Consider the following 71,015-nt stretch of genomic DNA (forward strand, 5'->3'; position numbering starts at 1 on the left):
ATCCTTTTTTGTGTGAAATTGTAAAAGATGTTCTAGTTGTTTCTATCAGTACTGTTGGTTTTGCATCTGGATTTAATTAGTATCGGTGGTAGATATGTAGGTCCAAATCAAAAGATGTTCTAGTTGTTTCATCCTCATTTGTTTAACGATAGTTAACGATATGCAATTTCCTAATATTTCACTTACAACATCAACTTTAAGAAATTGATATAATTTCTTTCACATGTAACACATTAATTAGTTTATTGGCATGAAAAACTTGCCTACAAAAAATTCAAAATTAACATTGAATTTACGAAAACTAATGGAACATGTTTTCCAATAAAAAATCTAAATTTCGGTAAATTAAAAATACAAAAGTACAAATTAAAAGAAAAGTAATAAACCTTTTTTTTTGTCAATCCTTCCCACTTATTTCCTCTCCAAGTTGAACTATATTTTGTAATGTATTAAATTTACAGATCAAATTGAACTACAAATTAAAGACAAATAAAAAAATAAATAATACAATTTCTTTGGAAATTGGATTTACAATACAAATTTCAAAAACATATTTTACCCCAAGCAAAAAAAAAAAAAAAACTACTATACAAATGAAGAAAAAAAAACAACAAAAAAAAATTAATACAAAATCAACCACCACAAACAAAAAAAATTAATACAAATTTTTGGTGTATGGAGATTACCTTAACTAAAAAAATGAATTTGAATACCACTTTTTGTTGTAAAGGCTTTATGGTATGAACAACAGATAAATTTACATAAATACAAAAAATATTAGCACATTTTTTATTTTGTATTGAGTTCATAAAAACAAAAATTTTTTATACCTATGAAACAAAAATTAGCTTTTTTTCGTACAATTTTTTATCATAATCCTTCCCCAAACAAATATTATAAACAATCTCCATAATTTTCTCACTTATTTCTTTTCTCAAACAAGAATTATAAATAATATCTCGTAATCCTCTCCTTTAATACTTCTCCAAATAAGATAATAAATAGTCTTTTCCTTTTCATAATCCTCGTTTCCTTATTTCTTTCCTCCCATTTTCTTCCTTCTCCAAACACCTCCTTACAGTTGATTTTGGTTTAAATTATTTTCTTTTAATTAAAAATTTTCTCTTTCCAATTTATAATACATTGTCTGTAATTTTATACCAAAAATAGAGTAGGAGAATTTAAACCAAGAGCATCAATTACAGCAATATTATGCTCACTTCTGTCATCTTTATAACTATATTACTTATTATGAATCTCTAAAAATGTACAAGCAATGATTCGTTTTGAAATTATTTTATTGAGTAGCAATTCACAATCTCATACTTGCATAATAACATCATGATTTTGGAAACATGGCATTAATTTTTCTTTTAAAAATGTGCGCTCCCATTTGGACGTTTTTATGTAATTTTCTTTTCATTATGTATATCACTCATGTACTCTACTGATAGTATGTCATTAAATGATATCTATCCTATCATGTCTATAAATAATAATAAGAATCGACCGACCTTCTTGCATTTATTAGTAATATATGTCTATTTGTGATGAGTTAATAGATGTGAATCAATGATAAGACATAAGAATTTCTAAACAATGAGAAAATAATTACAGTAAGAAAATTAAATATAACTCTCAAACCACTGTATCAATGATAGGCTTAAAAGCAAAAGGATCACGTTAACAATTATTGATAGGAAATAAAGCCACTGACTTATCTAATTTTTCATCATATTGAAATTATAATATAAAAAAAGGTCATAATAACAACGAGTATTCAAAAAAATCACAAATGCAATTTAAAGAAACGCTTTTTCTTTCTTTCATTGTTTGGACAATTTCTAATATTTAAATCAAAAATATAATATCATAACAAATGAAGTTATAATCAAGTTGATCATATCAATAAATCAAAGACACAAGTGTATCCAATAAATCAAATGATACTCTTTTTTTATTATTATTATTTAAACATATTAGGATGAGATTTAAACTTCTATATTTTAATCGAGTACATAATATCTTAACCAATTGAATTGAAGTTAATCATAACAATAACTTTAACAGCTACACATTTGACTAGATAAACGTCTATCACAGGTATGTCAAATATTTACTCCCTCCCCCTCTTCCTAATTTATCAAACAATGTCAAGGTTAAACAAATTTCGGAAAGAAACATTAGAAATATCAACATAAGTTTCGTTTCATTGAAATTACTTTCCGTTTTCAAATTGAAATGAACAGAGGCAAGAAAGTAAAACTCAAACGAGTAATTAATATGCAAAAACAAGAGATGTAACAAACAATTTTAAAGTAAGGGGTTGTTGAGTACCTGATTTAAGAGATCAGAGTCAGATCTCAAAACAGTTGATGAAGACCCAGAAAAGCATCTCACTACTGGCACATTTAACGGTATTATGAATGGCAGCCTAATAATTTTGTCTGAAGGCAGAGGATGAAAACAACATCAAAGAACCCCATTCCCATTTTCCCCACCGATTAACCACTCTCCTTGGCCTCTTCCTATTTGCTCTTTGCCATTGACTAATGAAAACAGTGTTTCAACTGGTTAAAATATTGCTGGATCTTCCGACAATTGGCCGAGGGTGGGCGGCAGCTACGGTGGCAGTTCGTTTCCTCTCCAATTCTAGAAAGTGAGCCAGCGAGTGAGTTCTAGTGGCGATCACGGCATCGGTGCTCAGTTTGCAGCACAGGGAAAACAGCCATGGCTTGGACTTCAACTTGAAGTAGTTATTGATCTTTCTGTCAACTCCTAGGCTGGCTTCTGTGCTACCTTCTCTTGACGGTCTTCTTGTGAGTTCCATGATGTTAGAAGTAGAACCACCGATTAGGCTACCCAGAGTGATGCTTTTAGAATGGAAGAATGACCCGCTTGACTGTAATCCAATCAGAAACAAAGGGGAATTGAAGCACAGAATTTGAAGGGAAAAAGCAAAAGATAATTGACACCACTTTGCTCCCTCGTGGTTGAAGGTCCGATCCTATCCCCAGATGTACTAAAAAAAGAATTGAGGCAAAAAAAAAAAAGTGAAACATTACCTCAGAGTCAAGAACCGAAGAGTCAGTGAAGGAGATGGGAGATCCAGTAGGTAAAGTGTTGAAGGAAATTGATCCAGGAAAGTCCCGATTTTCCAGCAATCCAACTCTAGCATTTAGCATTCTTAATCCCAAAGGCCATCCATCGTCCTGTTGAGCCATCACTGGCTGAGACTGTGGTGGTTGATTTGATATACTAAGAAACGTCAGGTCAAAGGAGGTGGCTGCAGAAGAGGAGGTTCATGAATGAAAAACATTGAATTCAAATCATTAGAGAACAGACAGGTATATGCACAACAATCTATAAGCATTTAGAGGGAAAGAGGACTTGCCATTTCTTGTGACCATTTTCTGATTGGCAAGGCAAAAGAGATGATAGAAAAGGCCTTGATGAGACTAATTTCGTACTGCAGTGACACCACAGACCCACAGACTAGGCAGGAGGCCCAGGGAAACGTCTATTCCCTGTCAATTAATTAAGCTACAGCACAGTGAGATATCCAATTACCCAAATCCAAATTAGAATGAGAAAACCAATTAAAAGTGTAAATTAGTGTCAACTTTGATATAAAGATCAACTGGAAAGAACAAAAAGAAATATAAAATAATATTGCTTTCAAAATTGCAATGAAGAGGATAATCTTTGGAATAAAAGTCAAATTTTAATTCAGATTCGATACAGAGAGAAAAGAAGCAGAAAGAAAAGAACAGAGCAATTTAAGAAATGAAGTCAATGAAATCCACAAAATTAATGGAACTGAAATGACAGTTTTATCCTTAAAGCTAATCCATCTTAACACCCACAAATCATAACCTTTTCTTTCTTTTTTTTATAAAAATAATAAACAATGAAAATGGAGGTGTGCTTTTTCTTTTTGGAAGTCTACTGCATGCTCCATGTCAATGTAAATGCAACTCAAAGTGCAGACAAAAAAGAGGAAGTTATACAGTACTCTCCCAGAGTATTAAGGAAGATGGAAAACCAAATGCAAATCTCGTATCCCGATGATTCTTCATCAGGAATTGGCAGGCATCAATCCTCGTCCGTGGTGGTGGCCAAGTTCAAAGATTTGTAACATCCGTTTGTGGGGTGGCACTCTGCAAGCTGCAAGCAACAGAGATGGGCAGAAGTTCAGGGAATCAAAGGAATAGTAAACATCAGACATTATCACATAACCTATGATAAGGACCTCAAATTAAAACATCATACACTACCAGCGGTCGCGGCATTATCAGAGATTGAGCAAATCAAGAGAATAATTCTTTTACTTTTTCTTTTCCCTGTTTTTTTTTTAAAAAATGCTTATTAACCTTTATCTTTCACTTTTTTTGTCAGTTTAAGCCCTGCAGTGTAGAAAACTAGTATATAAAAATCAATAGTGCATATATCATCTTATTCCAAAGATCTGCTTCACAACTTGTTTTATTTTGCCTCTGGTTTCTTAAGTTGTGTTTTTTGGTTTTCAATATTACATGTTTAGGCAACTTACCAAGATTCAATCTGCAGAACATTTTTGGAAAAAACAAACCCAATTTTCTCGTCTTTTACTTCAAACCCATGATTTTAGAAAATATATTTTCCCAACCGACAAAGAAGAAAGAATTCAGATAAGAACTCCACAGAATGTGTCCATAAAATTGAAATAGATGAGAAATGCATAACAAGTTAATCTGCCCTCGAGGTGTAAGCTTCAAAATCCTATTGAAACAATGATTAGAAAATCAACTCCAATCCTGCCATGTGGTTTTTTACAAGTAGAAATAACTTTATAGAAAGATTCCACCAGACAATGATACATATACAAACTTCACATCTGACTTAACTACTGCATTTAAAAAAAAAAACAAGAAGAAGGAACTCACCAAATACACCACAAAGCAAACTAACCACCTCCTGAAGGCCTTTTCATCAAGCAAATAGATAAAATCACATGTTATAGTTTGTTACACACTATGCTAGCCAGTTCACCATCATCAGTTCTATCACATTCACATCGAAGACTTTATTCATTAAAAAAGGCCTATGGTCAATAAGTGGAGCCTTTTCATCTAACTTAATTCCTAGTTTGTCATGTTGCGTTTACAAATCGAAATGCAGCTAATACTTAAGTTTCATCAAATAATTTGAATTAACTTCAAATATGGCTCTGAAGAATGATCTTATATATCTATGGCTCCCAAGTCAGTCAGGATTCTCCATAAGTCCAACAGGCTAAAAAATATCATAACCATCAGATAGCTCCTAATCTTACTAACCTATTTATCATGCCAATCTTTACTCACTACCCATACGGACGTTGTTGCCTTCATGAAAAGCTTAAATTTTTAAGATAAATGCATTGAGGTCTCATACCTGGCATCTCCTTTTTCATTTTAACAATTCGAAAACACAGCTTATAATTCAGTCAGTGACCAAAGATGATAGAACTTATATACACTTATGAAAACTCTTGGAATCGCTGGGAGAAATTTAAAGACAAGATCAATTGTGGAAATTCCATTAGGGTTTCTCAAACTATTACAACAAGATGAAAACATTAATACTACACTAAAGAGGCCCATGGAGCTTTTTATCTGATAGAAATAAACCTAACGAAATAACATATAACGTAAAACTATCGCATCTTAATATTAAATACTCTTAACAACTGGCAACAAAACATAATTACAACTAATTAAATCATACATCATAACCACCTCAGTTTACCTAACTCAAACAGTGCTTTGGACATTAACTCAATTAACTAAAAAGTTCAAATAAATCACGCATGAATGTTAATGTCAACTGGAAAAGGGAGGAAACTTTTCCGCTCTAAAGATTTCATTTGAACAAGAACGATCCCTCAAAATATTCGTCAAAGTTTAAATGACTTTTGGACTGCTCATATTACTTCCCAAAATGGTTATCTAAGAAGCACGGACACGAATACAACACGACACAGACACAATGACACACCATATTTTAAAAATCTGGGACACGACACGACAATGACACATTTATTAAAATATTCATTTTAAAAATATATATATATATCATTCTTATAGTAACAGAAAATTTATAGTAAATGAATCGATGCATTTATATGCTTAAAAGACTTTGCATGATGTATTCCATGCTCAAAAGTTATTATTGTTGTCATGCATGTGTCTTTTTAGTCTACTCAATAAGTGTTCTATGCATATCTAATACATATGTTGGACTAGCAAGCATCCAATAGATGTCCACCAAGTGGCAAAGTGTCCAAGTGTCCAACACGTGTCAGACACAGACACACTATCCAAACTGAAGTGTCCGTGCTTCTTAGATGGTTATAGAATGGATAAGGCACCATTCATTTGACCTAATATTTAAGCATAAATGGCATGCTGGTGTCCTCTTAACACAGTCAAATTTCTTGATTGCAACAAAGTGTGCCTGATTTTCTTGATGAATCATACTCACGGTAAAATGCTGTCAGTTCATCAAAATAGCATGCAAAATAACAATGACGATGGTTGTTCTTCTCTGTGTATGACATCAATTACCATGAAAAAAAAAACACAATCCAAAAGCATAAAAAACCGAACAAAAATTTAGCAAACAGGGAAAAGGAAGGTACCAAGTGAATTGCGCCTTTAATACCTTCAAAGGGTGTGGTCACAGGAAAGCCTCAGAGAACCGTGCTGTCATAGACTCATTAGGGACAACCGATACCTACATATTTTCACAATGACATGGGTATTTTCTAAAATTTATTTTTAGTTTCACCAAAAAACCTCATATGAACAAAGATGAAAGACATAGTCCCTCGATTATACCTACCATCTTCCCCTGTTATAGTTAATGTGGGATTTAGGACACATTCCCAACAGAAGCTATCTTTCAACCTATGGCATCGCACCTGATTTACTTACTGCCAAGATGACTCCCAAATCTAATGCACCACCAAGCTATCTTCCAAAGTCCTCTCAGTCAATCATAATTGAGCATGTATTTGGTGCTTTGAGAGAAGTACTGAATAGCTGCGTTTCCAGAGTTTGAACAGAAAAGTATGTGAAATAAATGGACCGGGAATTTGAAGATTGGGATGGAGACTTCAGCTCAGAAGCGGTACAGGTATGACTACAAGATGCAAATGAACAGACAGAAGCCTATGATGTTTTTATTTCTATTCAACTTTTTATATAGTTCGTACATTTGTTAGTCAATATTTCAATTTCAATTCATAATTCGAACAGTACCAATGCATTCTGCTCAAACTTTTGAAACGGAGTAGAAAACTTAACATCTCCGTCAACATCGTTTTCAATGAGATTATCAGAGTCGTTACCAAGATTAACAGCATCAATTTTCTCCTTTCCAACTGCCGTATCCTCCGTCCACATCCTCAATTCATCGACATCCCACTCGAAATCCCTAACCTTTCTCTTCACTGTTATCTTCGGAATCTTTTCCAAGCGACTGATCTTCGAAGAAATTGCAGAGAGAAGAACCGGATCCAAGTAATCTTCGAGCTTCCTCTCCTTGCTTGATGTTTCTCCCTTTTTTGCTTCTCGACTCCAGGACAGCCTCATGTAATTCGCCTCGAATTGCGAGGAATTTCGGTCTTGAGCATTTTTACCGAGAGAAAACCTGGAATCAATCAAGAGAAATTATAGAAGTTCAGATCCTGAGGAGATTGAAAACATTACCGAGTGAAATTATCGAAAGAAGTAGAATAACGGCGTCGGCGGAGGAGAGTGAAGTGACGATGACGGTCGAAGCAGCCGTCTCCGGATATCTTCTACGGTGGCGCGTGCACTAAAACCTCCATTTCCGCCTCCTGGGGCCTCCATTTCTCATTCCCGCCAAAATTCTCTCACTGTTTCTTCTATTTTTCAAAGCACAATACTAATTGCTTGCGCTGCACGCCATCAAATGAAATGCAAAGCAACTCGGCCGTATTATTTATTTAGTTACGTATGTATTTACTTATGTATGTATTTACTTGTGTATGTATTTACTTATTTAAATTATTAAAATATAATTAATTATATTGATATTTGCTATTGTGTTCGCAACTTAATGTATATATCATTCAATAGATGTATGTATGTGTATATATGTTACTGTTTATTTCATACTAAATATATCATTTAAATAATTGATTTTCACAAATTATTTATTTGTCCATTTAAAAAAATTATAATAATAATAATTATTATTTTCATTTTTTGTACTCCCGGAGGGATTTGGCCAACGGCCAACCGATTTGGGCGGCAGATGAAGGTGACTTAACATTTTCGCAGTTCCCCTTTTGCAAACCAAGTGGTCCGTCCGCCAATTTTCTATTTCTCCACAGAGCTTCGAACTTCACGCCATTAATGGAATCTCTCACACCTTCATTTCCCTCTCTTTTTTATACTCTTAAATCCCTAGCTGCTGCTGCAGCAACAACAATCAGTACTGCTGTTTACTCTCCGTCTACACTTTGTTCAAGCTATGAAGGTCTGAGAGTATTCATCATCAGTGGCCTTCGAATCAATGATTCGGTGAGTAGCTTCTTGTTTAATCTCGTTTTCGTTTGGTTCTACTTTAATCGCAGAGTTTAGGTAAGCTGCAGTGTAGTTGAAAACTTGAAAGGTACTTTTGTGCGATGGAGAGTTGAAAATTGTAATCTCACTGTTCTCTAGATTTTCTATACCGATGTTCTTATGCATTGCGTTATGTAGGCTACGGTGAGCGACCTGCATGGGGCTATTCTTAGTGACGTTGTCTTTGTTTCTGGATGATTAAGCTGTAGGTTTAGTGTTTTCTACTAGGATCATGCTTGCTCTGTTCTTAATGCTTAATGAAAAAACCATGATATCTCAGTTGGAGTGATTACAAAAAATTTAGAGTGCACCAAGGTCTTAATGATAAGTATTTAAAATCCCCACATATCTCTATAATGGTAAAATATTGTTCACCTTGGGCATAAGCCCTTGGTTTTGCTTATGAAACCACCTCAACAAATCTCATACCGATGGAGATAATGGTTGTGGGACTTTGTTTGCAGTCCTAATAATCCTCCCCTGGAACAAAGTACCATTATGAACCTTCCCACATTCGTCTACCCCTGATCACCTATGAGAGTTTGCTCTTATCTACCTAGTTTCAAAGCCAAGTACAGTACAACCATGAATCATTTATGTGAAACACAATTTGTATCGACCACATAGTCACACCCTCAATCTCCTCATATAGAACAAATATCAACTCCTCTAATAGAGTTATTACTTGCTTGTTGCCCAAATTTGATCAAATCTAGGGATTTGTCCACAAGACTCACTATTACCCACACAACTATGTTTAAACATGGCTCTGATAGCAATTGATAAGGACAATGGAACCTCCACATATCTAAAAGGCTTCATAGCAATGGAGATAATTGTTGTCACTTGTATACTTACAATCACTTCCTGGATTTTGTTTATGCACCCAAAAGTTAATATATACAGTTACGCCTTTGATGAGATAATAAAGGAGTTCAGATATAACTTCTGTGCATGTATTTTGCACTAGATTTGGCTTTCTATTGTCTTTCTGGATAACTAAAGCATGAATTGATACTATACTTGCTGGCAATTCCTTGTGAATTTTGCTATAGTTTTCATTAGTTTTTTCCTTTTGCACCATGGATAAAGATTATGTCTCTCAAAACTCAAAATCACCGATTATCTTCTCTAATATTCTCCTATCCAACAGGAAGAAAATACTATCCTTCTAGACAGCGTCTTACCTTACCTGCAAAACCAGGGTCAAAAGAGAGGCATGTTGTTCTTATCTCAAGCAAGAAACTCCAAGATTACTGCAATGGAAACTTGGAGTACCTGACCATCACATTTAAGGACCTTGGTCCCCAGGTTTCTTTTAGAACACTTTTCTTGTTGGAGTATTTGGGGCCACTCCTTATCTATCCCATGTTTTACCACTTTCCAGTCTATAAGTTCTTCGGCTATAAAGATGAGCGTCATATCTTCCCTGTCCAGACTTATGCCATGTACTATTGGTCCCTTTATTACTCTAAGTGGATCATGGAGACCTTATTTGTTCATAGGTTTAGCCATGAAACTTCATGCTTGTCTACTGTCTTCCGTTGCTGCTAATACTACTGGAGCTTTGGAGCTCTGATGAGCTACTATGTAAACCACCCACTTTACATCCCCGTGACTGACATCCAAATGAAAATTGGTTTTGGATTTGAATTGCTATGTCAATTATATATCCAACCAATATTGTCATCTCATATTGAAGAATCTTAGAGATCCTAGTGGAAAGGGAGGCTACAAAATTCCCCGTGGATTCCTTTTCAATATTGTAACTTGTGCTAACTACACAACTGAAATTTATCAATGGCTTGGATTCAATATTTCAACACAAACTCTTGCTGGTTATATTTTTGTAATGGCGGCTACCTACATTATGACTAAATGGGCAATTGCGAAACACCGCCACTTGGAAAATATGATTACTATTTGCTTCCTCGTTCATGTAAAATGCACTCCCCTCGTTGATATATTGGAAGGCTTTTACTGTACATTTCTTGCTTTTCATAAGTTTTATGCTTAATTTAGTACCCTTGGTTTTCAATTGATGAAGTCTAGATCAAGTTTATAGGGTGATATGTGCTGTCTAATTCCTCATAACTAACAAACTATTCCATCATGATCAAATTGCTCTTTTTCTTATCATGATCTGAGCTTTTTAATCAATTTAGTATGCTTTTCGTAATTCAAATGTCTAAAATAAATTTTGTCTAGGAAAAGGGTTACTGCTTCATCTACAGTTTTTTGTTCTTCCTATATATTCTAATGTTGACTTGGTGTCTTTTGCAGCTTCTTGATGGGAAGGAAGGGAGGCCAAAATATCCAAGAAGATGGGTGATTCTACCTCCATTTTTCTGAAAACAATAAAAGCCTTCCAGACAACTATGGCTATTGTGCTACTTTAATTAGTATGTTTTTTCCCCATTATAAAACTTGATATAAGTTTTTATAAGGCTTGACCATGAACTCTCATTTCAAAGAGACCTTTTGAGGAGTCTCTAGAGTCTACGCTTTACCTGTTCATTTGAAAGCAATAATTAGATGCAAGAAATTAAATCATTTGACCACTTGAGTAGGCACTGTTAGTCCAATACAACAAAGTTGATTGTTTTGCTCATTCTACCATTTGCACTCAGTCAAATTGTATCGATCTACAATTTGAGCAATGTTTGAAGGAGAATTTGGGAATAATATCAATGAGATAATTTCAGGAGACAACGATATTATTTTATTTCCTTCGAATTCCCTGATTGTATTAAAAAAAAACAGAACACCAGATGGCTTAATGACCGACTCTGGTTAAAACTTGTTATCCTGCCTAGGATATTTCAAGTATTGCTTGAATTCTTCAATAGTTACCAGCATTCTAGTATATATACAAAAAAAATAAGGTAATAAGGTTGAATATTAAAATCTGTTGGCAAGTATATGGTACTTTTACTTTACTTTCTGAAATTCATCTTTGATGTATGTAATAATCTACAAAAGCAGCAGCTTTAGCCTTTGAAACAAACCTCCTGGAAGCTTGCATTTTAGCCCTGTATGTGTTGAGAACTCTATCCTTGCACTGAGTTTCACTAGAAGAGTTCTATGATATGGCAAAACTATAAGCAAATTCCCAATCCTAAGGAGAACACCGTGGAAATTTGTTTGGTCACCAGTCATTATACATACTATGTAGTTGGCCAGAAATTAGTCTGTCGTCCAATCCTACGTGGCAGTCCAAAATTTTGATAGGCCCTTATTTCACCTCCTAGCCCAGCAGTCACAATGACCAATCCCCATGCCGTAGCTGGGATGGCATGGTGGCCATGGCTGTTTCCGACATCAAACCAGGACCAAGAGGAAGACCAGGAGGAAGATGTTGGGTTGTTGCTGATGGCAGCAGAAGAAGACAAAGAAGGTGAATCACCATGCCTGATAGAAGCTGAAGGTGATGAACTGGGTGATTCACCAGTTCTGGATTCTGAGCGAGTAACTTGAGCTTGCTGCTGCTGTTCTTCATCCGGAGGAGTTGTGGAGGTACTACCACCATTATTATTGTTATTATTGTTATTATTCTCCACAGCATTGTTATTTTTCTTTGGTAGAGGTGGCAACTGCTTCTTATTGTTTGCTATTGAGTTGTTTTCGTCTCGAGTTGGTGAGCTTCCGGCTGAAGCTGGCTGCGTCAAGCCACGTTTTGAATGTCGTTTCGAGTTCATTTGCACCAATGGCGGTTCGCCGCTTATCATTCCAGGCCAGGGGATTGCTACAGAAACATCTTTACATGGGAAGTGTTCGTAACCTCTGATTGCCATCAAACCTTTCTTTGCAGAATTTGGATTTCGTGGCTCCTCTCTCTTCCATACAAAAACTTGAGAATCTTCACTTGCACATATCACATATTTCCCATCTTGACTGAACGAAGCTGTAATTTGGCTGCTTGTGTTTCGGAAACCTGATAATCCAACAATAATATCAGTTCTATTTTATCAACCAATCATAAATTTTGAAAAGTGTTTTGAAGTGGGAAATAAAAAGTTTCTAAGCTTTTAGAACAATGAACAATATTGGAATTTGAATTGTTGTTCTTCCTTTCTAACTTTACGGCTCCTTCCAGCAGGGTGACATGATTTCAGATAAGAGTCTTCTTCTTACCTCTGAATCTATGAGTAACGTCGGTGCCTTCCAAGATTCGAATTCGAGAGTCAGCAGAAGTAACCAGCACTTCAGTAGGGCTCCCAGGAACAAACTGTTCGGATACAAGGTAATTTTGAGGTTAAATTATAAGTTCGGTTCTAGTTTTTCCTAGCACATTTAAAATTTAGTTTGTATAGTTCAATAAAATCTCAAAATAATAATAGTAGTAGATAGTTTATCAAACCCCGAAGACTAAATTATAGTTTTAGTCAACTAAATTCTAACTTTAGGTAAATTAAGTAAGAGCAGAAAGAGGGTTAATTACTTGGAAACCAGTGATCTTTTTTCCATGATTCTTCTTTTTGCTCTGCACATCAACCTGGTGCTTCTGTTCTAACTTGGAATCTATACTCCAAATAATATTGGTAAGTTAAAGTAAAACAACATTAATTAACTATAATAATTATGATTATTACTGTTAATTGATTAGAATTTAATAGGGAGAGATGTGAATGTATCTAATACCCTCTATGCTGTACATTCGGCAAGTTCCTTTATGACAACCTATTACGGCACCCTGCACATACATATAAGGATCCATTGATTTTTTTTTTTTACTTTTTTGAATAATATTTTTCATAATAAAGACAGCTGAAAACGAACCTGGCCATCAGGTGTATAGGAAGCGGCAGTGACCATTTCATGAAGGTCAGTCCAATCAACCACATATCTATCTGGAATGTTCCATATCCTCACCTTTGCATCTAATGCTCCACTTATGAAATAATCATCATCCATTGGGTTGAACTGTACGCATGTCACTGTATAATAAAATCATAATACATATATATTTGTTATTAACAACAATTTTATTATATTTCTTTATTGAAAAGAGTCTTAATTAATTACCATAATCGTTGTGAGCAAACATCTTTAAACAGCTTTTGGTTTCCATGTCCCATAGCCTTACAGTTTTGTCCGTTGAAGATGAAAGCAGCAGCTAAAATTCCAAACACAACGCTGAACTTTTTTTTCTTCTCAAATATTTGCAATTTTAAAAATTAATGGAAATTTGTTTTAAATCACAAAAATAAAGAAAATATAAATATACCCAAATTTCATAGTCTATTGGTAACAATTATAACAAAAATTTAAAATTTAAAATCTATCAATAATACATAGAACTATCCACTGTTGATAGGTATAGTTTTTGAAATATTTGTAAATATTTTATTTTATTTTACTATATTTTAAAATAACCTACAGTTTTAGAGTAATTGGGTAATCATTTCAATTTTTTAGGTTTAATTCTGCTTTTAATTTTTTGTTTATTAAAAACAAAAATAATATATGTGTTGTTAATTGATGTTGTCTTCTATGTTTTAAAACCTAAATGTACTTTTCTAAAAAGCTTTTACTTTTTCATTTTAATTTCTCCTTTCGTAAATATAAAAATAAGTTTCTTATTTTTAAGAAATGAATTAATTATCAACCTATCTGTTTTTTAAAAATTAATTTTTTTCTTTTTTTTTTTATGAATTTTTTTTGTACATATTGGTGGATTTTGATGACATGGTATACAGTGAGTTCACGTTTTTTTTTTTCTCTTTTCAAGTCACACGTGTATTTGGATTTTGTCATTATTATTATTATTTAATTATTTTTGACATAATTTAACTTTGAAGAGGTAAATTTAATAATTTATTTAACATCGAAATAAAAGCTTAGGAGGTCACCAAGCTAATATTAAAACATATATGAAAAGAAAAAATGGAAAGCATAAAGGTTAGTATGGATAGAGTAATGAGTCTGACCTGAGAATCAGAAGACCAAGAGAGATCAAGAACATCATCAAGATGTCCATTCAAAGTGTAGATTGGTTTTTCAGAAAGTGAGAACACAGATTCCGGAACATGAACATAATCTGGAATCACATTTCCTTTCCTACTTCCAGAAATCCCTTTCCCTTTCTTCCTCTTTTCCGATGACAAAGCTGATGCATCTCCAATGGCGGGTCTGTCGGGTGAAGGACAAATGGAAGGATGAAGCGGCGTCATACTTCCTTCTTCATTTGGTTTCATTGACATTACTTCACATTCTTGCACTTCCCATATATGTATTACTCGATCCTCACCTGCACTTGCTAATAATCTAGCATCACAACTGAATTTCATTGTCCAAATTGATCCCTCATGCGCCTGGATTTCCTGACAGAAATGTAGCGCCGACAGTTCTTTGTATGATTTTCCGCTCTGTCTCACTTTTACCCACTCTGACGACGTCGGCGCCGCTGTTGTTGATGTTGATGGATGCGGCGGAGAAGGACAGGATGAGGATGCGTTCTTGCTAAGTTTTGTTTCTAGGGCTTGATGAATTTCCCTGTCCTTTTCCCCGATTAAACCTGTCATCGAGCCTTTGATGTTCTTCAACAGAGCTGCTCCTCTTCTTTTACTCATTCGCAAACTCTTCGATAGATATGAATTCACGTTGAGTTTCCTATCGCCGAAGAACCCGTTAATTCTTGACACGTTCTCTCTTCGCATTAATTCCGTCACAACCGGTGAATATCCAACGCATTTCTCGAATTCCTCCATTGTAAGTTGTTTCCCTGTTTGAATATCGCTAAGTCGATTCCACATTCCGTCTTGATCGTATCCATTCACGATGAATTCCTTTCCTGTGTCCAGATTCTTTATCAGAAAAAATGCCCCTAACCTGTTGTTCGAGAACACCGTCGACAATGTCGAACCGTTCCCAATCTGTTGGCTACAATCGTTAGGCGAAACTCTAATCGATTCAGGATAATTACACATCCGAGCACTGGACGCCATTATCATCGAGTAAGTTCTTGTAAGACGCTGTTTCGAAACGTTTCCGAGTAGATCATCTTTCCGTGTCCTGGAAATGGAGAACGTATCAATATCTCCATCAGATCGTGAACGAACGAGCATAATCGGCAATGGCGTTTGCGCTGGTGCATCTTGTTTCTGATCTACAACTTCTGGAGATCCAACGGTTTCTGGTTGAGAAATTTGAGTATTATTGACTAATTTCCTCGAAACCCCCCGCTGAAATTCCCTGCTCTGAAGCCTCTGAAATTGTTTGCCGCTATTGAGGCCCATTCCTTGGAGCAATCGCTTGCGCCGTTCCTTAATGGATCCTGGTGCGGCCATCCAAATGTCGTACTCCGGCGTCATCGGCGAAGTCATCGCGAAGGTTCTGAACTCGTCGTGTTTGGCGGAGGAGACGACGGAGGCAAAGGACATACGACTGTCTTCGAAATCTTCGTCGTCGGAAGAGGAAGCCAAATCCTCCGGCATGGCGCATGACATTCTCTCAATGGACTCGAAAAATCGATCATCGTCGTCGTCATCTCGAAGTCCATCCCAATTCATCGTCTTCTTGCGCTCCATTTTTGGTGGCTGTTGAAAGGGGAAACTCAAAGAAGAAGAAGAAGAAGAAGAATGAACAAGGAATTAAGAAGGAAATTGTGGAGCTTCTATTTGACTTTTATTTTACTTATTGATTTTCATAATTTATTGATTTTTCCGTTTTCAATAATTTATTTAACTTTAAGAAAAACAAAATATAAATTAATTTTCTTTGAAGAGAGAAAGGCGAAGAAAAGTGGAAGAGAGGAAATCGGTTTACCGTTAAAAAAAGTTTTATTTGGAGGAAAATGAAATGGTCAACGGTCAACGGTTTCTTATTACATCCTTGCACGTCGCTTCCTTAGTGCCCTCCCATTTTCTCCTCTCTCCTCTCTTTTCTCTTTCCATTCTTTTTCTATTTTATTTTATTGGTATCTAAATTGTATTAACACCACATCAATTTGTAATTACATTTAAATTTTCAAAATTAAAATTCATTTTGTTTAAAGACTCTCATTTTCATTTTTTTTAAATTGTGTAGTCTAATTTTAACACTTTTAAAAGTTTAAGAATTCAATTATTTTTATTGTCAGCACCAGAATAATAAATCGTGGTTAAAATTATTGATAATTTGATTAGGATAAAATTGACATACATGTTGTATGTATGTAGTAAGTTGTATTTTATCATAGTAGACAATTCTTATAATTATAAATACACTCAATATAGTTGTTCATACAACCAAAATTGTAATCATTTGGTCTTTTGCATTTATTTTTTGAAATTAAATATATTTCCTTCTCGTGTCTCTATGATTGTTTTATCTTTTTTAAATATCATGGTTGAATTCTTTTCATCCTATTTCAGAAACGAAAACGATTTTTTGAAAACTATTTTCTTAATTTTCAAATTTTGACTCAATTTTTTAAAACTATTAGTAGAACGTTGATAACCAAAAAGTAAAGTTGGAAATTAAAGTAGTCCTTGTAGATTACGTTTTTGTTTGGACTATATTGTAATTATTGGATTTTTTATTTTATGTTTTTTTTTTTAATTATAGTTTAGGTTTTTTAAGAGTTAATTTTCATATTTAGGTAACTATGTTACGAAGTTGTTTATTTGTTTTCTTATTGAAAAATTTTGGACTTCTAGTTTTTAAAAACCAATTATGAAAATATCGGTTAGAAATTTGAATCAAATAGAAAAAATGGATAGATTTTAGTATTAAACTTTTCAAAGTCTCTGTTTAAATTGTTCATCCCTTTCCCCAGTTTACCGTTCAATGGATTGTGGGCTGCAGACAACAAGTCTTTGAAGAGGCCTTCGGATGGGCCTCAATAGGTTAGCCCTTGGCCCATCTTGCATTTGTTATTAGGGAAGTTATACTTTTTAGTTTTTCTTCTTCCTTTCTACACCTAATAACTCAAATAAATACATAAAAGTTTTTCCAAAAGTAGAAAAATGGAAAACTATTTGCACTCCATACTACTATTTAGTTAAAATTCATTATAATTAATTTTTGTACGGAGTGTAAATATATTTTGGTTGAATGTTATGTTTTTTACCATCTATCTTAAATGTTTTAGTGTAATTATTTAAATTTTCTATTTTATACATCAACTTACGTGAACTATTGTTTTACACAAAAATCCGACTCGGTCAATTCTTTAAACTTTTTTTTATCATTTAGGTTATTTTCAATTCAAGAAAAGTTTATTGTGATTACGAACCATGTTACTCTCAAGAGTCAAAACTCACATGAAAACAAGTAAAACATGAAATTTATAAATTAGAACAATAAAGGAGCAGCATGATACGTAGAAATCAACCCATTAGTTTAAGTGAATTATGGAAAATCAAAAAACAACTTATAAAATATAGATATAAGGTCATAGTCATTGAAATACTATGTTTCTTTCAGCCTCCTATTCTCTATCTAATAGTGAAGGTTTACTAGTTTTGCTACATATGAGTTGCATATTTTGAGAAAAATCATAAGCCTCATCTATTAAGATCTAGCTAGCTAGGTTCAAAATAATTCAAACACGTTATGGATTTTAGTTTTTCATCCATATTTAGATTGTCCTATACTTTAATCATTTTGTATAGTTTATTTGAGAATAATCATAAACCAAAGTATTTAAGAAATTTTACAACCTACTTTTCTATTCATCCATTTTAAACCTAAATAGACAATCCCTTTCTAATAAATCAATCATATGTTTTATGATATTCATTCTAATTCAAACGTCAAACATATTGTTATATATATACAGTAAAGAATATAAAATGTCACCCTAATGAGAGAATATCTCATCGATTCACTAAGAAGACGTTTACCGACATATAATCGAGGTGAGTGGGTAAAAAAAAGTCCACCGACTGTTTGGATACACCAACATATTGTTTATATTACCTTGCTAATTGTGTTATCTCAAATTTACATCTTGCTATTTGTATTAACGTATATCTTTCATCTCGTTATCCACGACAACTCTCCTAATCACCGGCAGATTTATGTAGAGACCAACGAGACACGTGCACCTTTCAGTACATTATCGATTTTTTTTGTATTTTAATATTAATTTTAAAGTGATATACGCTAAATAATACTTTATTTTTTTTAAAAAAAAATAGGATTGTAGACTTGCAGTACAGTGACACTCTTACAATATTATAAAAAATTTGGATCCGTTACTACTCCTAACTACTCTCTCGTATAATAATTACCAACCCAAAATAACGATAACAAAACATTCTATCCATTATCATATACAATAAAGTTTTTTTCCTTTCTTTTTTTTGGTAATGTGATTAAATGATTAAAGGGACAAAACATGCATAAAGGGGCAAATTCCCTCTTCATTACTAAAATTAATCTTACACAATCTTGTACTAAAATATATTATTGTTTGGCACAAAAATCTGTGTCATTAAAATCCAAACCAACATATATGCTTTAACTTTACCAATATGTTTTTAATTAGCTCAATGATATCAACCTACATTATGCACATTTCACCTTTTTCCTTTAACCCTATGCTATTATCTATCACCTTTAATTATTCTGTTATTTTTTTCAATTATTCTCCATAAATAATCACCACTAAATTACTTTTTTTGTTATTATTATTTCGTAACAGACTTCTCAAAATACATTCCATTAGGAGCATTTTTTTTAATATAATAAAGTAAATTGAGCTAATTTATATTCACGACTTGAGTAATTTATATTCGATTTTAAAATTTATTTTGCATTCTCGTGTATATCAAAATAAAATAAAATGATTCAAAGCAAGTGTTATATGCATTGTAACTTAGGTTTTTCGTTTGGAAAAATGTCTTTTTGTTTAGGTTTTGAATATAGTTTCTATTAAATTTTAAAATGAGTTTTGAGTTTGATTTTTATTTTATATTTTCTTTAAATTTTATTTAAGTGTTACAAGTTTAGCTCTAAATTTTGAGTTTTGTTTTAATTTGATATGTAGATTTCAACTTTTACACTTTTTAACCTTTTTTATATTAAATACTCTATTTAATATAATGTCTATAATAAATTTAGAAGGACGGAAAAAAGAGAATTTTTATGGATAGCAACAAAAAAAAAATACTTAAATGGAGTTATAGAATTTTGGGTTAATAAGTTAAATATCTTTCTATTTTAAAAAATGCTCCAAAAAAAATAGAATTGATTCAAGTTTGACCATTTTTCATATATTAGAATTGCAAATACAATATTTACTTGGGATTAATTTAAAATAGTTGATAGATACATAACATTCTATAAACTCAAAAACTTAAAAATAAAATAAAAAAATAAAAACCCAGAAGCTCACACAACAAAGTTTCCCCCATGTTCATGCAATTAAGGTATACCCTTAAAGTTAAACCAGCTTCAAAAGAGGTACCCTCAGGAAGGTGCACGAGTCGAAAATGTGACAAAGGCATATTAGCTAGGCTTTCGAATGAATGAATGAATAAATTATAATATAAAGTTTTTTTTAACTCAATACGCATAGTATTTCGTCGAATGTAAATTATATTATAAAGGTTATAGGCTTTCAAATGAATAAATTATATTTTTATAATATGGATCACATAATTATCCAAATTCAGCTTCCTTTTGAGGAGCAAAAAGGGGTCGTTGTAAACTAGTTATATTAAGCAAATACCCAAAAGAGAAGGTGGAAAAAGTGGAATTAACTTCACATTTACGATTTAGGATTTCGTTTCGGATCTTCAAGTCATGAGATCGAAAAAGAAAAAGATAAAAAAAAAGAAGAAGAAGATAGTTAAATTTCATTCACCGCCATTATCGTCGTCTTTGCGAGCTTTCTTCTTACTCTTCTGATGCAGCAAATCATCGGAAAAGATGGAATCAACGATCTGGTCGGAGATATACACTAGAAAACCTCTACGAACGCCGGAGGCTCGCGGGGACAAGGTTCTGGACAAGGAGATGGGTTTGGGTCTTGAAGGAGCCGGGGGACAGTGTGGAATGACAGGAATCTTATGATGTGAAGAGATGGGGGTTGTGAAACCGTCGTTATGTTCATCATCATCATCAACGGCGGAGATGGAAACAGGTGGTTGATCTTGTACGGAACGGGAAGGGGAGGGGAGAGAATTAGGTGGAGTACTGATGGAGGAGAAGGAATCGAAAAGGAAGTCGATGTGGTCGAGGCGGATCAAGGAAATCTGATGATCAGGCAAAGGGAGGGGCCCGGGGGAGATTTCTTGGAATTCTGAGGCCATAATGAGATAGGGATCGAATGGGCGGTGGAAGGAGATTTGAAGAAGTAAGGAGGAGGGAGATGAAGTGGAGAAGGGAAGAGAGAATAAATAATAATGGAGGTTGTGAGTGAGTGATATAATTGTCAGAGAGAAAGAGAGAGAAAGCGATGGAAAACGGTTTCAACTGAAGAAGGTGAGGAAACGCTAAAGAGTTATAAAATTAATCAGTGCATTGGATCCTTCGCCCTTTCCCCCTTTCCCCTTCTCACCTTCTTATCTAACGTTTTCTATCTTCCCTCCCACGTGCCAATATTGCATGCCAACTCTGGATGCTTGTTCCGGTAATTATTTATTTATTTTTAATAACGTTGCAATATATATGCTAATTCTTTTAATTTAATTCATTGCTATATTTACCTTTATTTCCTTTCTTTTTTATAGACTTTTTCGTAATTAGATGCAAAATGTTGTAACTATAGGACCATTGTGTGATCATATAAGGCTTATTAACACCCAATAATATAATATTTATATTTATATAAACATAACGCATACTTAACTTTAACTACAAATGTTAAATTAAACTTGAAAACTTAAAATCGGATAGATAAAAGAAAATTTAATATTATATTTTTAATATTTTTCCTTACCATTTGAAAACTTGAAATATGGAGAGAAAATAAGAATGTATCCGACTAATATCAGGAACAAAAAAACAAAATTAGAATTAAGAGCTCGTTAGGGAAATCGTCGTAACCCTAAAATATATAAAATAAGTTGTTGTTCTTTTTTTACTTTTATCTTTTCTTGAAGGAAACCCATAGACAGATTTGATTGTACGCATATAATTTAACCTTAATATATTAAATAATTACTGTTGTTGTTGACATAATTATTATTACTTGATCGTGAAGTGTCTGAATTAATTTAGTATTGTGTGTTTGCCTATAAAAACTCAAGTTACCTTTTTCTTTATTATTAATTTTTACACATTGAATTGTTGATTTTTTTTGTTTGGAATGAAGTTCGAATTTATTGAAATTCGAGTATGATATTGAATATATAATAAATTCTTTTTGTTAAATTGTTTCATGATATATATGATTAATTATATAGTTTAATTAGTTATAATACATGTAAAATAAAACTTAAAATCTAATGAACATACAAATATTACTAGATAGAATTGAATCTGTGTTAAGAATGGTTACAAGAACACATGATTTATTTTATTTAAATATTTCTCTCATCTTTTAAAACTTTCCAAAATTGCAAATAAGAGGGTTTTTCTTTTGTAATAAGCTATTGTTTTTAATACAAAATCATCTTAAACAAATACATGGTTATAAATTTAGTGCATTGTTACTATTATTATTTTAACTAAAATGAAGTAATAGATTATTTTTGCTTAGTTGTTTCTTTAATAGCCTCTTTAAAAGATTCTGATATTTGAATTAATACTTGAAGATATATCCTTTAAATAAATATATATATCTAAGCATTTAAAGATTAACACATAATCAAGTTAATTATCTTTTAGGGATTTTACTAAATTTGGAAATACCCTTTTGGATTACTATATTTGATATTAATTAATTATATTATTTGTATATGTGAGATCAGGCTGCCATTTTTGAAATCCTTAGCTAAACCTTACAAATTAAGAGATTGATTAAGAAGTAAGTAAACTTATTTATTGTAATTCACATGCATTTCCATAAAATGAACTCGGAGGTTATATCTCTTATCATGTTATTAGTTATTGCACTAAAGAAAAAAAATATTTTTAGTGAGTCATTTTTAGCTCATATAATTAAGTTTAAACATCGTTGCTTCAATCTTACCTGTATAATTACAATTATGCAAAAAATTCTCCTTTTTTTCCCTTTGATTACTTTACAAAAGATAGAAATATAAACAATAACTCATATAAAAGGGAAGAGAAAATATTATATATATAGTATTTTTCAAAAGCTTGGTATAGGTAGCTATTATAATAATATCAGATATGTGTCAAAATAAGTATGACATAAAACTTGTATATTAACTTTGAGAATTAGAAATAATTTGATTATTTCAGCTATATGTAAATAATAACAACAACAATAAATTCCATCACTGGAAATACATGAGAGGGTCTATGAAGACAAGGGTAGGTGAAGAACAATTATTTATAAATATATATTATGAAACATAAAAGTGTAATGGGACATACTCTACAACTCTATATTATATAGGCTGATATCCCTAAGCCCTCATTTTACATCTTATCTTATTTTTATTTTCCATATCCCTAAGAGTTGTGTTATTTGCTTTGACAGTTGAGACACCATATCCCTTACCATAACTGATACCCATATCATAACTCTTATTTATCATTCTTTCTAATTTTTTAAAACATCTTTATAATCTCTGCTTTATCTAATCAAAATACATTTATTTATATATTTGAAAGGGCTAGCTAACACCTACTCGACTTAAGAATGAGTTAAAACCAAGTCCTTCCCATCACTTGATCAGCTTGGGATATATATATATGTGGCTCGAACCTATTTGAGTTTCTAGTAAGAGATGTTAATTTTGATTCAAAGTTCAAACTAATTAACCTCATTAGTCTCAATTTCAACCCAAGATCATGAATATGAGAATGAGGCCGCTAAGTTCAAGCTTCTCTTTTTCGTACATTTTGACCTAATTGATTTGAAAACTAAACCCTAATATGACTTGAAAACCTTGGTATATTATATGAGTTTTAGTTGATAAAAATTTTACTATAAATATTAATGACTTTAAAAGAAAGTTAGTTAATTCTAATATTTAAAACTCTTTATACAACATAACCCAATGCCTCTTATTCGTATGGATCAAGTACTACGTCCGTATATTCAAAGTATTATTTATTTTATTTATATCGTTGGTTACATTCTTTTTGAATTAGAAATACACTATTGTTATTACGTACAAATAAAGATGTATTTCTCTACTCTCTAAAGTTTGTTTGACGTTGAAAACGGATTAAAATTAAAAACATGAAGAAAGATGTAAAAAATTTCAGCATATATATTAAAGGACCTAAATGTGTGGCAGTTAATAATTGTGTTTCTCTCATTTATTGGACTTGGAATCCTATGAAATTGTGGAGATTTGAATTATTGTTCAACAAGTATTAGTACTTGAATAGACCCATAAATTTGAGAGAATTAATTATTGGAATCTTATAAATTAATTGGAAATTGAATGTGGCCTGAATTAAATCCAAGAAATGTAATTCAAAGTCAAAATATAGTATCCTATCTTTTAGCTCTGATTCAAAAGAGGGTTCAAGACTGATTTTTCTCAACAAAAAAAAAAAAAAGTACCAACACACCCGAATGAGATAGGAAGTGATTTTAGATTTGCTAGGAGCAAAGAGTGATTTTGCTTTTGTCGTATTGAAAGTCACTACAAAACTCATTTTTATTCTCTCAAATTTGAATTTGGTATTTGCTTTTATATTATGATTCGTTTTTTTTTCTTTCAAAACCAATATAAACTATACAGTTAATTAAGTCACACGACTAAGAACGTTAGAACAATCAAAATTAATTAAATAACTTCAACTTTATTATTCACAAAAATTGAATCATAATTAATGTCATCCCTCCAAACCCCACACAACAACATGCCCTAAATCACTTTCATCTTGAATTACTTAAGATAATAAAGTTTTATACAGAGAGAATTAAAAAGAAAAACAAACAAACAAATATACCCCAAGTATAATAGCATTTATATACCTATAAAAAAGTTTAGCATTTATATATGAAATGATGTCTATTAAAATTGGTTATTTAATTTTAGCAATTAAAAATCACCCTCTACTTCAATTTTTTTTAAAAAAATAGTATATGTGTTTGATGCATGAATTTAAAAATATATATATAAAAAACCCTTCTAGCTAGTTTCCATGTTGTTAAAGAATAAAATTTGGTCTTCAAATTTCTAAAATATATCTTTTGTAGTCTACGAATTTCTAAAATTAAGTTTACAAGATCTTTCAATTAACTTCATACTTTCATCTTCCATAATTATATGACATTTTAATCTAAAGAAACAATCTCTAGAAACCGTTTCATCTCTTAAAATATTTTTCTAATTTTTAAAAAATCAAACAAAAAAAATATTCATAGACTCTTAATTTAAACATATTTTTAAAATTTTGAAAAACTAACAAATTACATCTTGAGGGAATGAGTTCTATTATTATAAATGAAGAGACTAAATTTGTGTATTTTTAAAATTAAGAAACTAAATCCACATATAATGAAGTAAAAAGATATGTTTATGTTTAATTGAATATTGATGTCAGGAGGAATGTACGGAAATTAGAAAGCAAAAGGAGAAATAAGAAAAAGAATAGAGAAAAAGTGTTAAGATGTTGATTCAAATGATTTTGATGATGGTGCCACCCCATTACCAACCATCATATTCCACGTGTTGCAATTATCATCCCCACCTGTCGCCATATCACCCTCCCCTATTTATTTATGTATATTCCTAACTTTTCAAATATATAATATATATATTATTAAGTTAAAATTTATTAAAAAAAACACAATTTCTTTTTAACATTACATTTTTTTTTCTTTTTTGGAATTGGACTAAGAATTTAAGACATAAAAAATTAAAAAACATGCTTAAATTATTAAAAAAAAAAGGTGGAAAATGGGATATGTAACAATTTAGTTTTTTATATTTTAATTTTATAATAAATGTAGTGTTTTTAGGTAATAATTTATCCTCCTACTTTTAAATTATAAACAAGAAATTTAACTTTTTCCGGGAACAAATTGTTACAAATTTAAATTGAAAGGATTGAATTAGTAAAATTTTGGAACTAAGAACGTTTTCAACCTAATAAAAAGAAGAAAAAAGTGATACTATGAATTATAGATTGGTTCCAAATTATATGCTTTTTTTCTGCCTATGTGAACAAAAATAAACACGTACATAGAAAGGAAGAAAAAAAAAGGACGTGATGCATTTGTGAATCCTACAAATTATGATCTGTCTCTCTTTTAAAGTACATTTAAACGTAACTAAAATCAAAATTTTAAAAATTGGAAGGCAGAATTAAAACCAACCTCACAATTGAAAAAGCACTTTTTCTTTTGCAAACAAAAATGGTCATGTGGAAAAAGTTATCCCTCATCAATTTTTTTTTATTTCTTCCCTTTGAAAAAAGAAATGGTGGCCATATCCTCAATAATAATGTCAACGGACGAGAGAATTAAGATTCCACATCTCAGTTGGATTTTTGGGACCAAAAAAATTAAAAAAAAGGTGAAAGCTATGTGAAGATATTATGAATAAATTAAAATGTTGCTTTTATTAAGGCAGGAAAAATAACTGTTTGGTTATACATTTATTGGTGTATTATTGTAATCATGAAAGAGGGTTGAAAATAATAAAACGATGTTGAAATATTATTTATAAAATAATATTTTAGATTTTATGAATGATATCTATTAGTGTGAGACTTAAAATATTTATTGAAATATTCATAAAAGAAATATGAATTTTTTGGAGTACAAGATGACTATGTTCATTCTCATGCATATGCATTTACTTTTGTTTCTCTTGTTTGAAAGCATGAAATTTCAATATTTCTTGTTTGGGTTGATTTGGTCGTCATTCTCACCATTCAAAGCTATGAATAATATCCTATATGTCTTTTTCCACTCATTTAAGATACTTTTGAATCAAATATTATAGTTTTACATCATATATTCATCTTGAGATGTTTATTATGCGTATATAATTTTAGTTTACGACTAAAAAAATATTATAGTGAAGTTTTTATTTCAATACGATAAATTATAGATTGTTAAAGAGTATAGATTAGATATGCGTGTATATATATTATTATTATTTTACTTTTAAGGTTTTGGTCTAGTGAAAAGTTTTGTTATTTGAAGTTTTTTCAATTTCGAGAATTGTGCATTTTGTATGACTTTGTACAAACCTATTTCAAATTAATCTTATTTTCTAATTCTTAAATTTTATTTCAAGGAGGTGAATTTAACTAAGCTATCTATTTATTTCGTGCCCAATGAATATGACATATAAAAATATGTATAGTCTAATACCCGACAATTAACTAATTTATATTGTTATTTGACGTATGATTGTATTAGTATATATAAACTAAACTAATCAAAGTAGTGTTTTTCTTGAGAAGTGTCTCTATTCGACGTAAGGGGAAAATATTAGATTTACGTCTCTGGATATGGGCTCTAATAATATTTGAGTCGAATATAGTTAATTTCTTGATATTTGTGCAACTTCCATAATGGAAGAATTTTTAAATAAAATTCATGCACATTTGTTGAAGAATATGTCCATTAAATGGTGTTTTTTTGTAATGGGGTGACTCATTAGTTAGCTAGATACGCCACCGTGGGTATTAGTAGAAATCAATGGATTTTTCATCATCGCCTGTGGTTGAGATTCTATGTTAAAATTTATTGCAATTCTTTGATTTATTGAAGGTGTTTTTTTTTTTCTTTCTAAAAAAAGTTTCAAAAAATTAATAAAAGAACAGCCAAAATGGGTAATGACTACATTTTGTCATTAACACTTTTAGAAACTGGTCGTAAGAGAAAATGAGATATTCTTGCCATGTGTCCAAACAAACTTAAAATTATTGTTAGGGGAATGTTAAACAATAAACTAGGGAGTATCTAAAAAACAAAAACAACAAATTGATCACAACTTTAAATATCCTATGGAGGGATGACATTAATATAAACAAAATGAATTACTAGCATAAAATTACAATTAATGAAATTCCGATTAACGGTTTGGAAGTTACAAGTCTATTATATCAAACTAATGAGTCTAAAAATAAATTAGAAAATTAAAAAACAATTAATTTTTTTTATCAATTTGAAAATAAAAAGAACTCATATTTTATAACAGTGTTATCAAGTTAATTAAACTCTAAACCCTAACCATAATATATTTACAAATTTAAATTTGCATATAATAAATATACTAGGTTATCCATTTGAAAAGGTTCCTATTCAAGACTTTTTACCCCGTCCCTAGAAAGTATAACAAACAAAAAAGAGTTTCAACAAATTTCTCAGTCATGGAATCCTAACTTTAAAGGAAAGCCATATTCAAAACTTAGAAAACCATATAGTGGCTTTTAATAATAACAACAACCACAACAATAATAATAAAATTAGGTATTATCTAAAAAAAATATCACTAATGTTCTCAATTATTGTAATTAAGAAAATAAAGAACATACATATTGAAGAAATCAAAATAGTTTTTTTTTTTCTTAAAGGAAAAAGAAACAAAAATTACTCAAGGAGAATTATATAAAATAACTAACTAAATTAATTATCCAATTCCCACTTTCATTTAAATACAAAAGAGGGAGGATGACAGCTGGATTCACCTGCGGCCCAGATCAAATGAGGCATCATGTGGACCGTAGATCAAGTGGATTGTGGACCAAGGATAGGTCAGAATGAGACCGAATTTGGAGTGCATTTCACTCGCATTTCATTTCGGACGAAAATTTCATTTCCCATTTTCATTTTTATTGTTATTGTTATTATTAATAATATTAATATTAATATTATTTTAATTTTCTTTTGACTTCGTATTTTTGCATCTTCCGTTGTCCGTTTTTTTTGTTGTTTTGAAATAAACCGGGAGGTCCACCCCTGGTGAGGCGGGTAGTTGCTGCCTAAGAAATCAACTTCCAGCTTTTGATTTCTAAGGGTTTAGAAAAACCAAATAAAAAAAAGGTACTGCAAAATTTTCATCTCTAATTTCTTCCACGAATGCTTTGTTTCTCTCCATTCTTCTCATCGTAATGTACTGATTTTCATTCTCGAATTTCTTTCCAAACGATCGGCGTTCCTGGATTGTTTCGAGTTGAAACAATATATTGCGGTAACTTTTTGGATGTTCTAACTCTCCATTTGACTGTTTTATTGCTTGGATCTTTTTTTTCCTTCTTATTGAGTTATTTCTTTGTTTATAATTTGATTTTTTTTTTTTATGAATATTGAAAGATTCTTTCGAGTAATGCTTCAGTTGCTTAACGACTGGTTCCATTGGGCATATTGTTTTCCTGGATGTTCTTAAATCAGAGTATGAGTTCTTGAAAAGATTCTGGGTCACTGATCGGCCCGTGATTTGCCTTCCTCTGGACGAATGTTATCGATTTTACTTGTGACTAAGTTGTTTTCTGAAATATCAGAAAGAATCATTTGATTTCCTTTTGTAATTGTAATAGTGTACGCTTCCTCCAAAATGCTGCTTTCATATGTTATAGGTCAAGGATCTTAGCTGCATTGTAGAATTCTGGAGAACAAGATTGATGAATTTGAAGACTGATTGTTTTCCTCATATATTAGATTCAGGAGCTTAGCATATTATTTTCTGCTTCCTAGCTCTGAAAGAACCGTTCCAGATTTCCTTGCATCTTTTCTTCGGATCGCTTAATTTATTTTTCTTTTATATAAGTTTGATGCAATCTAAAATTCTGTTGCAGACACTATAAAAGATGGCTGATAACGAGGATATCCAGCCTCTCGTCTGTGATAATGGAACAGGAATGGTTAAGGTAATTGAATTCTACCTTCACTTGAGAATTAAATTTTCTGAATTTTTAGTATAATGCTTATGAGTCTATTGGTTAAAATTGTGTTATGAATGATTTTCACCCTTGAAATATTCAAAATTACTCTTAAACACATTTTTAGATTTGGTGTTTAATTTTACACTTTTAAGTACAATTTTCATATCATCAAAATTGATTTTGAATGATTTAGAGTATGTTCTATTGCGATTTTGAAAATGAAAAAATTGATTTTTCTAAATCGCTTACAAACTTTTTGAAAGCCGTAAATTGTAATTTTCTTTCTGTTTATCAGGCTGGGTTTGCTGGGGATGATGCTCCAAGGGCTGTCTTCCCTAGCATTGTTGGTCGCCCCCGTCATACAGGTGTTATGGTCGGAATGGGGCAGAAAGACGCTTATGTTGGGGATGAAGCTCAGTCCAAGCGTGGTATTTTGACTCTCAAATACCCTATTGAGCATGGAATTGTCAGCAACTGGGATGACATGGAGAAGATTTGGCATCACACCTTCTACAATGAACTTCGTGTCGCTCCAGAAGAACATCCAGTTCTTCTCACTGAGGCACCACTCAATCCCAAAGCTAACCGTGAGAAAATGACCCAGATTATGTTTGAGACCTTCAATGCACCAGCTATGTATGTAGCCATTCAAGCTGTCCTTTCCCTTTATGCCAGTGGCCGTACAACTGGTAAGCTTTTTCGTTGGTGCTTAAAATAAGAACATATGCCTTTATCTTTTGAAAAGTTGCTTATGTGATTTTTGCTTTTGAAAAGCTGGTGAATTGAGAGATTATATGTTTATTGAGCGTGCCTCAAGAAGTTATGGTAGATGATTCAAGAAGGTATTATGCTTTGATGTAGGTATTGTGCTTGATTCTGGAGATGGTGTCAGTCACACAGTTCCCATCTACGAGGGATATGCACTTCCACATGCTATCCTACGTCTTGATCTTGCTGGCCGTGACCTCACCGACGCCCTCATGAAAATTTTGACTGAGCGTGGTTATTCCTTCACCACCACAGCCGAGCGTGAAATTGTAAGAGATATGAAGGAAAAGTTGGCCTACATTGCCCTTGACTATGAGCAAGAATTAGAAACCTCCAAGACTAGCTCTTCTGTTGAGAAGAGTTATGAGTTGCCTGATGGTCAGGTGATTACCATTGGCGCTGAGCGCTTCCGATGCCCAGAAGTCCTCTTCCAACCATCCATGATTGGTATGGAAGCTGCCGGTATTCACGAAACCACATACAATTCCATCATGAAATGCGATGTTGACATCAGGAAAGATTTGTATGGAAACATTGTGCTCAGTGGTGGTTCAACCATGTTCCCTGGCATTGCTGATAGAATGAGCAAGGAGATCACAGCGTTGGCCCCAAGCAGCATGAAAATTAAGGTGGTTGCGCCACCCGAAAGGAAATACAGTGTGTGGATTGGAGGTTCCATCTTGGCATCCTTAAGCACTTTCCAGCAGGTGAAGTTAATTTTCAAAGCGTCTTCCTTCTTAACACAGTGTAGAGTAAAATCTCTAACTTTAAATTTGATAAATTGGCTTACTTGTTTGTTGTATACAGATGTGGATTGCCAAGGCAGAGTATGATGAATCTGGCCCTTCAATTGTTCACAGGAAATGCTTCTAATCACGAGCAAACACATATCGTGTTCGGTATTACTGTTTTACCTAAGAAAGAAAATTGCTGCTTGAATTTCCTTTTGTTCAACTCCATTTTTCCATTTTTTCCCTCTTCTTTTTGTACCTTCTCTCTTATCATAATGTATTTTGTCAACCTTTAATTAGACTTTTTGTCGATCATTCAGTTATCCCTTGTGAGCCTTTGGAGCCAAGTCAGTTATGTTTATTTTTAATTCCTTTCTTCTCAATACTATGATCAGTGAGGAAATTTTGAATAATTATCCTTTCCTAACTACTTGCTTTTATGTTTTAAACTAAGTTATGTATTAGAAATATTAAGAAGATTGGATGATCTGTACACAAATTTATAATTTTGACCTTAGTCTTATTGTTTTAGCAATATCTCTAGCTAGTAATCCTGTTTTTTTTTTTTTATTCTGAATATCAACTTGCATAATATGCTTACGAAGCTATTGTCCTCTCAAACCTTCTTACATCTTCGGAGCAAGCTTTTGAGATTTCAAAGAATATTCCAACATCATTCTCAATTACTATATTTTCCCCATGATCATCTCCTTGATGTCCTTAGATTATGCCTTAGTTGTAAAATTGATTTTACTATATTTGTGCCATATATGTTCTCTTGCAATGTATATAAATATCAAAATTGTATGAAGAAATTAATCAAACAATACATTCTTCAAATACTTTATTGTTAGTTGTACATCCTTCATGTACAAATTCCTAAGCTTGGTGATAAGTGGACACTTGATGCTTATTCTTACGTAAATGCCACAAATACTATAGATACGATACAAGTTGCATTTATTTCATTTGCCAAACAAAATAAAATTTTGAAGTCAGTTAGTTGAGTAGAAATAGTTAGAATTATTTGTATATATATTAATTACAAAAGAGTATGAAGTTTTGAAATTCAAACTTCTAACAGGAATGGTTATGAGTAAAAAAAAACTAAAAATACTTATAAAATATAGTAAGTAAATAAATAAATAAAGAGAATTTGTTGATTTAAATAGTTTTAATATTTTGTTATTTTTTAAAACCATAGATTTTAATACTATTTTAGTTTGTATATTTTTAGTTTTATTTACTTTTTAATGTTCATATTGTCTATGTATATTTAAAGGTTGATTTTGCATTTATTTTTTTCACTTTTAATTTTAATTCACTTGAGTAATTGAATATTCCTAAATTGACCTTTAAAAATGAAGTAAAAATGCAAATACAGGACATAAATGATCATATTTTCAAAATAGAAAGATCAAATAAAATTTTCATATTAGGATGGTAGATGTGAGTAAGATAGATAGAAAAATCTAGCTGATCGATCAAAATTGACTAGTTTGGTTGGTCAGAGTTGAAGAGGGATTCAACCCGTGTTAGTCGGAAAAAAATTAAAACTAACAACATTTAAAAAAAAATCAAAGACTTAAACTGACTTAAACCATTGATTGATCGGACAATGGTGATTTGTACTCCATAGGTAGGATCTGTTCAAACATTTGGTCAAGAAATCTACTCTACCGAACCAATCCTCATGCTAATGATTGTGTTCGAATCACACTATTCCAAAATTAGTTGTCTTGTTTTTTTTTTTAATTATAATAGGTAAAAATAATAGTTAAGTATAGATTTAATATTTAAATTTTTTTACAAAAATAATAAAAAGTTTCTATTTCCAACAGAGTCTCACGATCCTCCAGCTTTTTTGTCAACCAATATAAAATACTATCGTTCATAAAATTAGATAGATTTTGTCGTATTTATGGTTTGTTTAATGGTTATATTACGTGCTAACAATCTATCTAAATGAATATTTACAACTATTTTTTCTCAGTGCATTTTCTTTCCCTCGAATTTAGAGGGAGTGGTGGGTTTAGCCGTTTAAGTTTAGGGCATTGTTTCCCGCATCGCCCCTTAGCTGCCAAATGCTTCCCGCGAAAATGAAATGCCAATTATCTGTAATCCAATTGCGTGTTGATTCTTGATTCGACTATGAATGTGAACCCTAGCTTAGCAATCACATAAAATTCATATTCTTAATAGTATCCATTTTGTTGCCTTGATTCAGGAAGACAGTTTGTTCAACTCGCTCATAATCTGAAAACAGGACTGAGAAATAATGGGTAGAATTGCCGTAGCCGCCATCGTCACTCTGTGGGTGGTTCCGATCTCCATCCTCGTCAACCGCATTCTTCCCGATTCTTATATGGTAAGTATTTTCGTCAATTTCATTTCGAATTTTTACAATTTGGACTTTGTCCGTTCTTGCAATTTCGTACTAAAATCAATTGAAGAACTTACAATATTGATCCCGATTGATGCTTAAGGACGAGATATTTCATGTGCCTCAAGCTCAGAAATACTGCAATGGGAACTTCAGAAGTTGGGATCCCATGATTACTACCCCTCCTGGATTGTACGTTCATAATTCTATTATTTGATTCCTTGAACTAAAAGTTTTGGCTCTGATTCTGGATTACCAGGCTACCGGTCTATTTATTTATTTGTCAGAAAAGATGCCGTAGCTGCCCCCAATATCCTGGAACATTGAAATATTTGACTGTTGTTTTCTTAATTTTGAATAACTCAATTGTTCTTGCGAGAAACTAACAAATAACAAATAAGAAATATTGATCTACTATCAAGGTAGCATCACTTGGGTCTTTTGACAGAACTTTGTGGTAATGATAGTATGAGTTTTCACAAGATTGTTAATACAAGGTATCTCAAAATTTCTGCAGGTACTATCTTTCACTCGCACATGTTGCTTCTTTGTTCCCCGGCACTGTTTTTACTCGAGTAGCACCATCGTTTTCTGCTGCCTGTTCCATTCAGATTCTTCGTTCTATAAATGGGATTTTGGCAGTTTTGTGCAGTGTACTTGTATATGAGATAATCTCCCATTTAAGGCCAAATCTGGACGAAAAAAGGGCAACGATTTATGCTGTGATTTTGGCACTTTATCCACTCCATTGGTTCTTCACTTTTCTGTATTACACTGATGTTGCATCACTTACAGCTGTCCTTGCTATGTACTTGGCATGCTTGAAGAAGAATTACTGGTTGAGTGCATTGGTAAGGAGCTTTCTAATACTTTTCCATTATGAGTTCTTAAGTTTGTTGCACATTCATTATTCATTATCTTGCGGTATGAAATTGATTCAATGCATTCAAAGTCAGAGGAAACAAATGTTATATGGATGTATGTACATATGTATCATGTATATATGGTTGGATGAAATAATTCCTCTCATTCATTTATAAGTCCTTAGACGGTTTCTAGAATCATGGTGATGTGAGTTTCTTGTATTGATGAGGACCCTTGTTTTGCAGTAGACAGTAGTCAAGAGAGCACCTGTAGTAGTAGGAGTTGAGAGTTGTTTATTGTGATTTGTTGTAACCCATTAAATGGAACTTTCCTATTTTTATGTTGGAATTTCTCCGTTCGATTCTGCAGTCTTTTACTCTTCTGATAACTTAGTTTCATACAGTTTGGTATCTTTGCAGTTGTCATTCGACAAACAAATGTTATATGGATGCTTTTTGTAGCATGCTCTGGGGTTATTGATACTACTATGACTTTCCATGATGATAATATACAAATGCATGAGAATGATGTAGTGGAGGAAAGTAGTTCACTGATCGCTAAAGGCAGTTTAAATTCTAAAGCAAACTTGCGAAAGAGAAAGTTTAGTCGTACAAAGGATGTGGGTAAACAAGTTCCACAGAGCACAAGATTCTCATCAATTAACCAGAAACTAGGTATTATTTCACAGTTTTTAATCTGTTTCCATTAAAATTTTGAGTTTAAGACTGTTTTATGTATGGTTCGTTTGCAGAAACGGTTGTCTGAAGTTTTGTTGCCACAAACATATATTTTAAGCCGGAACTCACCCCTTTTCTTCTGTTCCTTTGCCTCTCCAAGTTTTTGTATTTTTCTTGATCATTCCTGTGCTTCTGTTGCCAATTCTGTTACAGGTTTAATGGATGAGATTAGGGCCATGATTTTGACCATGTGGCTTATGAAATTTCAGCTCTTGGTTTCATTTTTTCCCTTTGTGGTTGTGCTTATGGCCTTTGTCGCTTTTGTTCGTTGGAATGGAAGTATAGTTCTTGGTAATTATCATCTGACACCCTCAATTTTGTTTGCATCAAGTGGCCTTTATCATTTATTATTTTAAATAGTTTATTTATTGATATTTTACTATAATTTCTATCAGAGGAAAAAAACTTATTGTTATTACTAACGCAAATTGCAGGTGCGAAGGAAGCACATACAGTCTCTCTGCATTTTGCACAGATTATGTATTTTGGTCTTTTTTCTGCTCTACTTATGGCTCCAATGCATTGTAATCCAAGTCAAGTCATAGATTTATTTCACTCATTCTGGAAGGGCAGACCTCTTAGCTTTTTTCAAGTTTTCATTGCTCTTCTTGCCGGCTTCATCTCTGTTCAATATTTCAGGTCAGTTCGGGTTCAGAAAAACATAGTATTGGAGGGATTATATTTTTCTCATACTGCATGATACAATCTCTGAGATCATTCAGCTAAAGAATATCAATAATTAAATAAAAGAAATACTGGTTTTGAAGGGGCGGCTTTGTTGGCTAAGCCCTGTGTTCTCCAAGTAAAACATACCCAGTGGTACCGTGTTTAGAGCTTTGGATAAGCTTAATAGGGAAACTGTCTGTTGTTTCCAAAGCCTGGAGCCTTGAGGCAGCGTGGACTTCATAAAAAGTGAAAAGGAGTACTGCTTTTTGTTTTTGTTAAAGGATTGACTAACGATAAGTTATCACTTGTCAGGCTTATAATGTCTTGATTGTTCTTCAAGATTCCATTTAAATTTTTTCAGTGTTTTTTGTTTCCTTGAAAATAAACGCCCAGATCTTGTTACTAGAGTTGGTGGTGAAATTTTTCTAAACAAATTGCCAATTGCATGCTTCATGGTGAAATTTTTCTAAACAAATTGCCAATTGCATGCTTCATTTTCCTTTTCATTCATCACATATTATTTGGTCTGTTGCAGCATAGCTCACCCCTATCTTCTTGCTGACAATCGGCATTACCCCTTCTACCTCTGGCGTAAAGTTGTCAACGCACATTGGTCATCAAAGTACCTTCTCGTTCCAGCATATATTTGTTCGTGGTTTTCCATCATCAAGATACTAGGTGAGTGGCTTATCTAGTCTTCTACTAAATGCCATGAATCAGAGGTTTATGGATAGGATCTTATCTACTGTTTTTGTATGGTGTAAATTTCAGCACATTTTTATTCATTATAGCCCCAGTTTATATAAATCTCCACTTGGAGAGTTCTTTTGTAATGCAGCAATAGGTGTTGGAGTTCACTCTCCTTTATTTCATGTATCATTGAGATTGTTTCTTATTTAAAAAAAGCCACTGATGCCTAGAAGATATTGTAAACTTCACTCATATACAAAGAAAGATCCGAAACCGAATAACACAACCGTATTGTATTTGCTCTATTGTACCAGCTTCTTTCTGCTGACTATTTATTTTGCTCTGGTAGGGGAATCCCAGAGAAAAATCTGGGTAGTGGCTTATTTCTTAGCCACAGCTGCGGTTCTTGTTCCTGCTCCTTTGATCGAGTTTAGATACTTCACAACTCCATTTTACTTCTTGATGCTTCATTCTCAAATGAATGGTAGACTAAATTGGTCGTTGGTTGCACTTCTTTACATAGCTTTGAATGCCTTCACAATGTTCATGTTCTTGTTTCGTCCATTTTACTGGGAAAATGAAACTGGAAAGCAGAGGTTCATATGGTAGATTAAATCACTCAAAATCCCGAAGGTGAGTACTGACTTGTAGTGTTACCATTTCATAAAAAAACTGAGTTTAAACGATAGACATAATCAAGGCCTTTGTCCCTTTTGTTCCTTGGTTGAGCACTGGGGGGATTACTATTGTTCTCCTCCCTCTTTTTCTAAATTGATTGTAGATTTATTTTACTGGATTCTGTCGTGGAAGTATAGCCTTAACATGTTTACTAGTAGAAATCAGTTGGTTCAGAGTCAGAGTACTCATCTTCCTTTTGAATTTTTTCTTTTCTTTTCGTTTTTTTTTTAAAAATTATTAAAATATCATTTTTGGTACAAGAAAGCTGTGTTTCATTTGTCTCTAGATTTGTAAGTGTCAAAATTTGAACCACATATTTTCAATAAGTCTTAATTCTAATATCTACTACACTTAGTTTATTGTTGATTTTTTTTTTCTTTTCGAAAAAGGAAATCAATGTATAAAATTGTGTTTATAAAATTTTGAAATATGTTCACTTTCTCTGGTATGAAAATTGTTATTATTATTATTTTGCCAATTTCTATAAAATTAACTTTGATAGTATAAATTTAAGATTACAAATATTAAACTAAGACTGAAAAAGTATTAAGTACTAAATTTGAACAATCGATAATTTAGGAACTAAAATTAAAGGATCAAAATGATATCTCAACTTTTTTAAATTTTAGTTTTTTTTTTATTTCACTTAGGGTGACATCCATTTAATAATACAGTAAGTGGTATTGTAATTAAAGCATAAGTTAGGGATCAAACTTCTTAACTCGAGTAAACCATATTAAAATTCGGAAGAATAATGCATAGTTATGAAAAAATTTCTCGTACTAGAGTATTTTATAGCGCACCAAATTATAATTTAAAAATGAAGTAGAGTCATTATAAATATATAATATGGGTGAAATTGTTTTAATGCAACAACTATGTGATTGGACAATTAAATGGGTCACCTTAAAGAAAATGCATCCACCCACCCTATGTATATATAATTTTGAAATATAATAATTGTTACTACAAAATGAATTTTGTATTGGACTCAATTTCTGAACTAACGATGAAAAAGAAAATTAGTTACAAGTGAACCATTTTCAGCCACTGTCTTCGTCGATACTCGCCGTTGTACAAACATTGCGCGCCTTATTTCGCCGGAGAAAGAAAAAATAAAAAATAAAATACAACCTGCGCGCGTTTGTTCATACTCGTAAGTATCAACCGTGTCGATACTCAAAATACCCGATTCTTTGTGTTTATGATCATCAAATTCGTTGCCACTGCCCCAGTTGGTTAATCATACACTCTAATTGTATCCTATTTGCTTCTCCGATTCTAATTTATCGAGCTTTTTCGACCTTCAATGCCGATCTCTGGGTTTCGATCTCTTCTATGGTGGAGTAAATGGTCCAAGAAAGACTGGGCCATTGCAGTAATCTGTTTCGCTTTCATCTTTTTCGTTTTCTCCTTCTTCTCCGATTCTTGGCATGCTGAAGACAGTGGCATCAACCACACTTTCGATCTCAATCCCGCCAACGACCCCGATTTGGTTGACCTCACTTTGCTGCAAAATGCCAAAGCAAAAGGCGCTCGTAAGCTGTCCTGTTTCTCTTATATTTCTTTTTTGCATTCATATTCATGCTTAGTTTCAGGTTTCGATCTTTGCAGTATGTCTTGATGGGAGTTTGCCTGGTTACCATTTTCAGAAAGGCTTCGGGTCTGGTTCTAGCAACTGGGTTCTTCACATTGAGGTTATTGTTTAATTACTTGATTTGGAGGCTGATTTTCCCTGTTTTCTTTCAAGTGTTAACTTTGAGTTTACATTTTTTGGGAGTATTAGGGTGGAGGATGGTGTGATACAGTCTCGTCCTGTTCTTTGCGTAAAATGACCCCGTTAGGTTCATCAGATTACATGGAGCGTCGTGTTCTTTTCTCTGGAATTTTAAGTAGTGATGCATCACAAAATCCTGGTACATTTTGTTTATTACTATTGCTGTGTCTGTTGGCTACAGTACTCTCCATTTATCAGTTTATCTGGTCTTGTTTGATTCCATTTACATTAACATTGTTTCTGACAGTACTTCGTTGAAACATATTGGTGCAAAGATTTCTTATACGTGTATAGTATTGTCATACCCTTAAAAATTGATTATGTTAAAACCATAACTTTTTTCCCTTAATTTTTTATAATAGACCATGATTTTTACTAGTAGCAGTTCTACTCAGATATAGTAGGCAGTGGGATCTAAGTAACAAAGAGGAGCTGTTTCTTTTAGTATGTCATTTCATCTTTTTCCAGTCTTCCTTCTGTTATTTGTTATTTAATATTTATTGGGGGAGATTCTTATAATGGAAATCAGTTGTGAGTCCTTAATTTGCTTTAGAAAAAAAGAAGTTGCAAGTCCTTAATATCTGTCTCAACTCAACAGTATGAGTGGGTGCTCTTATTAATGCATTTGATGTAAATACCAGATTTCTTTTATTTACGCTCCAGATAGAGTAACTCACAAGAATTACGTTGTTTATAAGCTTGCATTTCATTTCAGGGACAAAGGTTTGAATTTGATTCAGTTCCTGTTTTTGGTCATTGTTTGAAATACCTGCATGGTTGCATTTTTTTTTTTTATCTTCCTTCTCTAAGATGGACTTGAATTTTATCGAGAGCTCTTATTTTTGTTTGTTTAGTGAGAAACATGGTCATAACTTTTAACTTTCATTTGAAGAGGTTCAAACTAGGCTGAAACAGCCTAGGGGACAAATGGTCAAGTTGTCACTTTTCCCAAAAAGAGCTTGTTTTGAGCATGCCAGTTAGTGGCTCTAAACTGTAGACGTTCACAAAATAATCTAAAAAGTTAACATATCTGAAAGTATTATAGCATTTCTTCTCTCCAAAAAAGCCACACACATCCAAACACACAAGCACACGCAGAGCCTGAAGACTTTTTTATTTTTATTTTGAGATTATGTTGCTTCTAAGATGATGAAAATGGTATGCATTGTATGTGTAACAATCTCTGGTTAGCACTTGGTCTTTGATTACATAATCCTAATTTTTAGTTTGGTTCAAGCATTCTTCAGATTTCTATAATTGGAACAAGATCAAGATACGTTACTGTGATGGAGCTTCGTTTGCAGGCCATCCTGTGGGTGAAACAAAGGTACAACAGATTCAAGTACGGTACCTGGTCATTTCTTTTCTTAAGCTTACAAAATTTTCAATGGTCTAAAGTTGCCTTAATATATCTTTGATTCATTTCAAGTAGTTTCTTTGATTCATTAAAAATATATCTAAATAGCAAGTGAGGAGCCAAAATTTGTTTATTTCTAAATACTACAACCAGTTTTCTATAGTTCTCCTGTGTTTCTCTCAATCACATGGCCTCTTATCTTTTTGAAACTTCAACCTGGTAATTTTATTGAGTGATTCAATAACTATATTTATGTTTGTCCTTGCAATAGAATGGAAATATACTTCATTTCAGAGGCCAGCTCATCTGGGAAGCGCTTATGGATGAACTCTTATCTGTTGGCTTGTCCAAGGCAAGACAGGTGGGCATGTGGTAACAATGTTTATAAATCTTCTTCTGAGATCTACATCCACAATCATTTAGTTAATAAGATATTTTCTCCACATCTTAAATTGTGCCATTTGGTTTCTCCAACTTCTATCTGCTCCAGGCTCTTCTTTCAGGGTGCTCTGCTGGGGGCTTGGCTACCCTTATTCATTGTGATGACTTCAGAGAGCTTTTACCGAAGGATGCAACTGTCAAGTGTCTAGCCGATGCTGGATTTTTCCTTGACGAGTATGATTTCCATTTGCTGAACTTACTATTCTTCACATAAATAATTTTGTATTCTTCTAACATATTCAGCAGTAGTCTTTAGGAACATATTTTCCAGTCTGATACAAACTATTTTTAGGATCATATGAGCATCTTCTCTTTAATGTGCTATGTTGTGAGAAGCACACATTTTTGGAATGTCTGGGAGTATTTCTTGATATTTAATTGTGATAGGACAAAACCCGAGATGATTCTTCTGTGATGCTTCGGGACTAGCTCAATAATGAAACTACTATTTCTTTCTGTCATTGCTTTTATTGAAAAAGGTTGTCCTAATTGGGATCTATTTTCTCTCCTCCATTTCAGGAAAGATGTTTCGGGAAATCATACAATGAGATCTTTCTATCACCATGTTTTCAACCTTCAGGTTGTACTCTGCTCCTCGTTTGTTCTGATTTATACATTTAGTGATTGGATGGTACAGAACCTTGTGATTTTCTTTGAAAAGAACCTTGTAGATTTGTTTGGGGTACTTTTATTTTATAGTTTATAGACAACGGGTGAGTTTCTTTCCCCTCTGAATTTTTTCTTAAGTCTTCAAGTAAGGCACCTAAATGGTAAGAGGCAGAAGGTATATGAGCGGTCTGTCTAATAACAGTTGCAATTGGTACCTAGTATCTAATACTAATTAAATCCAAAGAGAACTATCAACAAACCAACCGAGATCAAGGAGAACTACATCAGCATATACGGGCCATATCACATGACCAGTCGGATCCATAGCTTAATCCTGCTGTTTTTTAGCTTGGTTAGGATGACATCATGCATATAATCTCTATTAGTTAGAGTTAGCTATAAGCCTGCAACCTCCAATACAAGGTTCATTAAGAGGTTAAAATTGGGTGTCTCTGAATTTACTGGAGTCATAGCAATTTGTTCATATGCTAGGTTAATATTGCGAGATACACAATTTAGTCTCTTTTAAAGACTTACTTGGTTGATATTTGGTTTTATACAAATAGTGTGGTTTTATAGAAATAGTGTTTGTTTGAAATGTATCAGTTATTATTTTAAGGATATGACGAAGAACGTACTCAAATTTAAATACGTATGGTTTTTACTTGGTAAATTCTGAATTTGGTCAATAGAATTTTATTTCTTATTAATGATTAGTTTCCTCAAACATCCATTAGATATCGTTAAGTTTGCAGTAATTCACATCTTTGTCATTTATACCCGCATGACCTTTTGTCTAACTGGAAGCATATATCATCTAGAAATTTAACTAACTTAATTATTTTTATTTCATTGTTTAAACTTTTGATGTTTATATTGTCTTTGCCATTCATATTATGGTAATGGTAATACTCGTTGAATGGTGTCGTGAAATCTATTGATCATATAACGATCTCTTGTAAATATTATCATTTGACTTCTGAAAATCAGTCCATGATTATGATGAAGCAGTTCATGAATTGCTTATGTTTATGAGTTATTATCATAGAAATAAATCAATAATGAAGGAAAGCTTATGTTTATGGCTCACTTTGCCACGCAGCCATTAATGTTCTTTAGCACTCTGTAGAGAACAATAGTATTTCAAATGATGAAACCAAAAAGAAGTACCATTTTAGAAAGTCAGTATGGAAATCTGGAAGTACTGAGAATTAGAATATAGAAAATGGAGAAAGGACTCTCTTCCAATCTTCAATGAGAAGATAAAAGGGAATGTGGATTAAACATTGGTTGAAACCATTAATTCAATTGTTAATCCTCAAGATTTATAATTTTTAAGCTTAAATTTTAGTGTGTGCATTGTTAATTGCCCTCTCTCGTTGGTAAACGTAGCTAGACACACGGATCATGTAAATGCATAATACTCTAAGTTAAAAAAAGTTGTGTGATTTTAGGCATGTTTTATAATATTTATAATATGAATTTCAACGATGAAATAAAATGATTGATTTTCATGCTTGAATACACTATCATATACATCAAATTAATATTATTTAGTAGATAAATGGTATAGAAACTTTATCATAAGAGTAAAATTCATATCATTTACGTGCATAATATAAGAACTTAATTATAAAAAAAAGGAAGTATATTAGGATTAACTGAATAGATTCAGATTTATAATTAAAAGAATCCAGCTTGCTTATTATCTTTTATTTATCTCAAATGGAAATTTGTTTCATCTAAATATATAAGAAAATATAATTATTGAAAGTATAGAGGTAGAATAAACACAAATTTACGTGGAAACTCAAAGTACAGGGAGAAAAATCACGATGTTGATAGTTCTTATTATTTTCTTATGATAATAAAAGTACAAAGGGGAAAATATTTATAGGCAATGCGACTAATGAAAAAAAAAAGTCTCAGAATAGTCAAACTCATAAGTCTGAATGAGCCTAGCCTTATGTCTGTCAAGGGTACCATCTGCTCTGTACTTGGGTGCAAACAACCATTTGCATCCCATAGTCTTTTGTTCCTTGGGGAGTGTGTAGAGATCCTATGTCTTGTTCTTTTCCAGGACTCTCATTTCTTCCATGAGAACAATCTTCCACTTAGGACACTCTAAGGCAAGGTGGATATTTTTGGGTATCGTAGAGTCAATATTGGCAATGAAGGCTCTGAATTGGGGTGAAAGGTTATCTTATAAAACATAGTCAGAAATTGAGTGCTTTGTACAGAACCTTGTACCTTTCCACAATGCAATAGGAAGATTTAGAGAAGGATCATACTTACTGATGTTTCTTGAATGGTTCTGCTTGGTTTTGTTTTCAGTAGATTCTGCAAAGACCTCATTCTCATCAACCCTGATCTCTCTATCTGTAATGACCTCATCAACACTGCCCTTCTCAACAATATATCTTGTTTCGGACCTGTTATTTGCAGATCTGTCACCCTCACCCACCTTACTGTTGGTATCTGTCATTCTGTTATAAATGTGTGAGTCAATGGAATTAGTCATACTTTGATCTCGTAAAGGTTCAAAACTCTAGACCGGAGTCGGCTGAACAGCAAGAGACCCAACTTCCTTTCTAAGATTCCTGCTATAGTAGGTTTTTCGGGTGAACTTGGTCTGTAGATAGGACTATAGTGTCAGAATTTGGGTCAGGTAAGGTAAGTAGAGTAGGATGGGTGGACTCTAAGGGAACCACATAGTTAGATTCTTCACCCACACTCTCCCTTTGAAGTAGGCTAACGGAAAAGAAGGGACGATTCTTAAGAAAAGTGACATCCATGGAGACAAAATATTTACGTGAGGATTGGTGAAAGCGTTTATAGCCTCGTTGGAGTAGGGAGTATCTAACAAACATGCAAGCCCAAGCCTGAGCCTGATGGATGAATTTAGTTTGTTTAGGACCGTGACTATAAACATAGGTTGTGCACCCAAACATCCAAAGGGGGACAATAGAAATGAGACAGGTGGAGGGATAGAATTCTTTGAGGCATTCTAAGGGGGTTTGGAGGTGTAGGATATGGGAGGACATTCAGTTGATGAGATGAGCTACACTGAGAGCAACATCGCCCCATAAATAGGAAGGAAGGGAAGTAGACAACATAAGTGAACAAGCAACTTCCAAAAGGTGACGGTTCTTTCTTTATGCAACCCATTTTGTTGAGGGGTGTGGTCAATTCCCTTAAAAGGATAAAAACTTGTTAATGATGTGGTTTTGAAACTCGCGACCATTATCACTGCGTAGGATTGTAATCTTTGCACTGAATTGCGTTTCTATAGTGTGATAGATGTACCGAAATGTGGATGTGACCTCGAATTTGTTGGAGATGAGGAAAACCCAAGTAAAGTGGGTATGACCATCAATGAAGGTAACAAACCACCGTTTGCCAGAGGAGGTAGTGACCTTGGACGGTCCCCAAACATCACAATGAATAAGAGTAAAAGGTTGGGTTGGTTTATATGGTTGTGAGGGAAAGGAGACTTGATATTGTTTAGTTTAATACATACATCACGAAACAAGGTAGAAATATCAACTTTAGAAAAAAGATGAGGAAATAAGTATTTTCATATAATGAAAGTTGGGGGATAGGGCAGTCTCGGTCCATCAACTGAAAGGAATGAATGGAAAAAGCTGGATGTCATGAACTTCTCTTTCCCTTGATTTCGAGATCATACTCGCTTAGGAATTTTTTTCTTACCTTTCTATACCTACTAACCTATCGAGGAAATTCCTCTTTCAGTCACTCATACTCAGACTCACGGAAAGAGATTCTTGTCCTACTTATGACATCTAGCAATAGGCAAAACTGAAAAGAGAATGAGAACTACTTCTGAAAGAAGTTGAAACAATAAGAAAACATAATATATAAGAAAGAGAAAGCCCATGACTAAACGTTCTTTGAATCGCTTTAAGAACTAAAAAGATAACTTATTTTTAGCCGTGGGCTATATCATCATCAAGCAGGTAGAGTCCCCTACTTTGTCGAGCAATGTCAATCATCCTCCCCGAGCTCAAGTTCTGAAACAAAATAGAATCAGGTACAAATATCGCTTTGCAGTTCAACTCATGAGTAAGCTTATACACATTAGATTATAGAAAATTTGGGGCACATACAACACATTGTGTAAATTCAATCCTTCAAAAGGAAAAATTAGCCCCTTCTTGGCAAAAGGGAGCCAAGGAACCATATGCTATTTGTATCTTCTCATTACCAGCACACGAAATATAACACAAAATATTCTGAGAATCCTGTTAAATGATTAGTGGCACCAGAGTCTAGAATCCAGAATTTATAGATTTTTTCCATCAACACCAAAAAGACTGAAGGACTGAGGTATACCTAACTGGACAATAGCTTCTAGTGTAGTCGGATTAGGATCCCTAAGTACCTGAGAAGCGCTAGTAGACTCACTCACATAAGCTCGCCCCGTGTTCTATTTGTCGTCGAAAGGGCGTTTCTTACCTTCTGGAGGACGACCATGTAGTTTTTAGTACTGCTCCTTGGTATGCCACTGTTTCTTGCAATTTTCACTAACAAGGATTAGTTTTCCACTATGCTTCTCATTTTCATGACTAGTGCCCTCGCACTGAAGGCAACAAAATCAATAACGGGGTTTATCAGACTACTCATAGCACTGGTACGATCTTCCTCAAGGCAAACCTCATAACAAGCCTTCATCAGGGAGGCTATAGGTCTCTGGTTCAGTATACGTCCGCAAACAATATCAAATTTAGGAGAGTATTGTATGCCATCATTGGGACAATTCCATACAATTTCTCTGTATAGGTCCATTTCCTGCTAGATAAGGGAAAGCCTGGTAAAGAAGGATCAGACTACTCATAGCACTGGTACGATCTTCCTCAAGGCAAACCTCATAACAAACCTTCATCAGGGAGGCTATAGGTCTCTGGTTCAGTATACGTCCGCAAACAATATCAAATTTAGGAGAGTATTGTATGCCATCATTGGGACAATTCCATGCAATTTCTCTGTATAGGTCCATTTCCTGCCAGATAAGGGAAAGCCTGGTAAAGAAGGATATCACATCCATTGCCCCTTGTTTACATTCATGAACTTGTTTTTGCAGAGTGTATAACGAGAAGCATTCCAACTCTTGGAATACAATTGCTGATTCGTATCCCAAATGTCCTTAGCGGTTGCAATATATAGTAAGGGCTTGCCGATTTGTGGTTCCATACTGTCAATTAATGTGGACCGAATAAGAGAGTCCTCCCCTTTCCAATATCGTTCCTAAGGGTTTCCCAGTGTAGGACGAGGTATCTTCCCTGTCAAGAAACCAAAATTGTGGCCCTCTTCAAGGATCGTTTTAATAGACTGGGGCCACAAAAAATAGTTTTAACCGTTAATTTCTCCCATGGAAAATATCCTGTGGATTGTGCCACTGGATTAGACACATAAAAAGAAGACAAAACAGGGAGCGAGGTTACCGGATTTTCACAATACACCAGTGAGGTCAAACGATTTTTGGACGGAGCCCCTAGCGTTGCCTCAATCACTTCATTTTGCTTGCATAACATGTCCAGATGATGTTGAGCAATACTGGGAGACGGACCCTACTCATGGGCCCTTGATTGTGTTGAGGGCTCACCTACCTCAAAGGTCAAGTGGGCTGGATTTCCAACTTCGGGGCAGCCAATAGGGTTTGCAGCTAACCCAAGAGGAGGTGCCGCAATCACACCAGCAGCATAAGACTGAACCAAGTCGACGGTTGGGCAAGTCCTGGTGGCAGGGCATGCCACAGTGCATGTGAGGGTGTGTGTGGCGGTGCATACAATGAAGGAGTAGGTGTGGGCAGTAGTGCGTGAGGGCCAGGTGGTGCATGAGGGAATCTAGACCGGCAGCGCATGAGCGGCCTATGCGGCTGAAGGCTGCTGGTTGCCAAACGGTTGCAGCTGGGCAAGAAGGCTGGCCGGTGGTTTCTGAAAATGTTGGAACCACTCATCTATGGCAGTGTTGATCTGGGCATCAACTGCAGCAGGGACGACTACATTGATGTCGACGGTTGCCCCTTTTGCTAGGTTCCATCAAGTGTTCGATTGTCTAGGGTTTCTTCGATATCCCACTTTGGTACCATATTGAAAGTAGAGATGTAGAACAAACACAAATTTTTGTGGAAACCCTAGTACAGGGAGAAAAACCACATTGCTGATATTTCTTATTGTTTTCTTATGATAATAAAGGTACAAAGGGTAAAATATTTATAGGCAACACAAGCCTAATTAAAATACTGAAGAATTAGGGCAAAGTAAATATCAACTACCCTTGGACTTTCAATATTACAAGCCCACTATTTCTAACAGTAATCTACAAATACACTTGGAAATATTGTTTCAAAATTAAGATATTTAAAAGGAACGAAAGACTTCTTTTCGTAATCTCCTATCATAGATCATGGGTTGTTGATCTAACATGAATATGTATTTATTCTCTACTCAAGTAAATAATAAATTTGAAGAAATTCTGCATACTTGTAATATTTGACTCTTTGTCTGTAATTGTGACTTCAGAGAACTGGTAAAAGTTTACCCAAGGATTGTACATCTACAGACGAGCCATCTAAGGTAGGATTATCCTTTTCCTGTGTGTGAAACCTTTTATGGGATCACAAAATTCTCAACTAATCATGGTTCACTATTAGACCATGGGATTTAAGTTACCAGATACAACTTTGTTGTCTATTGATTCTAGTAGTAATGAAATTGAAGTTTTGATTTCTTAATATATAATTTTAGCCTCCAGCCCCAATCATTTATTTTGAGTTGGAATGACAGTGTCTCTTTCCTCAAGAAATTATCAAACATATAAGCACCCCGTTGTTTATTGTCAACCCAGTTTATGATTTTTGGCAGGTAATTACTTCTTACAATGCCCATCTCAACACTGTATTTAATTTTGCTGTATATAATTTCTGATACCAATTGCCTCACTATTAGATACAAAATGTCTTGGTGCCAAACGCATTGGCTCGTACTGGCTCTTGGCAGAAATGTAGGCTTAATATTCATAAATGTGATCATGCTGAGCTTGAAATTCTTCAAGGTATATGTACATATTTTTCAACCCTACAAGTCTGTTGCTCTATGTTTTGGTATCCCCTTCAAGTAATAAGTAGAATTTCAATAATCTTTGATAACAAATACATTTTTGTGCCACCATGTCCTGATATGGAATCGTGTAAATAAGAGTTGGTTTGAAACTTGTATTTAGAAACCTCCATAGGTTGGCTAGGGGGTCAACAAGGGACATATATAAATAATAATAAAAGAAAAGGAGGAAATGAGTTGAAGCCATGGCAAACACTTATCGAAGATTTAATATCCTATGAGTTACTTGGCAACCAAATGTAGTAGGGTAAGGGCTGTAAGGCAACCCGTGGTAATAATGTTATGCACACATGCTGACCAATGACACACTTACGGATATCCAAAAAGAAAAAGAAAGAAAAGAAACTAGCATTTACATATCTAGAATCACATAGGAACTATTCACAAGCACTACATGAGCTCTGATAACTTCATGCATAATCCAAAAAATACGACCTGTAAATTTAGTTTATTCTCCATAATTTTATCTTTAGGTATGATTTTCTTGTGAGGATATAAGATGCACCCGTTGAGGAACAACCCTTGTAGGTTTAATTATAAAATATTTATATTTAGTTGTTTTTAACTGTTCTTATTGGAAAATGTAATTCTGGCACGTATGTTCTTGATTTCCTTTTTTAATTATCTAGTGAAGCCAGTATCAAAACACAATTTTGTTCTTGATCTTGTCCATTTGTATTTTTGTTTCTGTAAGGGTTCCGGGACTCTTTGCTGAAGGCACTGGATGAATTCAAGCACAACAAGGAAGGAGGACTTTTTGTAAATTCTTGCTTCATCCATTGCCAAACATGGATGTCTGAGACATGGCATTCCCCCAATTCTCCAAGGATAAATAAGAGGGTAAGGAAAGTTCATATTTTAAAATGTATAACTAAGGGAATCTAAAGTTTCTGTTTGCATATTAGAATTGTTCTCCTCACTATATATTTATGTTTGTGTGCTTGCTGATTCCGTTTGAATATGCTGCTTAATCTGTCTCCATCTTTTGTTAAATCGTTCTTTACTTCAGATGCTTATCCCCTGCCCATGGACCAAACAACTAAAAACTATTTTAAATGTTAGCAATCTTAGTAAGGAATTACAGAGATTTTATCTTTTCCACAAATGTTTATTATTATCAAGAACTCACTGATGAAATGTTTGTCGTGGTGCTTATGAGAACGAATATGTAATTGTCATAGTACTACTTACAGATAAATCTTCTTTCTGCATAAACTAATTGTGGTATTGCTTAAGAACAGACTATAGCAGAGGCCGTGGGTGATTGGTACTTCAAACGGAGTTCAGTGAAGCTAATTGATTGCCCTTTTCCATGCAATCCTACCTGCATTCATATGGATTTTAGCCGAGGTTAGCATATTGGAATCAAGAACTGCTTCAGTGTTTTCTGTTGCCATTCATCTGCAATGTCTTAAGGTTTTAGGGGATAAACATCTTTGTCCTTGTCCGAAAGCTGGTCTCCAGAAACAGAAACAGAGGTATTATACACGATCACTTTCTAGGGGAAGATTTTATTTTAGTTTGCTCCTAAAAGCTAAAATTAGCAGAGGACTCTTGGTTTCTCTGGAGGCCTTATGCTTACTTCGTCCTTACCTTTTCTATAGATCATTGATCACTTCCAATATGGATTTTTTAAAAAATTTGTTTTAGAATCTTTAGATTACAGGCGTCTATTCTTCTTTTTTTATTTTTTATTTTTTTGCTTTTTTAGTTGATAGGCTTTTCCCTCCACGTTTTGTACATTATCTTAAAGTTTTATTGCCCCACCAAGTATGAATATTGTAACTTGATAACTAGACCTGTATTATCATTCTTTGTAGCCCTTGATGTTATTAGATTCTTACGTGCTCCGAGTCAGCCATAAATGTGCAAGTGGGTTTTGAATGCTGATTATTTTGAAAACGAATTTGCATCCACTATCCTTTATTTTATATTATGGCTCAGGCTTTTGTTTTTCAATCGCCTATTTCCTTTTGGTGGAATTCAAATTGGAAATCCACCTACATGATCGATATCCATCGGTGGTAAAAGTCAAAAGAGAGGTGCTGGTCCTCCTTTCCATGGATTTATGATAGTAACAGACACCATAATAGACAAGTTTCATACAAGATCTGATGTTCTCCCTCCCATTCTGTGCCTGTTGAAGGGGGGCGAGTCTTGTTGACAAATTGAGCTGGCGTCAACTTTCCTCTAAATATTGACTGGAATTTTCGGATCACAAACCTATTCAATATTTGAACTGGATCGTCTACAGTAAAAACTGGAAATTAGGATAGCTTTTTAGAGACGATCTAGTTTTCCTTAGTTCTCTTGTAGTTCAGAAGATATTTCTCTTCAAAGTTTTTCACTCCCCCTCACTATGTTGGCTCTAATCACTTCCAACATTATAGAAATCAATCATGTATTGCCTTTTGAACTTAACAGTAGAACTTCAAGACCTTGAATAGAACTGACTAAGAAGTTTCAAACTTCTCAGGAGAGCTCTCTAATATTAGATGGAATGTGTGGTGGGGTGGGGAGAAAGTGAAGAGATGTTTTAAGTTTATATCCCATTTTTAATCAGTCAATCCAGCTCCAACATTATGTTCTAAGATTAGACAGCTCAAAAGTCGAAAACTCATTTATTCTTTCCCTGTTATTTAATATTCCAAAGCTAAATCCCAACCCATTGTACGTTGTCTTTTTAGACAATAGAATGAGATCTTCTAGTTTGAATAGTTAGAGTTGATCAAATAAATTTGGACAACGTCAAATTTAAAGGATTACTAAAAGATTTAGAATATTTAAGATGCGACTTAGATTATCTTAATTAATCTGTAATTTTGGAATCAGATTCGTGTCCAATTTTTTGAACTTTGATATTCTATATGGGTGATTGTGAATATAGAATTTCAAGCATCTTTATAGAATTGCCTAAGCCTGGCCTACCACTCTATTCCTTCTCAATAGCATTTGGCGGGCAACACTTACCTTTGCCTCCCTACTTTTTCTATTGCATTACACATACATACATACTCAAATAGAATCAGATTCACTATGTCCAGAGTTCAAATAAAGACTGAATTTCAAAAACTCTTCAATATTAGTTGACTATTCCCATTGATTGTTTGTGATGTTTTTAGTTTGGAGCAAGACTTGGTTTAAGGGTTCAAAATAATAGTTTTTCTAAACCATATTGGCTACATATAAATATCTAGTTCAATGATGTGGGAGTTGAAAATTATTTTCTTTTTATGTTGTACCAGATAAACTTAAGAGGGTTTTTTTTTTTTTTTTTTTTTTTGGGAGGAATAAAGTTAAGAGTTGTAATTGATTAGGTTTTAATCTGTATTGGTTTTTGACCCCTTTTTTAAGTAATTGTTTTAGATTAACCTATGTTTTAGTGTAGGTGTTTGATTAGTTCAGGTTTTAATATATCTTTTGCATTGACTTTGATGTCCACAATGAATTTGTGTCTAATCAGGAAATTCCAAAAAAATTAATATATTTTTTTAAAAAAAGAATTGTTTTTACGATTTTTTAAAGTTATATACATTTATGGTTTAGTTGAAAAAATTGTGCAACTTTTTAAAAGACGATGAAATCTGAATTCAAAATAAATGGATTTTTTTATTAAAGGTGCAGCTCATAATAGGCTTGCTTTTAAAATTGTTAAAAAAAAATTCATGTTCAAAATTCAGCTTTTAATTAATGTTTGTTTTACACTTTCCTTTCAAACACATCTCATTTAATCAAAATTGATTTTGAATCATTAAGCATGTTTTGGAGTGTTTTTGAATAAGATCAAAATGATTTCAACAATCCCTCCATACTTTTTTTCAGCAAACAAGTCTGAATAGTTTAAGGTAACTAATAATAATTAATTGTATGGCAACCATTTCATTATATGCCATATTCAACTCACCAATTAAACAACTCAGCCTGTGATGGATGCTTTTGTAGTCTGACCAAGATTTCCATTTCCAAGAATATTTTAGAAAGAAAACCTAACACAATAGGTTTTTTTGCTCTCTTCACATCCAAGTTTAGGAAAATGGGTGTGGGAAGAGGATGGAGATTCAAAGGAGAGAGAAAGTGAAGACAGATTACTTTGTCTTTCTTTTTTATTGATTCGGAATTTCGGACATAAATTTTTGATTCCCAGGTCCAATTCCACTAAGTATTTGTTCTTCTGACAGAACTGAATTAAGGTGAAATTCAAACTAAGTTCCTTTTCATAATGGTTTTCCTTTTTCAAATCAAGGATTTGAAGAACCCTCCCTTTTTTTCTTTAATCTTCAAGATTTTGGTTAGAATTTCTATAGCCTTTCTAGAAGTATATTACAAAAGAAAGGAAATTTATCATCATCAACAAGTCCCCAAGTCATTTTAGTTTCAAACTTCACAAGAGTGTAAAAACGAGTAGGCATTTCTTCCAGTTTCTATATTGTTCTTTTACCTAATTATTTTTTCGGATGGGTAGGTAGGCAGGAAGTCAATACTTCTAGAGAAGAAACTTCTGAAGTCTGCAAAACAAGATTGTTAAAATTTTCCAATTCTTCTTTGGAATGCATTTGTATTGGATGCAAGTTGCAACACACACACACACACAATTAGGGTGAAACAGGAAGTTGAACAACTAACTCTACACTCTCTCTGTTACAGGTTGAACACGAGAGAAATTGATTTGATTGCATTTGTAATGAGAATAGGGTAGAAGAATAAATGAAATAAATGGCAGAATTAATTGCCCAACCTTCTGTTGTTATCGATTTCTATTGGCTAGTATCTTTATTTACATCAACGAATGCCACATTCTTCCTTCAAATGAAATGATGATTACCGAAACGTCATCATGGTACTTCCGTCGCTCCCCTTGTGGGATATCAAGCAGTTCATGGAAGTCCATTCCTGCAAGTTTGCCATATATATCACATTAGTAAAGAAAAAGTTCACACTTTTAACATATATCCTATTTGTTTCTTTTATCTTCCTATCTTATAGATGGATGCGGAGCTTACCGTATTTTTTAGCTGCTCGGAACAATACTTCTTCAATTAGATTTTGAGCAGGATCTCCTTCAGGAAAAGAAGCAATGAAGGACTCTACTTGAGCAACAGCTTCTTCATTGGTAAAGTACTGGTAGAGTCCATCAGAGGACAATATCAAGAATCTGTCCGTTGGGCTGAGTTTATAATGGCATAGAGTTGGATCACAGGTGATGTAAGGTGAATTTCCCACGTAGTCTATTCTGAACATCTCTAGCAATGCATCATTCCACTTTGGCTGCAAAAACACTCAGCTCGTCAGCACCAACATTCAAATTTTATTGAACATTTGGTATTCTTAATCTTAACTGAAGTCACCATTGGCCTTCTCTATAGTTTCCAGGCAGACTTACATTCTAGCTGTCTAAAAGATTTAGAAATGTGGAATACCTGTTTCAGAAAGCCAGCTCCGAACGCTCGTGTGATCTTCAAATAACCTTTCACCCTGTCATTCATAATTGCGGAAGCGTCGTCAGGATGAGCATTCTTGATCCTCTGAACTTCCTGATGTGTAAGTATTCTCTCATAAGTGCATGAAATAATCTAAAGAATTTTGTAATCAGAGAGTAATGGACATGAAAAATGTAGTCTTTTGATACAGACAAGAACAATACCTCCTCTGTGTAAGTGCTGTGGTCCATTGTAAGCTGATGGGAAGCCAACGCTTTTAATTTTTCAAACTCTACTCCATTAGAGGATTCAAATACTCGCATTGTTCCTTCATTGATTCTCTCCAAGTCTCTGTATGGTTTTCCAGTCCCGAAATCCGGTTCGAATTGCTGCGCTACAATAGCACGGCTATCTCCTACATTCATCAAGTAGACATCTTCTCCTCTCATCAACATCACCAAAACACAAGAACCCATTAGAGCTAGCTCAGGATTTCTTGTGACCATCTTGTCTGCATTTTGCAGATATGCTTCCTCTGTTTTTCTCAATGCTTGAGACAGAGCATTCAACACCTCAGAATGATTGATTGCTGTTGATTCATCCCATATTTGGTGGTGATCTATTTGTCTGTTATTGTTCAACTTCCCCTCTAATCCTAATCTTTCCCTTTCCCATTCACATTTCCAGTTCTTTGGATTCTGATCCGCCTTCTTCATCAGCTGACTCGTCCTGTAATTCGTATTGTGAACTCTCTCTCTTTTCCTCACCAAATCAGCCTCCAAATTCACAACATCATTTTCGGGTAAGATATTCTCTGTAGATTGATGATCACTCTCTTGATTTTTCATGTGATTTGTTCTATGATCGTCTTCCTCAGTTGAAGCAGAATTCGATGAGTTCATGGAAGATGAAGTTGCAGTTGAATCGAACTTATCACTCCAAATCAAACCACTCTTGAGCTCTTTAAGAACAGCAGTGTAGAGATTAGCAAGCAAGTAATCAGGAGCATCAGGGCCGTTGAATCCATCATAAATTCCGACAAAAACCCAACCATTATCCTCTGATATCACCACGTGAACTCTATCCTCACCGGCCTTCCCCTGCGCCCACTGTACACTCTGACCTCCGAGAAAGTAATCGCCATCGTCTTCCTGCGCCAAGCTCCCATGGCTGCTCAAATGGACACTGCTCTGAGTCTGACCAGCAGAAGCCGCGCCATTTTCATTATGCTTGTTTCGAGAGATGGTTTTGGATATGGCTCTCTTCAGAATCCGAATAAGATTTCTTCTTCTTCTTCTTTTTTTCAATTTCGGTTCTCTGTCTCCAACCCCGCCCTGAGAGACGCTCCTTTGCAATTTCTCCGGTCCGCCGTCCTTCTCAACTGGACCGGAATGAACCACTCGATCAATCGGACCCGATTCAAAGCTCCTCGCAGCCAAAGGTCCAGATAAAAACCCTCTCTCCATCGGACCTGAAAAAGGAAATCCACCGGAATTTCCCGACACCGAGTGGCGAGGCACCGGCTGCAACGGCACAGAGGCGAAGGAATTCGTGCAATCAAAAGCTGCAGCCCGATCAAACGTGGTGCTGTAAGGATAGAGATCAACAAGAGAAGTGGAGAGCGGCGTTGAGACGTTGGCACTAACGGAGGCGCCGGAAATCGACCGGAAAATGGTCACCGGAGATATGTAGACGTCGGAGAAATCTTTGGATGACGAGAGAGTATGTGGGTCGGGTGGTAAGTAGTAGAAGGAATGACCGAAACCCCCATCGTGGGGGTCGGAGATAATGTCGGCAGGATCATAACGCCGGGAGATATCGCCGGCGCCGGCGAAACAGTGGCCAATCTTCCCAATACGATTACCCATATGAACAAAGGAAAAAAAAATTTGAAGGCTTGAAAGAAAGAGAATTTTATCTTCTTTACTGTTTGATTTGATTGATCATTGCATAATACTCTGTTTCTCTCAGTGAGAGAGATGATAGTGCGCCTGAAAACCCAAAGAAGAAGAAATTTGATAGCTCAGAAATTTTTTTTAATGAGAGAGAAAGATGAGAGAGAAAGAGGAGTTGACTTTTGGAAGTGGGCTTTGTTTGTTTGTTGCTTTTTTAATCCTTTTTTTTTTCTTATAAAAAAATACTTTGGTGCTTTTTTTAAATTTTATTTTATTTATTTTTGTATTTTTTTGGCCGTTGACCTTTTGTTAAAGAAAAGCAAACAAAGTGGAGAATTTAGAATTTTTAATTAAAGAGATGGTTCTATTATTTCTTTTTTCCTTCTTATTAAAACATGGAAAAATTTTCTGAGATTTTTTCTTTTCTTTTTTTTTATTTTTTGTTTTGTACATTCTTAGTAAAATCCAAAAGTCAAATGTTTGAAATTTCCTTAAATTTAAATAACGAATCAATTCCTAAACCAAACCCACCATTTGTTTTAATTTAAACCCAAATTAAAATTTAATTAGTTTCTTAAAAGAAAATTAAAATTGTTTTAATTTTCAAACATCTCTTTTTCTCGTCTATAAATCTGGTGGCCAACACAATGAACGTGCTGAGATGATTGTTTCTGTTTGACCAATCACTACATGCCACCTCAGATTATTTATTTGTTTAGTCTTTTGATTTTGAATTATCTTCCATTTAGGCAATGAACAATATGAGAACTTTGAGTAATTTCTTTCAATGAAAAAAATAAAGTTTCTTTTTTGACATTTTCCGGAATTGACTAATTAATCTGAATAAGAATAACTTTAAATGGCTAAAAGTTTTCTTTTTTTATATTCATAAAATTGTTTTATTTTTTTACTTTTTTTTTAAAAAAAAATGAAAACTATTGGCTGCCTTTCATTATTTGGTTTGAATTTAGTACTAAGCTATGTCTAGCTTTATTAGTGTAATTGTTGATAGTAATTTCACATGAAATAAAAGAGACTTCAACTTTTGACATTCTATTTGTTAGATTCTATTGGATAATTATTTCAATTTTTGTTCTTTGTTTTTTAAAATTATGTTAGTTTCTTACTTTTTTTTTTTATAGTTTTGATATTTTATAATTGTAAACACTCCAATTCTTAACCAAAATTTTAAAAATAAAAAAATAATTTTTTAAAACAATTTCTTTTAGTTTTCAAACTTTGGTTTTATTTTGTAGAACAATCTTAAAAGCATATAACAAACACAAGAATCCATAGATGAAAGTGTCTTTTTTTTTTATAAACTTAACATTAAAAAAAAAACACAGTTACCAACTTTGATCTTAATTTCTCTTTTTTTTCTGTTTTATATTAGTTTAAATATTTTTTTAAGAAGTATATTGGATCAAATAATTGAAAAACATAGAAATGTGAATAATAGCACTTTCTTAGGGTTTGAATTTAAAAAAGAATGCATTTTGGATTAACTTGGAGCGCATAAAATGTATTCTTCATCCTTATCTATAAAATTGAAGCTCTTTTTTCGTTTCATTTTTCATTTGGAAGTGACAATGTACAGTGAAATAATGAAAACTAAGTAAAAGCAAATATGAGAATCTTTTGATTCTAAGCCTATACTAAATAATAAAAGATTGATATAGAGAGGATTGCTAGAAAAGATAGGTTCCAATTTCAAGGCTAAGTTGAACTAATCTCATTAATTAAATAAATTTATTCCAAGAAAAAATTAGGGTGTTTGAAATAGGGTTTTTAACCTTATTTTTTATATTGTTTTTGGGATTTGAACTTTTAATTTTATACGAATAGATATATAAGGTTAGGATAATAATTAATAAGTAAAATAAACTTTAAATTTCGTGTTTAATAAGTTTTTAATTTTTTTTATAAGGTAACTAATAGGTATTTTGTCAATTTGACACACTTTTAAATTTACAAATTTATTGAACACAAAATTTATAGTCGAATGATCTATTATAACAAATTTTAATTTTATGTATAATATAGTTAGTGTTAATATGTCGGAACTTATTAGACACAAATAAAAATTTTATGACTTAAGATTTTTAAAGTTTAGAGTTTTATCATCACAGTTTCTTCACTGTTTGAGTTACTAATTGTATCTTATAAAATTCGATAATGTGTAAAGATAGTGACATATCTTAATCAACTTTAAAGTGTCGTTGTCAATGAACTAACTGTCTGAACAAATCGATTACATCATATACATAAAAATTAAAGTCACTTATTCGTTGCGGCTAAGTTATTTGTGAAACTATAATAAAACTGCATGATTGTAATTTTTAACCTTAATACACACACTTGAGGAGGTGTTTATGATTTTGATAACAGTTGTCTTTAAAGAAATATACAACAATCCTCTCCTTTTTACATGTGTAATGATTAAATTCATGACCAACAACACAACCAAATTGCTTTAGTAACCTTCTCATCTATGTTCACACTTGACTCTTAACAAGACAGAAGAAGATACAGTGAATGGAAAATGAATTAAAACCATGTAAATATGGTAAGTGGCTACAAAAAAACAACTTCCTTTTATAGAGATATGGGTGGATTCAAATAATATAGTTGGGAGAATATCAATTTGTATTTGTATTTAGGGTGTAAAGCTACGTTGTAAGATATGGTTCTTCGGTGGAGAAAATGAAAAATATAGATAAAATGGTTGGAAGATAGAGTTCCTTGATAAATATGTACATAAATAATAAAAGAGGCGGAAATATAAAGTTAAAATGTGCAGTTTTAATAATATTTATTACTGAATTTGAGCGTTACGTTGTTTATACAAACTTAGAAAGATGGTTGGTGAAACGACTTCCAACGTCATTTTCTATTGTATTAACTAATGATTCAATTCATTTTGAAGACCATACGTTTGTAAAACAAATTTCAAAAGGCAGTTAAAAGGCAAACTCAAACTTCAATGGCAATTGACTAAATATGTTAAATAAGCCTTAGTTATATTGTAACAGAATTGAGTAAAATATTACATAAAAATGATGATTATGTAATTTATGAAGTGATTCTTATTGATTAGATTACCGATGTATAACTTAACAAATGATTAACAATACTTAAATGAATCATTAGGCATAAACGTTGTAGGAAATCCCATTAGAGACCAGAATTCAAAATCTACTAAACTATTTCAAGTTGGAAGATAATCTTTCATATTATCTAATTAAACTCATGCTAAATAATATCTAGCGTTGAATGAAATTTTTCTTTAACAATAAGTTTTTACGGTATCACAATAAATGTCTCATTCTATTATTGAAATTATAAATGAGAAGTCATTCAAATCTAATCCAATTCAACATAGGGTGAAATTTTGGGTCAAATAAAAGATTAGTGATAAGTTCAACTTTAGCCTAAGCCCATTTAAGGTCCATAGAAAACCACCGCAAATAGAAGTCTTACCCGATTGTTTTATGAAGTTATTTAGAAGAATTGAAGGTCGAAGATCTAAAGGCCTGAAGAATAGAACTCTGAAAGATTTGAATTTTGAAGAATATAACTCTCTTGAAGTATTGACGATCAGATGACCTTCTGAACCCAAAATGTCAAAAGTCACAATCGAACACAATTAAAAAGCCATAGATCGATCCAAGACAATGAAAAAATCAAAGGTCAATCCAAACTAATTAATCAACATGTTCAAAGATTGATCTTCCAAAAAAAGTCATCACGCCCAAAAGTCAATCGTATCTAATAAAATCAACAAACTTAAGAATTAAAATTACTTTTGAAAGTAATCATCAAATGATCAAATATTAGAACTTGTATGGTGAGTTTGGATTGCATTTTCAAGTAATTAAATTAAAAAAAATAAGTTGTTTTGGAAAAAAGATAATGTGTTTGGCAACCACCTAAAATAAAGTTTGAAAAAATGAATTTATAAAATAATGTTGTTTAGGATAAACACCTACAATCAACTTTTAGAAAAATAAATTTTGTGTGTTTAATGGTTAATCTCCCTCATTTGCATGAAACAATCGTGCCAACACCTTCATCTATTCTCACCAACCAACTTTCGACAACCATCTCGGTCAACTTTCTTTTACTGTTTTTTCGTGATCGTTGCCTATCAACTTTTGTTGGTCATTTTTCTCTGGCTATTGTTGGCTTACTTTTGTTAATTGTTTTATGGTAACCGTAATCGGTCAACTTTTGTTCATCGCTTTTCTATGACTGTTATCGACCAACTGCCAATAACTATTTTTTTGTGATTGGTATCATTTGACTTCCAATGACCCGTGTCACTAACATTTGATTATCATTTTGTAGTAACTATTCCCGACCACCTCAAACCAACATCTCGATGATCGTTGTCGAACTTCTATCAAAATCTCCATGGACAATTTATATATATCTTTTATTCTATTACGAATCAAACAAATTTTTACACAAGAACACTTTTGTATTTATTAAAAAATATTTTTTCTTAAATCGTTTCAAACATCAGTATATAATACTCTAAATAAAAATTTAAGATAAATAATTGTATGAAATAAAAATTTAAGAAAGAAACTTATGTATTAAAGACTTTATGAAATATAATTATATTGTTTATATATTTATTTTCTCAAATAATGTATTAGAATATATGTGTGTGTGCTGCATACATACATACATGGTGTTAGAAAATTAAAATTGAACTAAAGTACTAAACTATTTCAAAATGAACTAAAAATTAAGACAATATATAAATATATATTGCAAAAGTAAAGAACTAAAAACATAATTAGGAAAAGAAACTAACATTCACTAGATCTTGAGTTTATTTCTTCTCAATTTCTTAACTTAGCTTTTCATCCTTCTTTTAAGTAAAAGAGTTAGACTTTTAATTCAATTCTAAAAACAAAAATAAAATTTTAAAAACCACCTTTAAATAAAACAACTTGGCTTTATTTTTTAGTAGCAAATAGCCAAATAAAAAGTTTAAATGTGAAAATGGTATATATAAATATGCCAACACAAGTTCAACTCAATTGTCGTCTACATATTCTCGAAAACAAGAAAATCGAGTTAAAATTCTTCCACTTCAAGTTGTACTTGATAATAAGGCTTTTTCAAACAAAGAAAAAAAATTAATTATTATGTAACTTTTGATTAATGGACATAAGTACATGCTATAATTTCTTTTTTATATATAATATGGCATGGTTTTCAAATCATGCGCAAATTTCTATTATGATGTTTGAAATTGTAAAATTTAATCATGTCTCCCACTTATTTTTTTTCTATTTAGTTATGTAATTTCTAAAAGCTCAAATTTAATCCATAACAATCTATAAGAAAGTATGTACTCATTTCTTATTAGTTGTAGATTCGATCTCACATCTCTATAATTTATTTATTGTACTAAAAACATTATTGAAGAACTATGTATTTAGTTTTTATCATGAACATAATAATTTGGAAATGAGATGTGAATAATATATCCTATCTTCAATATATTTATAGTTGCAAAATAAATATATACATATTTACTAAAAAAGACATTTATTATAAATCAAAGTACAATTAAACGGTGTTTGAACCCGAACTTTAAGTGAATAAAGTGAATTATTATAGTCCGTTGTTAGTTTTCAACTATTATAACTTATAGTATCAAAGGGGCTTTTCTTTAAAAAAAAAATACATTCTATAGAAAAAATAACTAAAAAAACTACTAAGTTTTTCTATTTTACTATTTCTTAAACATTCTGTTCGACTAAAATAAACTGCACCTCCTCAACAACATAATGTATATTAAAATAGAAAACATTGGCAAGAATGATAGAATGATAAAAAAAAAAAAAAAAAAGTTAGATCCATAACCCAACAATATGAAATTATGCAAAAGTGAAAAAATGAGTCAACCCAAGCTTTAAATGAACATTGATCTGAAATGTAAAAAATGGCCTCATGTTTCAAATAGTCTTTTGATTTCTTGTTTCCACCTTACTATTTTTTATTCTTTGACATGATTGACATTTGAATTACATTCAATTATAATTAAAACATTATTAGTTGTTTATGATTTGGTTATTTTTAGAAAGATGATTTTTCATCTAATTGCCATATCTGACCTTCCCTTCTCTTCCAATCTGACCTTCCTCACCCTCTCTACCGTCGATCTCCTCCACGCTCAAGCTTTATCCACCATCATTGTTTCTTCTTCCATCTAATATGACTATCATCTAACCAACTCTGTTTCTAAAAGATGTGAAAGATATTGATCATGATTTTTCAAACAATGGTAGAAAGATAGATGAGAAAGGAGATGTAGAACATCGATTCTTGGAGATGGCCGCAAACAAATAGATGAAAGAATCCATCATTGAGTTGAATCAAAGTGTGTAGTCTTTGTCGTTGTTGTGGGTCATTTTTAGGTGTTTTGTTGCCGACTTGCAGGAGGTGGTGAGAAAAGAAACAAAAGAATGAGCAAAAGAAGAAAAGAAAAATAGAGATGGCGTGTTGTGTTGAGAGTGTGGCTTAAGGGAGAATGAAGCGAAAAATAGAGTTTAATGTATAAAACACGATCTTAGATGTCATATATCTACAAAAGAATATAAAATGTAGATGGCAACCATTCAATATTATATTCCTATTTTGACACCCACCTAAATTTACTTAAAATACTTTCCATCCTAAACCCAAAATATTATAACTCACCAATTATAATAAGCAATTCACTAACCATACACTTTTTGTAGACTGTAATAACCATTGCTTATAATAATTAACTCAATAATCCAAACATTCTAAAAATCAACAAATCACTTTAAAATAATTTAAACTTTAAAAGTAATTAATTATAAAACAATGTTAGCCTTTCAATTTAGTTCAAACCAACCAATTCCTTAAAGATATAAAATATGTATTTTTTAATGACAATTATTTCTCTTATACTAAAAAATAGATAATTTTAAAATATAAAATATAGATTGTATTCATTTTATATAAACCACAACAATTTGGTTTTTATAAAAACCATACACTATAATTTACTTTTCCAAATTTAAACATAAAATTTACCAAAGAATGGTTACCAAAAATAATTTCTACAGTCCTCTCAAACTAAGCCAAAAAAAAAGATTAAAGGGTAGATTTCTAAATATATTAATAAACTTAAAAATTAAAACAAAGATAATTACAAAATTTAGTAAACATAAAAAATAAAAAAAATAAGTTTGACAGTATTATTTCAAAAGTTTCACAAAAATGGTTATTTTCAAAGAATAAATTAAAGGAACTATCATTTTCCTTGGAATAAATTTGGAGACCAATATTCACACAGATAACATTAAAAATGTAAAAGCAAAAAAGAGAAAATGTTTGACACGTGTCGGTATCCTAGCTATCCTTTTTCTTTCTCTCTCCTTTGTGATTTTTTTTAAGAAAACTTTCCTTTCTATAAATAGAAAGTTTCATTGTCCCAATTTTTTTAAAAAAAAAAGTTGAAGTTGATGGTTAACTAAATTATTATGCTTCATTTACTTCATTGAAAATAAAGGTTTTTTTTTTTTCAGTAAAAAAGATTATATAAATAAATAAATGTTAGTATTAAGTTAGTAGTAGAGTGAGTATTAGTATTTCAATACAATTTTTTAGTTTATTGTTTGGTATGTTTTAAGAGAGTTTTGTGTAATATATAAATTTTGTGAGATTTTATATTTTTTTTATTGTATGTTTTGTTAAATTTTATGTTTTTAGGAGAGAGCATTTTAATTTTCTTTTATTTAATATGATAATATATAGCAACAAAGTGTTAAACGATTATGAAAAATCATTTTAAAAAAAACTAACCCTAATCTAATAATTAATTAGGAAAGTAGTGATGTTTTAAGAAATATAATTCTATAATCTTCAAATTACTGAACAACAATTTTGTTAATAAAGAATGAAGTTGTTGGTTGGATATATAAATACATTTTTAAAAGTTCAATATTACATTAAAAAAGAATAGGTTATCATGAATTTCACTAGGAGATAATAGGCATCTACCAAGTAGCATCACTATCCTTTAATGTTTTTTTTATATATAACCACCATCAATTAAAGAATTAGAACTTATTTTTTTGCTAAAAAGATTGAATTGAATATATGTATGAAAAATGAATACTTTTATAGATAGAGTAATTGTAAATATAGTATATAGATCAAATTTTCATAGTTTATCTTTATTAGATTATACGGTTGATAAAATTCTTTCAACGATAGAACAATAGACTCTATTGTATTAACAATTCTTTAAAATGTTTGTTTTAGATATGAATTATTGGTAAAAATGGTAATTATGGAAGAAAAATGGTGGTTAGATGTATATAAATGGGTACAATATTTGTCAATCAAAACTTCTTTTAAGTGGATTGACCACAATCTTTTCAATACAAAAATCATTACTTTAATTAAATTTGAATGATTGAGAAGGAGATGGGTATTTAATTTTGGAATATGTCCATTTGATGACAAGGTACCAACTTGTTGGCTTTTTTTTTTTCCCTTCTTTTCCAAAATTTAACTTCACATGCCCTTTTTATTCATTGAGAGGGCAAAAGTGCAATGATATTTTTAGTTTATGATATTATGTGTATTGCCATATTTCTTGAACCTTTTTTACTTAACTACAACAATTGAAAACGAGGACTTAACAAATTGTCATGGTAATTTTTTATCCTCTCAACTTATTTTGATATATTTGGTCCAAATATTCAATTCTATATATTTTCTTAATTTAATAATTGTAGAGTGAATGAAAATAATCAGTCACATTTAAAATAGTTAATTGATGTCTTATCGAACACTTACGTACCCACGAATATTGTGAAGAGGTATACAACCATTTCTTTGTCAGATAATATAAATGGGCTAGCCTTCAATTTCGTATTGGCCCATTAACAAATCACGGGCTGAATCCATGTTTTGTTGGCCTTTATGGTAATGGATACTAGTCATTGAACAGCTCTTTTTCAGCCAAGACGGCCCAAACCAAATTCTTGCAACTAATTGGGCTCAAGGTTCAATTTCAAGTATTTGTAGTAAAATGGCTAAATGGTTTTCTTTTATGTTTACATTTTTCATAGTTTCAAATTTATCATATTCCTTTTGGTAGACTAATATTTGCATGTGATATACATCTATAATATCAGTCTTTCACGTCTATCATTCATAGATATAATCAATGTTAAACTTTTGTCGGGTTAATAATTAACTTGTAATGGGGATGCATTATCAATGAAAGTCTATTATCGTGCTGATAAAATAATATTTTCTTTCAAATATCATACTATAATTGATAGAATATAGTATACAAATAAAAGTATATCATTAATATACTAATATAAAAAATTAACATCAATCAATCATTGGGAGACTATACTATAACAAATTTTATCTTTTATGATATGTTATTTATTAAATTAACAAAACTAGAAAGCTCGTACATGTAGTCTATTAATGATGAACTCTTGATTGACAATTAAAGTTTGTAAGTGATAATTTTTGTATCGTTAAACTATTGATTAATGTTATACATTGAAGGATAAACTATTGATTAGTGATCAATTAATTTAATAGTTAACCACTTGAACTAAGTATAGATGGTTAAGATGGAATTCTTCAACCTTTTCAGATTGAAGTTTATATATTATATTTCTTTCTAGCTTTCATTTTATTTCTTATAAACTCCTGAAATTTCAACTTCTTTAACTCATTTGTTTTTCTAAAATATAATTTATGAATCTATTAAATAAAATAAATAAACAATACACCAACGATTATATAAATTTTTTAAAATAATAAAATATATTTGGTACATTATTAATTGTATAACCAAACGTACAATGATCCAAACCACTCTAGAAAATTATAGATTTTATATTAATTACGTAGTTCACTTTTATTTCTGTCTATATTTTTTTAATACGCTAAGACATCCACTAAGTTCATTCTTATAAGTGAATATTACCCTTTACTTTCAATAAAATAATAAATAATAATCTATCAATTAAAAATAAGACTGAAACAAATCGACCTATTGCTTAATCTATTAGATTTTTTAAAACGAAATTTTTTTTAGTAATTGTTATCTGATTGTAAGAGAAACGACTGAGTGAGAAAACGAAACCATAAACTTTTAGTTGTTAGAAATGGAAGCTTGAATTAATAAGTTGGAGTGAAGCTTAGTTGTACGCAATGCAGTTGATTTATTCCATCATATATATGAGTTGTTTATTGAAATGATAAAATAAACAAAAAATTGAAAGGGTAAGTTATGTGTGGAAGTATTAAAGTGGAAATGGAGCGTATGGTCCACATCCACCCTAAATGGACGACTTTCATTTTCCACCCATCAAAAATATTCAACTATATATATTTCATTTTTCCACCTTTTTCTATTTTTTCATTATTTCTTTTATTATTATATATTTTTAAAAGTAGTCTCATTTTCCAATCCAAATTAAAGAAATATATAAATGAAATTGATAATATATTTCCAAGCTTATCTATTCTTTTATTCCATATCAAAATAAAATCCTCAAAGTCACTACGTCTACCTATCATGTAATTTCATGTCACTTCTCATCCACAATTTCATAGCCAAAGTATATAAACATTGTATGTCAATTCATGTATAGTTTAATACACAAACTTCACTTTATTATTAATTGAAAGATGGATAGTTGGATACATATGATATAAAAATACAAAGGTAAAGAGTAAAGTTCAACATTTTACTTTAAACACTAACACTAATGTAATATATGAACTGGTGTGAATATGATTACCTAAAATCTTATTACAATATTTAGAATGTGGGGTTAGATTTATTGTATTTTTTATTATTGTGTTTAGAGTGGTTAGAATAATATTTATTGTAGTTGTTATTTGTTTTCTACATCATATTACTTAAATTTATACTATAATATAAATCCTAATTATTCATGAAACTTAAACATAAAAACTTCCTAAGTTTTGCATCAATCTATTTTGTTTTACTATATGAATTTTGTATAAATTAATTTAGGAACGGCTATCAAAATGAAAATTGTATTAGATATTCTTGATTAATTTAGAAATCATTAATTTTCAAAATAAATATTAAAATAATTATTCACTCAAACACTCAAACACTTAAAAGTTAAAATAGTTAACTCATGAAATAAAATAACTAAAAGATAAAATTTAATTTATTATACTTAGACTAATAATTGTTTTATAATGTGTTATAAATCTATTTAGAGTTTAAAAAAAAAACCGTATTTCAAACAAGAACTTATGAAATTGTAGAGTACTTTGAATATATTTTCAAGTTTGAGATTAAGAATCCAACGTGATAAGTGGATACTATTTGATAGATTTGAAAGTTTGTTGTAAATTAATTATATTATACATTTCGACAACTCTAAGCGTAAAAGTTAATTTATTAATAACGTTTTATTAAGTTTTACAAAACAGGTAGAGACAATATTCCCCAAGTATATTACAATAACTTTACCATTTGTTCTTCTATGAAGACAGTCATATTTTAATTAGTTACATATGTTGTTGGCATAAATATAGTTCAACCGTGGTAAACTTTATAGTTTAGAAGTTTGATAATGTATTACTAAGAAAAGTAAATTCAAATCGGTATATAGATATATAACTTATTAGAAAATTATTTTAAATATAATTTCTTTTGAAATACTTATAAATACAGCAAAATATTATCATCTGCATGGGATGATCAAGATAGACAATATAATTAAACGTGTTTCATTATAAGTATATATAATATTTCTTTGTTTATTGCATAAAATAAAACTAATTAGTTTGAAGTTTGCTCCTTTTTTTTTTTTATTTTTGAAAAAAATGCATTTTTATTTGAGTGAAAAAGAGGAGAGAAAAATGAACATTTTTTTTAGAAAAAGAAAATTCGACATTTTTGTGCCTTCCATAGTGGTGAAAAGTGAGATTCTAAGGACCCATTTTCCATTATTATGGAATGTTTCACTTTAGCATACTTCATCTCTTCTTATGCTTTTTTCCACCATCAAATCATTCTTCCATCATTCAAACTCACAATTCATTTTTCTTTTCCATTTTTCTTAATTTGTAGGGCAAAGTATACTTTTTAAATTATATTTCTTGAAGAAGAAGAAAAATGCAAATATAACAATAGACTCTCAATATATATGTGTTTAGTCCTTGGTGAATGTTTTTCTTTTTTCTTTTTTCTCAATAGATTTTATTAGGTTAAGACAACTGAACATGTAAGCCTCAATTATTTTCAACTTAATTATTTTGTGTAAATAAAATATAAAGTATTTTGGATGTTTTTTTTCCATGAATTCTTAAATGATTGGTGGACAATTTTATTTTAAAAAAAATACGCAAGTAATAAGGATCACGAATTATATTTAGCCTAGAATAAATCTACTTTTACGATGATGTTTGATATATTTCTAGATCAAGTATCTTTTTTTTATTATAACAATTTTAAAAAATTGTTAGTATATATATAAAAAGGTCAAACAAAAAATAAAAAGGAGAAAAAATAGTTAGATATAATATAAGGACTTTGGTATAGAGATGAGATTGTGACATTTCTTGAGAGTCTAAAAAGAATAGAATTTTTGCAACTTGAAACATCTTTTCAATTATAGAGGAAAAAGAATGATAAAAGTACAAGAACAAATTATTATTATTGTTATTATTATTATTTACCTTTTTATTAAACGTATGCTTAACTATTAATTTAAATGACCCTGTTCTATATCGTTGTTGATTTCATTTTAACACACCCCATTTTGTTCTTAAAAATTATTCTTTATTTATAAATAATATAAAATATTATGACATAGCAAAAAAAAAAAAAAGATGCAATTGAACAGAGATTTGATAGATTCTTTTTTTTTTAAAGTTAAATTAGAAAAAGAAGGTTTGATAAAAATTAAAAAGGATATATTTTTATTTAGCCCAAGAAATGGTCATAAAAGTTTTTTACTTTTAAAGTGTGGCTTAAGGATGGTCCTTGCCTTGGTCCATATAATATATAACGATGGCCGGAGCTTTTGAACCAACAAGCTCAATCACCATCAAATCTGATTTTGCCTTCGAACGGTGTCGTTTTCATGATAAATTATTTGACAAAACAAAATGCAACCTAAAAATAAAGTATAATTTATCACGTGTTAAAACGACAAAAAACACGAATATAACTTAAATTGACATGAATATGCGAATCAATATCGTAAAGAAATAAACGGAGTATTAACATTTGAATGTAAAAATTGTGTAAAAATTAAATTATTTCTTCTTCGGATAGGTTTCAATTTTTTACTGGGGCTTTTTTAATTCTGAACCAAAATAGATAAGAAAAAGTTTTTTTTAAAAAAATAAAAATTGAATTGTTATCCAATGATGCAGAAAATATTAGAGAAGTATCATAGATTATCCATTTGTCATACAAAGAATTTTCATACTTTTTATAAAATACTTATCGATATAAAATTTTCATACAAAGATATACGTTTCATTTACACAATGCAACAACTAGCCACTAACAATCAATAATTTAACAAAATCACTCAGTTTAAAATATATAAAATACTTATCGATATAAAATTAAAAAAAGTAGAAAAAAGAAATCCAAAGTTGTATAATTTTGTGATTTTTGATCCAATGGTAATGTTTATGATAATTTAAGAATAATAATGTAATTTTGAAAGCATAAGAGATTTTTAATATATACATTTTTGTTTTTTTTTTAAAAAGTGGAATTTAGGGAAAGAGAGAAGTACGCGTAGGGAGAAGCGAATAAGAATGCAACAGGTGGACGGTGAATAGAGTCGGACGGGGGACTATAAATTGAGCCTAAAATGGAGTGTTTGGAAATCAGGAAGCTTTGAGTTATCGACAAGAAATTCAAAAGAAAATCTAAAGTTTCTAATTTTAATTTACTTCAAAAGAAAAATGGCAAACTGTCCCTGTGGTTCAGCCTGCAACTGCAGTCCCAACAACTGCACGTAAGTCTCTTCTCTTCCTTTCTCCATAACGAAACAAAATGTCTATTTGTTTCTTCGGAATATGAGAATTTTTTTGGTTATTTTATACAATTCCTTTTTTCTTTTATTGTTTCTGATCAAATCAGGAAGTTGATTGATTTTTTTTCTTCTTTAATTGCAGATGCAACCATAATGTTGCTTCCATGAAAGAGTACGAACTTTCCCTCACATCGTTTCTTTTTGTTTATTATTTTCCATATATATTAATTAACTGTCTAAAATATAAAATATTAATTAATTGTTTCATTATTCAAGAAGAAAAAAAAGTAGTTATTCTAAATTATTCTAATATCTTTATAATCATGAAATATATCTTTCATTTGTTTAGACAAAATGAAAATCACTAAAAACCTTGAAGAATTTCATGTTAGAGATGTATACGATCAAGTATATTAGTAATATATAATGCAAACCCTAACCTTTCAAAATTGAATATCAACTTAAATTTGTTATAATTATTTTTATTTATCAAAATCATCTAAATTAGACTATATTTCTCTAAGAAATTCTTCCTAAATACACACGAAATGAAAAACATGAATAGAGACTAAAACGAAAATAAACCATTTGAATTCTCTAATTTTTATTAATCACTTTATTTAAAGGAAGTTGTATACAAATCCAGGCTGTTAATAAATTTGAACTGTTTTTGACAAACAGAAACTTGGAAGGTAACTGTGGCTGCAACAAATGCTCATGCGGAGACAATTGCAGCTGCAATCCATGCAACTGCTAAATTTCAAAGCTTTCGATATGGAAAGCATACTTAATTTACATATTAATGTGCTTCTAATGATTTGAATTATGTATGAAAATGGTTGTGTGTGTGTATATAATGTTGTTTGTCTGTAAGGTGTTTGACAAAATGCCGCTTACAAATACTTGAGAAATAAAATACCACACAACAACCTATTATTATACACTTGTATCTTGTTTTTCCCCCTTCCATTGTCATTTCAAAAAGGCCAGTTATGACTGGTTGATTTCTATTACTACTTTGCATCTATGGTGTTGGATTTGGATGGACTCTTGTTCTAATTTTATCTTTTATATTCAATTCTACAACCAAGCGTAATAAAAGATAATAGTATATATATGATGAATAAGGTATATAGTAATATGTTAGAGTGATTGAGGAGTTGGTATTTTAAATTAATTTATAAGCAAACTTAAATATAAAAAATACAACTATTTAAGTTTTAATGTATGGTAAAACGTAATTATATTAGAAAATTTAATGATCGATGGATTTTTTGAAAACTTAATTTTCAAAATCGTGTTCAATGA

At 31.9% G+C, this 71,015-nt stretch overlaps 6 protein-coding genes and 2 long non-coding RNA genes across 12 annotated transcripts; 4 read left to right on the forward strand and 4 right to left on the reverse strand.

Annotated features, from left to right (window-relative positions):
• Window positions 1–1,801: 1,801 nt before the first annotated feature.
• Window positions 1,802–3,571, reverse strand: LOC101214483 (hypothetical protein). The gene is made up of 3 exons (XM_004142023.3): window positions 3,395–3,571; window positions 3,066–3,286; window positions 1,802–2,902 (listed from the first exon to the last, which is right to left on the reverse strand). Exons 1-3 carry the CDS (start codon window positions 3,408–3,410, stop codon window positions 2,567–2,569), a joined length of 573 nt encoding a protein of 190 aa, XP_004142071.2. The 5' UTR covers window positions 3,411–3,571; the 3' UTR covers window positions 1,802–2,566.
• Window positions 3,572–11,496: 7,925 nt separating this feature from the next.
• LOC101206616 (WD repeat-containing protein 44) lies at window positions 11,497–16,213 on the reverse strand. Its single transcript, XM_011655326.2, has 7 exons — window positions 14,546–16,213; window positions 13,641–13,731; window positions 13,395–13,552; window positions 13,257–13,308; window positions 13,057–13,136; window positions 12,750–12,843; window positions 11,497–12,549 (listed from the first exon to the last, which is right to left on the reverse strand). Exons 1-7 carry the CDS (start codon window positions 16,142–16,144, stop codon window positions 11,783–11,785), a joined length of 2,841 nt encoding a protein of 946 aa, XP_011653628.1. The 5' UTR covers window positions 16,145–16,213; the 3' UTR covers window positions 11,497–11,782.
• Window positions 16,214–28,511: 12,298 nt separating this feature from the next.
• Window positions 28,512–31,478, forward strand: LOC101214246 (actin). Of its 2 annotated transcripts, none has more exons than XM_031883731.1 (5): window positions 28,512–28,641; window positions 29,394–29,465; window positions 29,776–30,169; window positions 30,342–30,955; window positions 31,056–31,478. In XM_031883731.1, exons 2-5 carry the CDS (start codon window positions 29,406–29,408, stop codon window positions 31,119–31,121), a joined length of 1,134 nt encoding a protein of 377 aa, XP_031739591.1. In that variant the 5' UTR covers window positions 28,512–28,641; window positions 29,394–29,405; the 3' UTR covers window positions 31,122–31,478. The 2 variants fall into 2 exon arrangements, with proteins under 2 accessions (XP_031739591.1, XP_031739592.1); XM_031883732.1 differs by lacking the exon at window positions 28,512–28,641 and adding an exon at window positions 28,648–28,789.
• A 1,465-nt stretch (window positions 31,479–32,943) lies between these two features.
• Window positions 32,944–37,176, forward strand: LOC101214003 (dol-P-Glc:Glc(2)Man(9)GlcNAc(2)-PP-Dol alpha-1,2-glucosyltransferase). 2 transcript variants are annotated; one of them, XM_011655328.2, is made up of 9 exons: window positions 32,944–33,096; window positions 33,207–33,347; window positions 33,466–33,554; window positions 33,880–34,213; window positions 34,630–34,900; window positions 35,117–35,254; window positions 35,398–35,602; window positions 36,165–36,307; window positions 36,669–37,176. In XM_011655328.2, exons 2-9 carry the CDS (start codon window positions 33,258–33,260, stop codon window positions 36,926–36,928), a joined length of 1,530 nt encoding a protein of 509 aa, XP_011653630.1. In that variant the 5' UTR covers window positions 32,944–33,096; window positions 33,207–33,257; the 3' UTR covers window positions 36,929–37,176. The 2 variants fall into 2 exon arrangements, with proteins under 2 accessions (XP_011653630.1, XP_011653629.1); XM_011655327.2 differs by having other exon boundaries at window positions 32,959–33,347.
• A 413-nt stretch (window positions 37,177–37,589) lies between these two features.
• Window positions 37,590–50,222, forward strand: LOC101206380 (pectin acetylesterase 5). 3 transcript variants are annotated; one of them, XM_011655329.2, is made up of 12 exons: window positions 37,590–38,535; window positions 38,612–38,694; window positions 38,784–38,913; window positions 40,022–40,116; window positions 40,403–40,492; window positions 40,622–40,746; window positions 41,092–41,152; window positions 47,724–47,777; window positions 47,988–48,065; window positions 48,150–48,255; window positions 49,015–49,160; window positions 49,562–50,222. In XM_011655329.2, exons 1-12 carry the CDS (start codon window positions 38,307–38,309, stop codon window positions 49,673–49,675), a joined length of 1,311 nt encoding a protein of 436 aa, XP_011653631.1. In that variant the 5' UTR covers window positions 37,590–38,306; the 3' UTR covers window positions 49,676–50,222. The 3 variants fall into 3 exon arrangements, with proteins under 3 accessions (XP_011653631.1, XP_011653633.1, XP_011653632.1); XM_011655331.2 differs by having other exon boundaries at window positions 38,650–38,694; XM_011655330.2 differs by having other exon boundaries at window positions 37,593–38,535; window positions 40,022–40,101.
• Window positions 44,742–47,492, reverse strand: LOC116403178. Its single transcript, XR_004215781.1, has 2 exons — window positions 46,644–47,492; window positions 44,742–46,530 (listed from the first exon to the last, which is right to left on the reverse strand). It is a non-coding gene; the product is annotated as an uncharacterized LOC116403178 (long non-coding RNA).
• Window positions 50,223–52,838: 2,616 nt separating the features above from the next.
• LOC101213757 (probable protein phosphatase 2C 23) lies at window positions 52,839–55,826 on the reverse strand. The gene is made up of 4 exons (XM_011655333.2): window positions 53,962–55,826; window positions 53,738–53,851; window positions 53,321–53,585; window positions 52,839–53,210 (listed from the first exon to the last, which is right to left on the reverse strand). The coding sequence occupies exons 1-4, from the start codon at window positions 55,603–55,605 to the stop codon at window positions 53,095–53,097; spliced, it is 2,139 nt and encodes a 712-aa protein (XP_011653635.1). The 5' UTR covers window positions 55,606–55,826; the 3' UTR covers window positions 52,839–53,094.
• A 13,703-nt stretch (window positions 55,827–69,529) lies between these two features.
• On the forward strand, window positions 69,530–70,748 carry LOC101213353. Its single transcript, XR_180805.3, has 3 exons — window positions 69,530–69,689; window positions 69,850–69,879; window positions 70,389–70,748. It is a non-coding gene; the product is annotated as an uncharacterized LOC101213353 (long non-coding RNA).
• The last annotated feature ends 267 nt before the right edge of the window (window positions 70,749–71,015 follow it).

The sequence above is a fragment of the Cucumis sativus genome, chromosome 4 (genome assembly GCF_000004075.3).
Source record: "Cucumis sativus cultivar 9930 chromosome 4, Cucumber_9930_V3, whole genome shotgun sequence".
Classification (NCBI taxonomy): Eukaryota; Viridiplantae; Streptophyta; class Magnoliopsida; order Cucurbitales; family Cucurbitaceae; genus Cucumis; species Cucumis sativus.

What these genes read in the sequence shown, in the direction of transcription:
- LOC101214483 (XM_004142023.3), bottom strand. An exon ending in CTTCGGTTCTTGACTCTGAG is followed by an intron (nt 2,903 to 3,065) that starts GTAATGTTTCAC and finishes ATTGGATTACAG; the next exon opens with TCAAGCGGGTCATTCTTCCA.
- LOC101206616 (XM_011655326.2), bottom strand. Translation starts at nt 16,144, where the DNA reads ATGGAGCGCAAGAAGACGATGAATTGGGATGGACTTCGAGATGACGAC. An exon ending in CCTATACACCTGATGGCCAG is followed by an intron (nt 13,309 to 13,394) that starts GTTCGTTTTCAG and finishes ATGTATGTGCAG; the next exon opens with GGTGCCGTAATAGGTTGTCA. An exon ending in CCGAATGTACAGCATAGAGG is followed by an intron (nt 13,137 to 13,256) that starts GTATTAGATACA and finishes TTTGGAGTATAG; the next exon opens with ATTCCAAGTTAGAACAGAAG.
- LOC101214246 (XM_031883731.1), top strand. Translation starts at nt 29,406, where the DNA reads ATGGCTGATAACGAGGATATCCAGCCTCTCGTCTGTGATAATGGAACA. An exon ending in TGCCAGTGGCCGTACAACTG is followed by an intron (nt 30,170 to 30,341) that starts GTAAGCTTTTTC and finishes GCTTTGATGTAG; the next exon opens with GTATTGTGCTTGATTCTGGA. An exon ending in CCTTAAGCACTTTCCAGCAG is followed by an intron (nt 30,956 to 31,055) that starts GTGAAGTTAATT and finishes TGTTGTATACAG; the next exon opens with ATGTGGATTGCCAAGGCAGA.
- LOC101214003 (XM_011655328.2), top strand. Translation starts at nt 33,258, where the DNA reads ATGGGTAGAATTGCCGTAGCCGCCATCGTCACTCTGTGGGTGGTTCCG. An exon ending in ATCTCTGTTCAATATTTCAG is followed by an intron (nt 35,603 to 36,164) that starts GTCAGTTCGGGT and finishes GGTCTGTTGCAG; the next exon opens with CATAGCTCACCCCTATCTTC. An exon ending in TTCCATCATCAAGATACTAG is followed by an intron (nt 36,308 to 36,668) that starts GTGAGTGGCTTA and finishes TTGCTCTGGTAG; the next exon opens with GGGAATCCCAGAGAAAAATC.
- LOC101206380 (XM_011655329.2), top strand. Translation starts at nt 38,307, where the DNA reads ATGCCGATCTCTGGGTTTCGATCTCTTCTATGGTGGAGTAAATGGTCC. An exon ending in ACTGGGTTCTTCACATTGAG is followed by an intron (nt 38,695 to 38,783) that starts GTTATTGTTTAA and finishes TGGGAGTATTAG; the next exon opens with GGTGGAGGATGGTGTGATAC. An exon ending in ACCATGTTTTCAACCTTCAG is followed by an intron (nt 41,153 to 47,723) that starts GTTGTACTCTGC and finishes TTGTGACTTCAG; the next exon opens with AGAACTGGTAAAAGTTTACC.
- LOC101213757 (XM_011655333.2), bottom strand. Translation starts at nt 55,605, where the DNA reads ATGGGTAATCGTATTGGGAAGATTGGCCACTGTTTCGCCGGCGCCGGC. An exon ending in ACAGCACTTACACAGAGGAG is followed by an intron (nt 53,852 to 53,961) that starts GTATTGTTCTTG and finishes CTTACACATCAG; the next exon opens with GAAGTTCAGAGGATCAAGAA. An exon ending in GAGCTGGCTTTCTGAAACAG is followed by an intron (nt 53,586 to 53,737) that starts GTATTCCACATT and finishes GTGTTTTTGCAG; the next exon opens with CCAAAGTGGAATGATGCATT.